General features: G+C 37.8%; 5 protein-coding genes and 2 long non-coding RNA genes across 16 annotated transcripts in view; 3 read left to right on the forward strand and 4 right to left on the reverse strand.

The window, feature by feature from the left end:
- Positions 1 to 654: 654 nt before the first annotated feature.
- On the forward strand, positions 655 to 24,469 carry LOC109082520 (high affinity cGMP-specific 3',5'-cyclic phosphodiesterase 9A-like). 5 transcript variants are annotated; one of them, XM_042763319.1, is made up of 19 exons: positions 655 to 908; positions 4,622 to 4,692; positions 4,797 to 4,874; positions 5,583 to 5,626; positions 8,445 to 8,500; positions 8,642 to 8,711; positions 17,239 to 17,323; positions 18,543 to 18,603; positions 19,473 to 19,547; positions 19,848 to 19,934; positions 20,607 to 20,711; positions 21,130 to 21,212; positions 22,140 to 22,296; positions 22,394 to 22,507; positions 22,603 to 22,707; positions 23,653 to 23,802; positions 23,893 to 23,988; positions 24,080 to 24,135; positions 24,225 to 24,469. In XM_042763319.1, exons 1-18 carry the CDS (start codon positions 846 to 848, stop codon positions 24,128 to 24,130), a joined length of 1,551 nt encoding a protein of 516 aa, XP_042619253.1. In that variant the 5' UTR covers positions 655 to 845; the 3' UTR covers positions 24,131 to 24,135; positions 24,225 to 24,469. The 5 variants fall into 5 exon arrangements, with proteins under 5 accessions (XP_042619253.1, XP_042619254.1, XP_042619252.1 ...); XM_042763320.1 differs by lacking the exon at positions 19,473 to 19,547 and adding an exon at positions 19,617 to 19,691 and having other exon boundaries at positions 24,240 to 24,469; XM_042763318.1 differs by lacking the exon at positions 19,473 to 19,547 and adding an exon at positions 19,617 to 19,691 and having other exon boundaries at positions 656 to 908.
- A 149-nt stretch (positions 24,470 to 24,618) lies between these two features.
- Positions 24,619 to 25,667, reverse strand: LOC122146081 (tRNA (guanine-N(7)-)-methyltransferase non-catalytic subunit wdr4-like). Its single transcript, XM_042763323.1, has 3 exons — positions 25,527 to 25,667; positions 25,372 to 25,444; positions 24,619 to 24,926 (listed from the first exon to the last, which is right to left on the reverse strand). The coding sequence occupies exons 1-3, from the start codon at positions 25,548 to 25,550 to the stop codon at positions 24,739 to 24,741; spliced, it is 285 nt and encodes a 94-aa protein (XP_042619257.1). The 5' UTR covers positions 25,551 to 25,667; the 3' UTR covers positions 24,619 to 24,738.
- A 4,708-nt stretch (positions 25,668 to 30,375) lies between these two features.
- LOC109095184 (serine-aspartate repeat-containing protein C-like) lies at positions 30,376 to 36,059 on the forward strand. Its single transcript, XM_019108863.2, has 4 exons — positions 30,376 to 30,535; positions 30,893 to 30,995; positions 33,153 to 34,149; positions 35,765 to 36,059. Exons 1-4 carry the CDS (start codon positions 30,491 to 30,493, stop codon positions 35,787 to 35,789), a joined length of 1,170 nt encoding a protein of 389 aa, XP_018964408.2. The 5' UTR covers positions 30,376 to 30,490; the 3' UTR covers positions 35,790 to 36,059.
- A 1,055-nt stretch (positions 36,060 to 37,114) lies between these two features.
- pknox1.1 (pbx/knotted 1 homeobox 1.1) lies at positions 37,115 to 45,267 on the forward strand. Of its 4 annotated transcripts, none has more exons than XM_042763327.1 (10): positions 37,280 to 38,136; positions 40,485 to 40,615; positions 40,932 to 41,103; positions 41,216 to 41,386; positions 41,467 to 41,581; positions 41,918 to 42,015; positions 42,091 to 42,219; positions 42,316 to 42,392; positions 43,780 to 43,943; positions 44,077 to 45,267. In XM_042763327.1, exons 1-10 carry the CDS (start codon positions 38,086 to 38,088, stop codon positions 44,265 to 44,267), a joined length of 1,299 nt encoding a protein of 432 aa, XP_042619261.1. In that variant the 5' UTR covers positions 37,280 to 38,085; the 3' UTR covers positions 44,268 to 45,267. The 4 variants fall into 4 exon arrangements, with proteins under 4 accessions (XP_042619260.1, XP_042619258.1, XP_042619261.1 ...); XM_042763328.1 differs by lacking the exon at positions 37,280 to 38,136 and adding an exon at positions 39,299 to 39,367; XM_042763326.1 differs by lacking the exon at positions 37,280 to 38,136 and adding an exon at positions 37,115 to 37,246 and having other exon boundaries at positions 41,918 to 42,219.
- Positions 45,268 to 45,392: 125 nt separating this feature from the next.
- LOC122146082 lies at positions 45,393 to 46,358 on the reverse strand. The gene is made up of 3 exons (XR_006160769.1): positions 45,997 to 46,358; positions 45,813 to 45,916; positions 45,393 to 45,723 (listed from the first exon to the last, which is right to left on the reverse strand). It is a non-coding gene; the product is annotated as an uncharacterized LOC122146082 (long non-coding RNA).
- A 5-nt stretch (positions 46,359 to 46,363) lies between these two features.
- Positions 46,364 to 55,048, reverse strand: LOC109094813. Its single transcript, XR_006160768.1, has 4 exons — positions 53,091 to 55,048; positions 48,114 to 48,286; positions 47,688 to 47,766; positions 46,364 to 46,436 (listed from the first exon to the last, which is right to left on the reverse strand). It is a non-coding gene; the product is annotated as an uncharacterized LOC109094813 (long non-coding RNA).
- An 11,003-nt stretch (positions 55,049 to 66,051) lies between these two features.
- The window catches only part of fgf9 (fibroblast growth factor 9), a 4,756-nt gene continuing 86 nt past the window's right edge, over positions 66,052 to 70,721 (reverse strand). Inside the window, exons 1-4 of one of the 3 annotated variants that reach the window (XM_019108854.2) lie at positions 69,933 to 70,721; positions 67,739 to 67,861; positions 67,479 to 67,582; positions 66,052 to 66,521 (exon numbers count right to left, since the gene is read on the reverse strand). The exon at positions 69,933 to 70,721 is cut by the window's right edge and continues 86 nt beyond it. In XM_019108854.2, the coding sequence (XP_018964399.1) occupies positions 66,336 to 66,521; positions 67,479 to 67,582; positions 67,739 to 67,861; positions 69,933 to 70,101 (582 nt within the window). In that variant the 5' untranslated portion in view covers positions 70,102 to 70,721 and the 3' untranslated portion in view covers positions 66,052 to 66,335. Of the gene's footprint in view, positions 66,522 to 67,478; positions 67,583 to 67,738; positions 67,870 to 69,932 lie in introns of those variants that run through there. The other 2 variants (XM_042763329.1, XM_019108856.2) reach the window with 2 other exon arrangements.

Here is a 70,721-nt window from a genome sequence, read left to right on the forward strand (position 1 = left end):
TGCAAATACACTGGAACTGAACCTTCCTTCAATATCAGCCGGCTCGCGAATCCAAGTTTGATTGCATTTAAGTTGGTAAAGCAATCGTCTTCAAATGGCGTGAACAAAGCACAAGGCTCGGACTCTACTTCTGTGGTACAGTTTGTATATATGAATGTTAGCCACTTAGTCTTCAAATGCTCATCCTTGGGCAGATGACAAAAGTTTGCTTTTGGTCGCACTTCCGAACACAGCGTCTCGTCGCCCTGATGTTTTCTAGTTTTCCTTTTCTTGGAGCGCCAAAAAGTTGGCGGATCGTATTCAAATAACTTGCCAAGTTGACGTCATCTAGTCAGAGAAAAACGCTTCGGGTTCTAACGATTCATCAAAATGACTCAGAGTCGACTCTTCTAACTTTTGAAAAGCCAATAAACCTTTATATACGGTGCAAACTGTCATATTTTCAAACTTTGCCAGGCTGTTTTTTGTTCCACTTAGATCTATGTTCACACTACCTGAAGGTACAATTTCAAAATTCCATGTATGTGCACTCTTTATCTGATTCTGCATGACCCTTCTGGTTTCATGGAATACAGAATGTCTCCTCCTCATACTCCACGACCACCCTTCTTTTCACACACACTGCATCCTCGCGCGTCCTTGTGGAGCTCGGTTACTATGGAGAACATAAGGCGAGCGCGCACTGGTGGGAGTGAAGGGGGCGACGAGTTGAGAGATCAGTGGCGATGAGCAACGCAGTCTCCGCGTTATTAAATCCGTTCCAGTTCAAAGACACGCTCAGAAGTTTATATTAGGTCTGTGACGGCGGTAGTCCAGGGCAGCGGGCGGAGAGAGAGGGGCGCGAGATGGGCAGCGCGTCTTCGGCGCATCGGATGATATACCTGGACGTGGATGGACGCACTCAGAAGGTACAGCGCTCTCTCACTGCATGCATGACGCATATAAGAAAAAACTACTAACAAAGCTGCACACAAATTTACAACCACTTTAATAACATGACTATTATATTAACATTTTTTTAAAAATTGTTTTAAAAATAATAATAAAAAAATAATAAATAAATAATAAATATATAATATATACTCCATCTTAATAAAATTATGTATAAATCCATAAAAGTAACATTTAAATATTGAAGTAAGTCTCTTTTTAATCACTATATTTTTTTTGCCAGTACAGAACAATCTTGAATATTGAACCATGTTGCCATTTTATACAGTAAACAACTGATTATTTACTTTGAGAAATACAGTAAATTAAATTCACATTTAGAATTTTTTAATCTACATGTAGATTGAGATGGAGCAGTGCAATTTCTAAATGCTTAAACTTCTTCTTTACCTAAAAAATATTCAAAGAAATGTATTTAAAAACTCTCACCTTTTTTAAATGAAATACTCAGACTATATGGCTCTTCGGAGATTATTAATGTTATTGTAGGTTTTCTATTTTTGCATTTACTGTTCACCTAATTCTTAAGAATTCTAGTCACATGAATCATTTTACTCATTTTCGCTGATCTGCACATTTTCCCTCTTGCTGTCACTCACACCCTCTGTTTTAATGACTCCAGGTTGCCTTCATAAAACGTTTTATTATTTTTTACACACAGAGTAGCCTGTATGGGATGCTTCACCACGTTATAAAACTCAAGCTGGGTCATGTTTTCGGGAAAATCTCGACTCTGGCGTGAAGTTGCATGTGAACAGCTGGTCTGATAGCCTTTAATAATGTTTCTAATGAATAGGTCTGGTATGGCTGAGATATTATCAGGTATCCAAGTGACAATCAGTTTCTGACTGCTATGTGTTTGTTGGTCACACTTTATATTAAGTTTCTTAACTACTACTATATGTACTTGCACTTTAAAAATATCCTGTTAAATTTACAGTGAAATAAACAGAGGCCAGAAATTCACTGTAAAAAATTGGGTGGCAATGTTTAAGGTATTTCATCAAGTGACGTAATGATACACCAGTCTACTTAAACTACCTAAACTGGCTTTTTATCTCAGAATGTACTGATAACCACCATGATAATACATTATCATCGTAAGTGACCTGTTCATAAAACATGGCCAATATAGACAGCGCACAGGGTCATAAACACAAGACGCCATCAGGGAAACACACCTGACATGAAAATAATGCAACAAACATTAATTAAACTTCTGTAACTGTAAATTCTACGGTAATTCATAGTGTTTACTTTTACAAATTGACAGATTTTGCATTAAGATTACATATAAACCATTACATATAAACCATATGAGTATAGCAGCTTTTTAGCATTTTAAGTTTTTTTCTGTGAACATTTAACTTTTTTACAATGTGCATTAAAATGCATGATGTTTAGTAGAATGATATTCAGTTCTGCTTCTACAAAGTGTCACTTTAAAATAAAATTAAGCTTAAATAATACTATTATAATAGCACTTTTTACAATGGGGTGCAAATTATGATGCATGCTATTTCTGTTCATGTGTGATTGCATGCAGTGTAACAATACATGCATAAACTAAATTGGGACTAAATAATTGCACCAAATTAGTGTGTTTTGCATATATTATTAGAGTCAAACAATGCTTATGGTTTTATTCGGTTTGTTGCAAATGTCCATCTGCCTGCCATTGTTCAGCCTTGGCAATGGGACAAAAACAAACTAATCAGCATATAAAAGCTCCGAACACTATGAAAAACAAATGGACATTTTAATGAGCACATCTGTGTGTATGCATACACCCACACTTTCTGCACACACACAGACAACTGCATGTCTTCAGGCTTTTTAGTGAGTATTCAATTACAGCTCTACAGTCCTGAAAATACTAGAAACTTCTCAGAGAACTGTACTTAGATGCTCCACTGCTAAAATTAAACTATTATAACAGATTTTTGCTCCGTTGTTGGTGGTATATCATTTTATCGTCTGTATTCTCTAAGGCTGTTAGTTGTGGGTTTTATGTTTCATCTTTGACAAAGTGCTCAATTAGAAGCCCTTTTTTGGACACTAATAAGTATTTCTTATAGCTCTGAACTCAGAACCTGCAATTGTATTATGGAACAATTCCCCTGTTCTCCCTCTTTCTCCCACCCTTTTGCTTTCTCTCATTTGTCTTTGCAGCTCGAAGTCTTATTATTGTTCTCTCTCTCTTTTCCTCTTCCTTCACTCGGTTAGTCAGCTGCACCCCCCTCATTGTCTTTTTTTGTGTTGTCACCTGTTTTTGCTGTCTTGTTGTTGCCTGCTGATGATAGATATATGTGTTGTAAGTGGGTCAGAGTGCTCAGGGTCAGGACTGGCACTACATACAAATGATGGACTGCAGCACTTGGCCTTGGCTGTGTGCAGAGTCTCAAATAATCAATAAACTATCAACTGTGATGTCCAGCATCATACATAGTAATTAGGAAGATAATCATGGTCACATCGATTCTGCCTTGTAGGGTGATTTTTAATTTTTTTTTTTTAAAGCAATCATTATAGTTTTAAAGGAGAATTTAAAAAGCTTCAAACTGTAGTAATATTATGTCTGTAATTACTTTTTCCTTTTTTTATTGAGCTTGCCACCCACCCAGCATTTTTATTACGCATTGATTTTGCATTTAAGACTATAATTTGAGATTGCAATGTGCAATTTATTAATGCTTAAATAAAATGTTCATAAATGCTCATAAAATGTTTAAAATCTTAAAGAAATTTATTTTAAAACTCACCTTTTCAAATGGAATTCTTTAGACTGATTTCACATCATCATTGATTCTGCTCCAGGTAAAGACAAAATTGTTTTTATATAAATATATATATATATATATATATATATATATATACAAAATGCATTATTTTTATATATAAATATATATATATATATATATAGTATTAAACAACGGATTAAAAATCATCAAAATGCATTATTTTTATTATCACTAATTAACTTTTTACTAATTTTGACAGATTTCTGTTATTTTGATCTTGCCACCCACTCAGAATTTTTAAGTTCCCTTTTAAAAATTGTTAAAATCTGGGAAATTAGTGTAAAATTTATATTTAAATCATTTATGCATTTATGCCTACAGTGTAATAATTTCATAACAAAGAACTGATGTCCCTTATAATGGTGTCATTACCATCATGCCACACATTTTAGAAAAATATTGAGGTTTTGCAAGATTCTTTATACTTGAATGAAATTAAATTAAAAGGGAGCCTTTTTCTGCCAAGACATCATAAACCCATTTGAAAATCAGAAACATCATCATGGTCTGAGAGAAGCTTTATAGGTGTCATCACCAGCCTGTTCAGTATTTGATCATTTTTAGTTGTTAAAACAAATTTATTTTAAGTTCCATGTGAAGCGACACGAACTGACATGCAGCTTGTTGTTTGCAAGTCCAAGGCTCCAAAATGACATTACCATCACACACCATTACCGTTGCACACAATATTAAAAATCCTCACCACATACCAAAATCCACAGGCTGATCAAGGTCGTGATCAGATAATTTTTTCTTTAACATAGCATGAAGAAGTTTTATTTTTCAGGATTTTAAGTCAAAAGTGGTCCTAATTGAATAAGCTCAGTTTACTTTAGAGACACTGATCAGACTTTCCTTTTCTTTTTTAGGTGGTTTTCAGCCGTTTCTGCAGCCCATGTGATATAAAAGAATTATTCTGCACTGCCACAGGGCTCTCCAGGTACAGTACGATATGTGTGTGTGTGTGTGTGTGTGTGTGTGTAGTTGAAGTGTTTCCACTTTTGAAGTGCTCCCATATTTAGAGAATGTATCTGCTGCTGACAGGAACACAACCATCTCCCTTCTGGACTCAACAGGAGCAATGGTCTCCATTGACCCCACAATGCCAAACAACTCAGAGAGGTAACATAGCTCTCCATCCCATTTAGAAACATAAAACCATTGCTTTCTAGCTGTAAAAGTGCCTTATACACATAGCATACTTCTGAATCAGTTTCACACACCAATGTCAAAACATTTCATTTAGTCAGAATCTCTTAAAACTAAATGGTCCACCATATGTTTTTTTTTTATAGGTAAGAAAAAAGTTTTTCTTACTTTTTATATGGACCTTTTTTTCTACAGGTTAATAAAAATGGCCAAACTCTTTAGAGTATTTAATCTCCCTTAGCAATAACTTTTTTTGATAAATATTAAATGTTGGAGAGTTTATAATATTAAACCAATGATCCAATTAAACACCAATTAAAGAGACACACTCAGGGAAACACAAAGACGTTGTTTAAACATTTAGAGGTGAGAAGCCCAGTAAACTAGCCTACTGTCTGAGCCTTATCTGTTGGTTATATGGAGATTTGCTCTACATGTTATACAAACAATGGATGGCGGCCAGATATAGATAAAGGGGAAGTTACTCTTTGAGAACCATGTATCCATTTACTGTCACAATCACTATTGACTGCCAGCGGAGTAGACATCTTGGACGGTAATGCTACAGAAAGCTGCAGCTCTCATGAGGAGTTACTGGACTGTCCTGTAGGGAGAGGGGACGTGTTTTAGTGTGGCGCCAACTGCTTTGTAACTTCGTCTGTCTATGCTGGTGTTTTTGAAGTCACCGTACAAAGTGGTGCCAATAACTGGCGGACAACTTGCAGGTAAGTGTCAGATGTTCTGTATGGGATGTCACTTACTTTACTGATACTGTTTACATTCCGGTTGAAATGGGAAATGGGTTTTGTTTTATTATGAAGACTGAAACAGCTCTGGAGAGATCACTCATATGTTCTCAAATCTCCATAAATGGAGTGTGCAGAAAGCTGCGTGTGTTCACAAGAGCAACTCCATTTATCATTGTGCGAACACTCTTGCAGCGGGGGTGGACTGCAGTCTTTTCAATTTATATGTGTTGTCATGAGCAGAGACGTGATTATAATATATTATTGATTTCAAAGCAAACTTAGATATACAAGATCCTTTTTTGGACAGATTTTCTGATTCATCTGCATTCCAAGATTGTTTCTTAGTAGATTTATTGTCAACATAATATATTTTTCTGCTTGGCTTTTCAATGTCCTATCAATTACACACATATACTGTGGGTGTTTTTGGAACAACATACTAGCATGATACTGTTTCTGCATTATAGAGTTCAGGCTACTACGCATAGTATGCACATTTTCTGTATGCATTGACTACATTTGGCAAAATGTGCTGTATCAGACTTTAATTGCAAATTTAGTTGTTGGGGAATAAAAAAATGCCTTCATTCATTCATTGTTGTTGTTTGTAAAAAATAAATAAAAAGTAAAATAATAATTTTGCACAATGTGCCCATTTAGTTCCAACCAAAATCACACAAGCACATCAAATCATCATTACAACGTCCAAACATGTGACGTGAGTAGGAACTGCACTGGATGGCATGAAGGCAGCAATAGCCTGGTTATGTTGATGTGACCTCTTACCTCTGTAAAGTCATTTGGAGATGAAGATGAGAGAGAGTGTGCAGTGAACAATGTCCATTTAACAACTTAAAGGGGTCATATGACGTTGCTAAAAAAAACATTATTTTGTGTATTTGGTGTAATGAAATGTGTTTATGTAGTTTAAGGTTCAAAAAAACACTTTATTTTCCACATACTATACATTATTTTTTCTCCTCTATGCCCCGCCTTTCTAAAACACATCGATTTTCACAAGGCTCATCGCTCTGAAAAGCGAGGTGTGCTGTGATTGGCTAGCTATCCAGTGCGTTGTGATTGGCTGAATACCTCAAGCATGTGACGGAAATGTTATGCCTCTTAACATATTGTGATACCTTGTCCGGCCGGAGCGACGAGACATAAACATAAAACCCATTATAAACGTGATATAAACATGATTTCTAGTCGTGTCTTCTTTTGGAAGGCAAAAACAAAGTAGTTTCGCTTTCTCAACGAAACAACATCACACACCACAGGCTTGAGTGATTCTATGAAGGAGCGTACCTTGGTCTTGCAGCAATCACATGTGACGACTCCAGACTGGACTCCGCTTCGTCCACGCTGAAAGCCGATTCGGCGATCCACAGTGCAAAGTTGATGTATTTCCTCAGCGACCAACACGGATCAGCTCCAGACATGGTGAAGCGGATATCATCCTCTTTTGAAAGGCCAAACAAAGTAGCTTCCCTTTCACAGTGAAACACACAGTGTCTATACGACATGGGTGCGGCAACAATACTACAATGAGAATAAAAGGTTATGCCTTCTTTCTTTGCGTGAACATCTGGGCGGCGTTATGCAAATCTTCCCACACACTGACGTAGATATGTGAGGGCGTGTTAGAATGAGCCGTTTCAGGGGGGCGTGTAAGAGTCTCAACTTTTATAAAGAATATCTCTTTGGATTTGAGACTTTAATCTTTGCAACTTCACAGGTCTCCTTTATTCACCAAGAGCTTGTAACACTCCAAAGAGAGGAAAATTTGAAATCGCATCATATGACCCCTTTAAGAAATCTGTCTGTTAGCATTATACATTGGTGTGGAACCCCCAGATGACCCCCACCTTTAGCAGGCTTTGTTGAGCCAGTCACCTGAACCTAAATCCCATATAACTAATGACTCGAGTCACAAGAAAATGGCATCATGTCAACATTGATTGGCTGATGGCACGCGAGAACACACACAGGACACTTTAGTGGTTACTATCCTAAGCTGAGATGTGAAAGACAGCAGACTTGGGAAAACACTGGCAGAGCGTCTACTATTATGTAGTGGAATCTTACCAATATAAACACTACAGTCCAAAAGTTTAGGGTCAGTCTGATTCTTCAAAAATATTTTTGAAAGAAGTCTCTTTTGCTCACCAAGGCTGCATTTATTTAATCAAAAATATATTAAAAACAGTTATTTTATTATAATTTAAAATAACTGTTTTCTACGTAAATATATTTTAAAATGTAATTTTTTTCCTGTGATGCAAAGCTGAATTTTCAGCATCGTTACTTCAGTGTTGAATGTCACATGATCCTTCATGCTGATTTTTGTAACAATTATTAATGTCTTTTGATCCATTTAATGTCAGTTTACCATCAGTGCTACACTAATCCGCCAAACCTCAGCCAGCCAATAGGACGTTATTGTGTCTCAGGTCCTTTTATTAGGTTGAACTTTGGCCAAGACAGTGAGTGGAGCTACATTTGAAAGTGTGAATGTTTATCAGGTCTCACTCTATATAATTTGTAACTGTTAAGATTGTGTAAGAAGTCAGGTGAAATCATCAAGAAAACTTGGATTTGTTTCTTCATCTTTATATTCAATCTGGTCCGCCCTCCATTTATCTATTTATACTGTTTGTTGTAGAGTGCTTTATTCATTGCACATCTGTATTGCTTATGACAGCGGAAAACACAGATATGTGAAACTGTGAAATACTTCATACGTCAGGGTTTAGCCATGATTATGGATGTGGCTTGTTTTCTCATCTCTCAGATAAAGAGGAGCTTTTCCAGAATGTTTTGACGCAGGTAGCAGAGCAGTTCTCCAGGTATTATCACCGTCTCTGCTTCTATATCGTATGTTCAGTCTCTCAGCTAATTCATAATGACCTTCTTATGATTGAATTTTGAATCCTTTTGGTGTTTCAAGGATGAATGATCTTTGTATATTTCTCTCCATCTGCTCTCCAAGCATTTAAAATCAACGAACTGAAGACTGAAGTGACAAATCGCCTAGCCATGCTGGAGAAGAGAGTGGAGTGTGAGTATTAAACTGTTTTGTCCAGTGTTTTGCTAATGGACAGAGTTCATGTTCACATTTCACTTCATTTCGAATGGAAGGGCTAATCTTCACAAACAAGACATTCTGGATGCTGCTCTCCGTGAATTACTGATCATTTATTCTGTGGTGCATTCAACATCAGCAGTGCATTATAGGTGACAATATGGTGAACCCAGCATGTTGTATCTTTTGCATTAGGGATCATGATATGAGGAAGTAGATATGTTTTGTGTTTGATTTATATAGGTTGCTCATGTAAGAAGCCTTCCATACCACAGCTGATAGCTCAAATAGCCAATGACGGCTATTTATTGTGCAATATATCCTATAAGATTTAGCACTGCAGCAGATGATGCCTGTAGTTGACACAGGTCACATGTCATGCACTTGTCATTAACAGATGAGCTTGTTGTGCCCAGTGTTTTTTAGAGACATGGCTTCTGAGACATTTATTGTTGTTAATGAAGAACTTCAAGAAACACAATAGCATGCATAGAATCTTGAGCATACAATCTTCACTCCAAAATCAAAGGAAAAAATAACTTACATAATATAAATATAGGCTTCAATTCGTTATGCACAATATTATTATTTATTAATTGCATTATTATTTATTTTTATATATTTTTAATTTATTCATTCCCATTCATTCATTTGAAATGTGGCCTGGGCCTGTTCTTTACAGGGTTTCTTGAGATCCACTTGTTTGGCTTCCTGTTGAGGTGTTTTGTACCTCAAACATCTGAAAATTGTCATTACTCTGCACGTACTTTGTTTCATCATTTGGCAAACTCTTTTTATCCAAAGTGAGTGATCTGGGGTTAAGTGCTTGGTGTGTGGAGATTCTAAGAAATCCACATGGTGATAGAGATTCTGAGAAGAAGTCCACGTATTTAAATTAAACCCAAGTGTTGTTGAGAGATTCTGAGAAGTCACGTACTCAGAATGTGTTCTATTCATAATGATAAGTTTCATTTCAAAAGTTAAAGAATCAATATTTCATGGTAAGCATAATATTTCATGTCTCATATATATATATATATATATATATAAATATATTATAATTCAGAAATGTCATATATATATATATATATATATATATTAATAGGTTTCATTTTTATATTCAGAAATGTTTTTGGTAAACTTTATGGTATATTTCATATGTAATTTCAAAGTATTTCTAACTGCGTAGTCAGCTGAGTCTGTTTTGCATATGAAGTTGAACTGCACGTATTGTTCTTTTATATCAATATTTCTTAGAATTATCAGTATGATACTTGAATCTAAAAGAGGAAGAAGTCCAAAATCGAGACATTGATAGACTATTTTTAAAGGTCAGGTGTTATTAGTGATAGCCAGATGACGACTTATGCCTAGAACAACAGTATATAAGATAGACTCTGCAAAATAGAAGGGGGTTTGACTTTCTGAGACTCTGGTCTCTCTATCTTTTCAGCTCATTTCCTCTTCTTTGGCTTCACTCGACAACTCTTAGACTCAGACTTAGAACTCTTACAGGTTTTTATTCAAATTCAGATACCTTGAAATTCAGATACTTTGATATTTTGATACTTCAATATTTTAATGCTTAATACTTTGGTATTTTTGATTTAAAACAAATAACTGTTTATGTTTTACTTACAATTTTATTAATGTTTTGATTAATACTGGTTGGGTTCAATCCATCATAAATGGATTGTTATTAAAAATGTACTAACATTGGATTTACATTTTCTATATTTGAAGGTTGTTATTATTATCCAGAACTTTATTTCCAAGTTATGATTTGTGGTTTTCTGTTCTCTATATTCTTTTTAATAAATTTACATATCATTACACCTTGACCGTCTGAATTGGATTAAATTTTGCATCAGTTAATGGAGGCACCGCTGGGATACTGATCGATCCTTGAAGTATATTTGATGCATCGCAAGGAAAGATAAAGAGAGGTGAGTTGCTCATCTAATTCTCTTTATGGGCTTCTGTTGTGCAAACCTGCCGAGTCCAAGAGCTATATCTGCGGACCCCATTTCGTTCATTTTTTCTTGACTGCAGCAAGAGAACGAATTTGGGGCGGTACGGTGGTTTAACCGTGTGTGAGGAATGAGCGCGCGCTCTGTGTTTTTGAGAACGGCGATTTGCGGCATTAAATGTGTTGTTCACTGAAGGGGTTTACCGACAGTGTGGATAATTCTGCGTAGCAAGTACACTTTGCGGGGTTTACCGGAGGTGTATTGCGGGCGCTTTCAGGGTTTACTGAAGCGCAACAGTTTTTGAGACACGTGCTGTCAGGGATTACTGCAGCGTGCTGGTCAGATCTGTATGTCGATTCTCTGTTTTGATATAGGCTCTGGGATGGACTCGGCAGTCTTGACACTGGCAGAATTCCACCTTGCGACTAAATTCTAAATCCATATATTTTGACAATTGTTTGAATGTGGCAGAATACCACGTTGTGACTGGCTTTCAATTTTGTATAATTGTTATAACTGTCAGACGGCTGATCAAATTAAACAAATTAAGAGTAAAGAGAACACCAAATTTATCAATTTAATTAAGTGAATTTAATTAAGTGTATTTAATTGAGTGTATCTGAATTGAATAAAACTTTTTCTTTGTTGGGGGTGTCAACACACAAAGTAATGGCTCATGTGTATGTAAAAGGATCTCCTAACGAAGCTCTCACTGCTCAAGTACCGATGTTAGGCATCAGAAATAAAGAAAAGATTAAAGAGAAAATGGCTAAAGATGAATTTAAAGAAATATGGGGTGCATAGGCAGTGTGAATGGGGGTGATGAAGGAAGATAATAAGATAATGATCCTAAGAAACAAAAGAAATATGCACAAGTTTTGTGTTGTTTGAGGATTGTGCAAGCAAAAGGTCTTTTAACATATCGCAATGGAAGAATAGTTTATGTGGATAAACTGGCACAAGCCGCTAGAGATGCTACGCAATATATGTGGGATTTATTAGACATTGTAACTAAGGAGCCAAGAGCAGATGCAGGGAGAGTCCCTAAAATCGATGATATTTATAGCTGGCACGAATATGCTTCAAAACTGAAAGCAGCGATTGCCAAGGCAGGGAGACATGTGACGAATGTTTCTGAAAACGGTAGTATACAGGTTGCAGCTATTTCTCCTGGGCACCTGGAGGAAACTGAGGATGAGTGGGGCGAGTATGTGAAACTGCGTCCAAAAACCACCCCGCTATAGTGAAATTGATCAGGAATCGACAGCGGCTGGTCAAATGGGGGTTTATCGATCTATGGGTGTGCGAGATTTGACTAGTATTGTAAATATACTGCCACTCATGAAATCTAACAGTACCAATTCTGAATTTTGGGATCGTTTGTGGGTAATGGCAAGAGCCAACCGCCTAGCAGTAAAAGATAAAAGATCCGTTTTCAATTTGGGAGCAAGTCTGCCCGTCTACATACACGGGACAGATCATCTCACCCCTCCCTTTACAGCCACCAGCGAATGAAGATGATTACGCAACTCAGTACAGAGTGCTGCGTACTGAAGTACAGCGTGCAGTTGGAAATGGAATTTAAACTTTCACTAATGTGACAATGATTAGGCAGGGTCCTAATGAACCATTTGTTGATTACACTGAGCGATTCACAAAGGCACTGAAAGAATTTGTGGCCGCACGATGGGGGCCTGACTTAGATTCTCCAATCATGCTCCATACTGCGCAGTTAAATATCAATGCTAAATTTACACAGTTGTTTCATTCTTCTCTGTCAACAATTATTGACTGATCTTCTTTTGTTGCATGGGGGACACGGGCTCAAGACATCGTGGGAAAAAAAAAGAAGGGACTAGTTGCTGCAGTTGGTCAGACCTCTGCTCCAGCATTTCGCTGTTATCATTGCCAGCGTGATGGTCACCCGCAAACAGGTGCCCTGATCGAAATTTAGAGTGAAATTTCAGAAAGCCTAGTTCCTCTTTTCAACAACAGCAGACACCAAAACCACTTCCTTGAGATCGTGCTAAAAATAACCCTGGTGCAGAGAAGCAGGGTGCTGACCTGGAAGCAGGTTGAAAAATTGACAAGAGTCCTTGAGAATACAGACTGACAGATAGTGGCCTCCATTTTATATGAACACCCTCGTCCATTTTTACATGCTAACCTAAGAGGCCAGGATAGCTACATTCTTGTGGGCCCTCGGGTCTGCATCTCAGTAACTGTTATTAATTTGCCTTTAACAAACAAACAAATGCATCTTCAAGGTATATCTGGTCGCAGTCTTTTCACACAGTCTCTATTGATTCCTCCAATAATATATCCATTTGAACAGCCTTTTGTGTGCAATTCTGGGTTGGACAAAGCCAAGTTGGCATGGTAATGGGAATGTATATTGAGTAAATTGGAAGCAGATGTTTTGCTGACTAGGGGTCAATTAATTAGTCAGTATTTACCAATTCCCATACCAGTGTTTAACAAAACTGGAATTCCTAAATTAAGCCTTGGAGCTATCACAGTTAATGAAGTCACAGAGGTCTACTGATTCCTCAGTGATGCAATATTTTTCTGAAAAATTTCCAAATTTGTGGTCAACTTCTAAACTTGATGTTGATCTTTGCAGGATTGAGCCTTTGAATGTTTCAGGTCCTATACATCCTCCAGTATTTCAGTATCCTCTTCAGAGAGAAGCAGAGTGAGCTGCACAGGAAATTGTGAACCAGCTTCAGGAATCAGGGATTTTGGTAAGGTGTACTTCCTCAATGAACTTACCTATGCAGCTTGAAAAAAATAAAATAAAATAAAATTGCCAGATGGTAGCTATAGGTTAACTATAGACTACACCGCATTGAATGCTGTGACTCCTAGAATAACTGCTATTGTGCTAATCCGTCAACCATTCTTAATGACATTTCTCCAAACCATCGCTATTTTAGTGCAGTAGACATAACCAATGGTTTTTGGTTTTGTCCTATCAGAGAAGAAGATCAATACAGATTTGTTTTTCAATATTGTGACGACATTCTTCTCGCATCTCAAGATAAAGCACAACACTTGAGTGGACTCACTCAGTTGTTGAAAATACTCCAAGAGGCGGGTTTCCTCTTAAACAAACAAAAAGCCCAATTGTTTCAATCGGAAGTTACATTTTTAGGTCAAGGTATAGGTCGTGAGGGAAAGAGACCTCTTCCAGACCGGGTCATAGCCATCACTCAATTAAATAAGCCAACCACAGTTACTGGTTTAAGATCATTAATGGGGCTATTTAATTTTAATCGGATGTATATCCCAGATTTTTCTGATTTGGCTAAACCTCTAACAGAGGCTCTTAAAGGAGGCCTTCCGGGTGCTTCCCCTTTGGAGTGGAAAGCAGACATGGCTGAGTCCTTTACTCTCCTCAAATCCGCATTACTCTCCTCTCCCGCGTTATATCACCCCGACATGACAAAGACATTCCATGTATGGACACATGCTGGCCCAAGTGCTTATAACTGTGTGCTGGGACAATGTAAGGTGACAAAAGTTATGGCATTGTTGGGTACTATTCAACTTTGATTCCCTCTTCCATGAATGGACAGATGAATGGACAAATGCCGTGTTTGATGACCTTGGACTGTGCTGAGTGGGCGTTGAAGGTCACTGAGGCCATTGTCTGTTACAATCAGATGATCCTTCACTCTCCACATCGTTTTCTACGCATGCTCGCAGAGACAAAAATAAAGTCAATTTCAAATCAACGACATGCAAAATGGGAAACTGCTCTTATGAACCCTCAGCTCACTGTTGTTGCAGACAACTGGACAAATCCTGCCTCCCTAATGGAGAATGAGGGGAGTGCACATGACTGCGCCGAGGTAATTATCTGTGACAAGGGACATTTTGTCAGAGATGAACCGTTTTCAGATTCTCTGGACATGTTCGTGGATGGCAGCAGTTTCTACGAGGGTGACACGCGCTATATGGGCTGGGCGGTAGTAGAGGGGAAGACGGGCGAGGTCTTGGCTGAGGGGTCGCTTCGGGAGGAAGTGCTCAGATAGCTGAATTGCATGCTTTGAAAGCTGTCTTAAATCTGGCTCTTAAACTAACTGCAGGTGAAAATAGCTCCACTAATGTAAATATTTTTACTGATAGTGCATACAGCCACAATGTAGTGCAGAGTTATGGCCCTGTTTGGAAACGTCGTGGTTATTTGACCACAGCGGGTATGCCAATAAGTCATCAAACCATAATTAAAGAAATTCTTGACACGTGTGAGGAAATTCCACCAAACAGTGTTGCAGTATGTAAAGTCACGGGTCACAGCACTTTCAATGATTGGTTGGCGAAAGGAAACTCTCTAGCTGATAAGGCTGCGAGAGAAGCTGCAAAGGGTGTGGTACTTGAGGAAGTGGCTGTCATCTTCCCTGTTCATCCTGACTGCACGGGTTCCGAAACTTTATCTAAACTGTACACAGCTGAGGATCGTGAAATGTGTCAAAAATTAGGAGCTACCTTAACTGAAGAAGGGGTTTATGCCCTGAATGACAAAGTCATTCCGCCTAGCGGATATCAAACTGAACTAATTGATTCATTCAAATTTACATATCATTACACCTTGACCGTCTGAATTGGATTAAATTTTGCATCAGTGCTTTTGATGAAGGCTAATAATCATAATAGTGCTTTATGGATATTATGAGTTCTCTCCAGTTCATAGGTTACCTATTACTTAACTTTCCTGTTCACTCATTCGCTATCTTCTATTTAGCCACTTTGATAAAATTCTATAAGAACAATGTAAGTTATTATATACATTATTTGGTGTAGATTTAGATCTGCTTACTTGGTCACTTGCATGTCATTCACATTAAAGGCACTTCTGATCTTTTCAACTGTATGCTTTATAAGGAAAGTTATTCATTAGCCTTTCACACTGTATATTTTAGAAGGCTCTGTACCCTGCTGAAGTGTCATGTGCATGGTGCTGTGTACCATCAGAGATCAGACAGAACATGTAAAATACAAAATTAGGTCACAGTTTCATATTCAGTTTGTTTGCTCTTATAAGCACGACTGTCATGAGTTCATTTGTTTAAACATTTGAATATATCCTTGCTTATTTGTGTAAAGTATGTGGAGCTATGTTTTCCCATGATTCCGTTTTCTGCTATCAGATTAAAATGGGCTGTGCTGGATTCGACATCTATAGCACCATAAAAATAGATGTATTGACTCAAAAAAAAAAAAATAAATAATAATAATAAAGAAAGAAAACACAACATTTCACAAAAACACTTTAAAATTTGATAAAATATTCCCCCATAATTTTTTTTTTACACTAAGAGGGCATTTTGAAGATTATACTTATATGTTAAAGGTGAAGCAGTTGCTAGCATCAATAAACTAAATTGCAACAATACTGACTGTTTTCAGATACTCCTCCTTTCTGTCATTGGTTGGTCAAATAGCCACAGACTCAGCTATTGTTTAAGCCAGTGTTGCTGTGTTGGTCTGGATGGAATGATCAACCAAACAGTGCTGTGTTTCAATAATGCAAGTGTTTACATTTCTATGACTTACTTGTACAAATGAGCTGTCTCTGCACATTATCCAGGATATGAGAAAGTCATTTCAGCATTGAAAAAAAATGTATAATTTATGGTTTGTGCATTTGGCAGATGCTTTTGTCAAAAGCTGCTTATATTGCATTCAAGGTACACATTATATTGTCTCTACTGTTTGAGCGACAGGAAGGTTTTTTTTTTTTTTTTTTTTTTTTTTAATATGTGACTGTGTGTGTATTATATTAGGTTCAGTTTAGTGTACTTGACAGTCCTTGCACACTAGTTGTTTTGGTAATGATGCTCAACGTAACATCATCAGAGACCAGGATTCATTCCATTGCAGCCCGTCTTTGTGTCCATAGAAATCTAAAAACAGACATGATGTAATCAGTCACCAAGGCGATGGACCCTGACCCCTTCATGAGTGTGAACAGTTCACTGGCCTCATGTAATTTGAGGTGATTTATTACTGTGCATGGCCTATAAACAGAATAGTAGCAGGAAGTCCAGAGATTATATGATGTATAGGATTACACTAATTAAATTATACAATGTGAGTCCAGAGGCCGTGTGTCTAATCAAACTGGACAGTACTTTGGCTCGAAATTCATCTATTATTTGGTGGAAGCAGCTAAATTAGACAGATGCCAACATGGACAGGTTGAGTGACATATCTTCATCCTCACAACCGAGGTTTGAGATGTAAATAAAAACAGCTGTCAAATAGATGACAAAGCTGTTTGCACTTCAGACCAGCAGGATGATTTTGGACAATGGAGGGAAACATGCCAGACAGTGACAGGTGTCAAATGTACTTTTAATGGCTCAGCAGTCTGTGAAGGAAAACCCCTGCGGCTGCAACCCATGTTCACCAGCTCATTTCCATATTTTCTCTGTGTTTGGCTCACTTGAAATATGTAAACCATCTTTTATGTGTCATATTTGTATGCATTATTTGTGTTTCCGGCATTTTCCTCTCTGTCTCTTCAGTGGAGGGGATGAAGGTGGTGGAGATCGAGAAATGTCGCAGTGACATCAAGAAGCTGCGAGAGGAGATGGCCTCCAGGAACAACAGGTCAGTGACCTCACTGCTGTTTTTTATTGGAGATGTTGGAACGGCATTTTTGAGCTGAATAAAGGCTCAGTTTAAATATCAGGAAATATCAGTAGCGCCTTGCGACTGATTTTACATCTGTAATCTGATTCCAAGTAAAACAGGATATTTAGTGAGAAAAAAATGTAGGTCAAGACTGGATTTTATCCTTCAGGAAATGATTTTATTGTGAAAAGTTACATGAACTCAGGTGGTTGGAAGGGTAGGGGTGAAAATTTGAGTTTCTAGGTGGTGTATATGTTTAATATAATATACTGTATTTGTTAATAATATAATATAATTAATTAAAATGAAAAAAGTCCATTTCAGTGTACTTTAAAAAGTACAAATTCATGACTTTAACACACTTAAGTAATTTAATTTGTAAATGGTAATTATGAAATTACATACAAGATGTGGGTAAAAAACACTCTAGTCCAGCTAACTGCATTTAATATAAATTATATACTAAAAACATAAATACTTTTAAATGCTATTACTATATAATTAACTAATTTACTCTTTCCACTATAACCCCCCGCTTTTTTTTTTAAAAAAAAATTACCAGCCAGTGCCAGCATTTTTTATAATTTTTACAAATTTCGTGGCCCTCAGAATATTTTGTTGTATGACTATCTTAACAATAAAGAATGAGCAGAGCCTTTGCTTATAAATTCATGTAATTATTCTAGCTTCATGTAATCTTTTTTATCAGCATTTTAATCTGGGTGAGACTATTTACTATTTAAGAAGATGTGTAACAACGCCCCCTAACATATAACAGTGAAGTGGCAGGGAAGCATTTTATCATAATGGCAGGGAAAGAGTCAAAATACAATCAAGTGCCCTAAAAAGTACTCATTTTAAAAACATGCTGAAGTGTACTTTATTTTCACAAAGGAGTACCTATAGCAGGTTATTGATAGCACTGTTCGTGCTGCTAGCTTAAATGAGAGAAAAATAAAGAAGCAGCCCAGATGTTGTCTTAGTCACCTCTTGTTAAAAATACTAACAGATGAGGTCGAGTCTATTCCCTTTTGAGTCATAATGAGCTGACATGGCTCTCACGTGCTCTCTTATTAGTGAAGGATCAGATTCTAGATGAATCAAAGATAACTCTCTTTCAGAGATGTTGACATGGTGCTTAAAAAAATGAACTGTACCAAAGCAGCTGAGCTCTCAATGCTTTTTACCTTTGCAGTAGTTTCCTAGATGACAACAAGAAGTTAACTCCTCGCAGAGATGTGCCTTCATACCCAAAGGTAAAATGGCAGATGTGTTTGTAATGGGTTCCTTTATTAATGTGTGGACTTATTCTGCTTTAATAATACATTACACATTAAGGAAGGTTTAAAGGGATAGTTCACCCAAAAAATGCTATTTGGTGCTCAAGAAACATTTTCTAGTATTATCAATATTGTAAACAGTTGGGCTGCTTCATATTTTTGTCTGAACATTTTTTTCTGGATTCTTTGAATAGAAAACTTCTAAAGAGCAGCATTTATTTTAAATAAAAATCTTTGACAGTATGAGTGTATTTACTTAATTTTGATACATTTATTGTGTACTTGTTTAATAAAAGTATATTTTTTTTCCAAAAAGACTACTATATATACTGACTCATATTTTGAATAATAAAAGAAATATATTTTATTTTATTTTTTGTGTTAAAATCTTCACATAGCTCTTTTCTGTCTGTCAGGCTTGAAAAAGAACAACAGCATTAAAAAAAGCCTATAAAAGAAATGTAAAAGTAGTCATGACTGAAATCTCAACAAATCCTATCTGTGTTAACATTAATTGAAAAATATCAATTTTATGTCATTATCTCAGTATGTGACTCGGAATATAGTAGATTATGGGCTACATATGTTATTATTTTTGGAAGCTTTATTGTTGTGTTCATTATAAACTGTAAAAGAGCTGTGTGTGAATTTCACAAAACAAAGAGCATACAGATTTATAATGACATGGAAATGAGAGTGTAAATAATAATTCATTTACATTTAAAGAAAGGATTCTTATTTAGGTTTAAACCGGTGTGTTGAACATAGATGTGAACGTAATGTACTCACTGGCCACAGCCAGGCGTTGGTCATCGGGGGTTAACTGAGAGCTCTGTCACCTGCAGTACATGCTCTCCCAGCAAACCATAGATGCCCTTAGAAAACCCACCTTCGACGTCTGGCTGTGGGAGTCCAACGAGGTAAGAGTCTAACACGCCACTGTTCTGTCTCTTCTGCGTCTGTGGCTTGTGTTTGCGGGGCTTGTGTAGTACCACCTCTCACAGGAGACACTAGATGCTTTGAGGCAGCCAATCTTCGATGTGTGGCAGTGGGAACCTAACGAGGTGAGGATCGGCCAAATAAAAGACGCACAGTTCTACTGAAGTTGAACTGTACCAATGCACCAGATGTGTGATAGACACTTGGTGAAAATGACTGACATGCAAACCCACAGTTTTTGTATACTGCAGAAGATACTATCATCTGTGTTTTGTACTTTAATGCTGAGTTGTTTGGAGCATATGTACCATGACCTCGGGCTGGTAAAGGACTTTAATATTAACCCCATCACGCTGAAAAGATGGCTGGTAAGACTATACTAATAAATTATAATCCTTACCTGAAGAAGGTTTTCTTTTTCCTGAAAATACTCTTGTCATATTGTACTAAAACCTGACTTTGCTCACACTGGGTATAACAACTTTTTGGTTGGATTTGTTTTCTCCACGTTGCTACACTTGTGGTGTTTGATCTTTTTGTCAAATTGTTTTCAGGTTTTGTATTTCTTTTTGAAACTTGGTAGACATAGGCCTCATTGATCTGAACCTATGCACATCCGTTAATGAGTGAATATTGTCAGCATTATCAACAAATGTTTTTTTTTTTTTTTTGTTCACTCAAAAACTGAAGTGCGTAAGCTCAGATCCGTTCAGTTTCAAAAAGAAATACAAAACCTGTGCTAAATGAAAGAAAACCAACTGACAAAAAGATTGAGTTCAGGATTTGGTGATAATATAGCATAAATTAAATAAAGGATTTTTAAAACACTGATTTTTTTTTAAGAATATATATATATATTGAAGGTCCCTCCTTCAATATACATTTATGTGATTATTTTTTTTTTTTTTTTATTTTTTTTTTTTTGTGATTTCATCAGCCTCCATGCAAAAATTATAAGTGTGATACAGTTAATTATAATTGTATATTTTTGTCAAATTTACATAAAATTAAATAATGATTGCCTCTCTCTCCTCTTTCAGCTTTGCATCCATGACAATTACCGGAGTAATCCTTTCCATAATTTCCGTCACTGCTTCTGCGTCACTCAGATGATGTACAGTATGATCTACCTCTGCAACCTACAGGTATAGACACTTTCTGTTTCTTCGTGTTTTAAAGACACATTTTTGCTCTACAGCCACCTGTTTCTTTAGCTCAGGAAATCTGGAGCATCACAGGTAGATTTAAGAGAAGTGGGAGGTGAATGGAAGAGACTGAGAGATAGCGAAGTGATAAATGAGTGATGTATGTGGGTGTAAACGCAATTCTGCGTCTGTGAAGATGCTTTCAGCCTCTCTGTGCTGCTGTTGCCATGGACGTGTATTAAGAGGTCATTGGATTAATTATCTGAGCTGTTACAGGCCGAGCTATTAGAAGACAAATGAGTTGCTCTAATTTAGCAGTGTAGAGAGCTGGGATACGTGTGCAGACCCGGCCTCATGATGACTGTCAACACGCTCACATAGAAAGAGTCTTACTCTGCTGTGCTTCTGTGTTTTTCAGGAAAAGTTCACACAAGTAGATATTCTTATTTTGATGACAGCAGCTGTGTGTCATGATCTGGATCATCCTGGGTACAACAACACGTAAGAGCCATCATTCATTATACATATAAAAATAAATAATAATATCCAAAAATATCCATTTATCACCAGCCATATATATTTCTTTATATTAGCCATAAATATTTATTTTGCATTATTTCCATTTAATATTCACTTAAAGGAATTTATACTTTTATTCAGCAAGGATGCATTAAATTGCAAGAATGCAATTTAAGACATTTATAATGTTACAAAAGATTTCTGTTTCAAAGAAATGCTGTTCTTTTTAGCTGTCTATTCATGGTTTCCATAAAAATATTCCACAATAAAATGTCCACGTTTCCACACAGTGCAACTGTTTTTAACATTTCTAATAATAGTAAATGTTTTTTTGAGTAGCAATTTAGCATATTAAAATGATTTCTGATCTATCACTTGACTGTGAAGACTGGAGTAATGATGCTGAAAATTCAGCTTTGATAACAGGAATAAATTACATTTTAATATATATTCAAACAGAAATAGTTATTTTAAATTGATTGAAATAGTATTTCACAATATTGTTATTATATTTTTTGTCCCCAAAGCACTGGAATTATTTCAAATGAATAATAATAATAATAATAATATATTTTAAAATATATTAAAATGAAAAACAGTTATTTTCAATTGTAATAATATTTCACAGTATTGCTGTATTTTTACTGTATTTTAATCAAATAAATGCAGCTTTGGTGAGAATAAGAGATTTCTTTTAAAAACTTTAAAACAAAATCACACTACCTCTGTTTTTTGAACATTGAGGGTGTTTTTTTATGTGTGATTTTTCCTTACACAAGTCATTGTGTTCGACATATTCTACATATGTGCTGCCTTATGGACAACAGATGCAAGTAAAATGAGTATTTGCATTTGTTACCTGTCGAGTGTGTTGGACCCTGTACACACACCATCCTCCCTCTTGTGCAGGTATCAGATTAATGCACGCACAGAGCTGGCGGTGAGGTACAATGACATCTCTCCTCTGGAGAACCATCACTGTGCCGTGGCCTTCCAGATATTCTCTCAGCCTGACTGCAACATCTTTGCCAACTTTGATCCTGAAGCCTTCAAACAGATTCGTCAGGTGTGCCTTTAACCTGAGTTTAGTGCACACAAAATAAATAAAACATTCTTCTAACAACAAATAATAATTATTTGTTTTGATATTTTGTCTCTGACAGGGAACCATCACCCTGATATTGGCCACAGACATGGCCCGACATGGAGAGATTCTGGACTCTTTCAGACAGAAAGTGGATAACTTTGACTTCACTAATGAGGAGCATGTTACTTGTGTAAGCTTTCTGAACCCATTATACAGTATCTGTATTCACCTACAAAAACGTGCTGTGATGAGCTTATTAAACCTGTATGTTTATATCTGTGACAGCTAAAGATGGTGTTGATCAAGTGCTGTGACATCTCTAATGAGGTTCGGCCGATGGAGGTCTCTGAGCCCTGGGTGGACTGTTTGCTGGAGGAGTACTTCATGCAGGTAGATAACATAGCATTAAAGGAATTAAAGAAATAGTTCATCTAAAAATTCTGATAATTCACTCATCCTCAGGTCATCCAAGATGTAGATGAGTTTGTTTCTTCATCAGAACAGATTTGGAGAAATGTAGCATTACATCACTTGCTCACCAGTGGATCCTTTGCAGTGAATGGGTGCCGTCGGAATGAGAGTCCAAACAGCTGATAAAAACATCACAATATTCCACAAGTAATCCACACAACTCCAGTCCATCAGTTACTGTCTTGTGAAGTGAAAACTGTGTGTTTGTAAGAAACAAATCCATCAAGACATTTTTAACCGTTGTTTTGGGCTAAAATACAAGTCCTCTATCAATAGTATTGCTTTCTCCAGTAAAAATCTAATCGTGTCTGAATCAGGAGAGAAATATGCACATATCAAACACAGTTTACAAGTGAAAACAGTCCAAAACCACACTTAATAAATATGTCTGTGGATTCACTGGAGGAAGCGATTATGGATTATGGATCCATATTTAGGTCAAAAGCAACGGTTTAACATTGAAACATTAACTGATGGACTGGAGTGGTGTGGATTATTGTGATGTTTTTATCAGCTGTTTGGAGTCTCATTCTGACGGCACCCATTCACTACAGAGCATCCATTGAGGAGCAACTGATGTAATGCTATATTTCTCCAAATCTGCTCAGATGAAGAAACAAACTCATCTACATATTGGACAGCATGAGGGTGAGTAAATTTTCATTTTTGGGTTGAAATACATACCAAACCCAATTTATTAACTCTTAAATCTGACCATTCAGCGAAACCTGTCCCTAAATTTACCACAGGAATAAATTACATTTTAATATATTAAAATAGAAAAGATAATTTAAAAGTTAATAAGAATGTTTCATACCAATCCCAACATTTTGCATCTTTATGGTGCGCTTCCTTCTTCATCAGAATTGTGTTCTCTCTCAAAAGAGTGATCGAGAAAAGGCAGAAGGTTTACCTGTCGCTCCTTTCATGGACAGAGAGAAAGTGACCAAGCCCACTGCTCAGATCGGATTCATCAAGTTTGTCCTGATCCCCATGTTTGAGACAGTGATGAAGGTGAACGGGTTAGGCTTGGACCTGAAAGTACAATATGAAACCTGCTGTGGATACCAAGTTGTGATATTGCTTGTTCTCTGTGTGTTACAGTTGTTTCCTCAGATTGAGGAGGTAATGGTACAGCCCTTACGAGAATCCCGGGACAGATACGAGGAGCTTAAACAGATAGATGATGCCATGAATGAGGTTTGCAAGCTTTTTTTTGGTTGTTATTGTTAGTTTGTTTTTAACTGACATTAGCTTTTTTTTTTCTTATTATCCTGGTTTCTTTTCATAGGTGCAGAAAAAGAAGAGTGAAAATTTAACAATGGGAGGAAAAAAGAAATGAGGAAGGTCAATGTCAAAACATTGTACTGCATGCATTTTAGTTATTATTTGTGTTAGATGTACAGTGAAACCTAGTTTGTGCTTATTTGTTTCAGCTGGAATCTCATCAGAGGCAGTAAAAAGTGGGAAATGAGTGAAATCTTGGCCATCTGCTCGGAAAATCCAAAGCATCTTTCAGGGAACTGAACCATGTACAGCTCAGCTATGAACCATTTGTGTTGTTTTTATTTGGTTTTGTAAACGTATAAACAGTATACAGGATGTACAGATTTTTAGTCACTTTTACTCAAAAAAAAAAAAAATAATAAAAGTCTAACTTTAAGAACAACTGAAGCCACTCATCTCATTTTTAGAGCACTCTTATAATACAATATTATGCTCGTTCCTGATGTCTAATGAAATTGTGTCCAGATGTTTGTGAGGGTCTTGACAGTATAGCGGCCTCTGGTGGCCAAAGCAGACCTTTCCCTTCAGAAAATAGAGACCAAGTTTAAACTGAAAGGCTTTACTGAATGAATAAAAAGTCATATAATCATTGTCAATTAACAAAAAGAACTGTATAATTATACAAACATGACAAAACAGCAGATTTGAAACAAGAACGCTCTCTCAGCTGGTGCTTTGAGGCACAGTGCCGCTCTCCGTTTTGTTTCTTTTATTGGGTTTAGAGGCATTTGCTGCTGCTCTTTTCTTACTCTCCTGTTCTAGTCTTTCCTGTTTCTTCTGCAAATATGATGCCATGTTGTCGAAGTTCACCTTATACAGGTGCTTAAACTGACTCTCCAGTCCCACAGAACCTGTGAACAGAGGACGAGAGGAAAGCAAGAAGCAGAAAGTGTTCAGAATAAAGGTTGGAGGGGGGAAAAAAGAACATCAGAGCTTGAGAGATACATTAACCCTATAAAGCCTACAGTATCATATTTGATACATGAATTGACTTTTATTTAATATATCAGGCCTTACATGTTTAAGGGGTCATTTTATACATTTTCCCCCCTGGGACACACTTTGAGGAACTTAAGTCCTTCTGGTGTTTTTTTTTTTTCTCTAATCTTCCTTCATATTACTTTGACAGGACAGTTTGTGTTTAAAACTGGTGTCTATGAGTAAATTTTATGAGTGTTTTTTGCAGCTTTCAAGATCTCAAAACATCAAGGGTAAATTTGCTTCATTATGATATGACTCCATTTATTGATGTATTTAATTTTTCAGTTTCATTATAATATTTGTCAGATTTCGTACCTTCAAAGACATCCCACTGAGTTTTGAATGCTTCAGTGACCCTCCTCAGTTCAGGAGTCTCTGAGTCACACAGCTATAAACAAGCAAGATGAGTTAGTAGGAGCAGAGTTGACTTCAAAACATGGCAAGAAAGCCACATGACAGCATGCACGTACCTTCCAGTGCTGCTCTGAGCACATTCACATCTTCACTCTCCAGTAAGACCCACAGCTGGCTCTGTGAATCAAATGTCACGTCCCAGGGAGCATGAGGAAGAGCGAGAGTCTCAGCAGGCCTCAGATGTCCCTCTGTCCCGGAATCCACCATGAAGAGCAGAACTGAGGGGAATCTACACAGATGGATGTGATTTTAACCATTTAAATGTATGATTTGTGTGTAAAAGACATCTTTCTTAAGACTTGTGTGTTTCCATTTTAACAAAAGAACACTGTTGTTGTCACCGAGGGGCTTCCAGAATCCAGAAATCTGAAGAAATGAAGCACACCACTCACACTGGACAGCTACATGTCGTCCATCCGGTGAGCTGATGATCCTGCTGACGGCAAACCTCTGAAGACTGAAAGAAACATAGGCCCACTGTCATTTGCTCTCTTTAAATTACAAAACATACACACCTAGATCTGAATGGAAATAAACCCTATAGCAGCTGTTCTAAACATGCTGAACCCTATAACTGAAGGCACCTCCATATAAGCTTAAAGAGAATTCTGTTGTTTTCTCTGGTTGCATTTTTAAACAAGTAAAACTGGTCACATGGAGTTCTTGAAGATAGTGTAATGATCTGTGATCCATAACTGTATGTCCCTCTGAGGTTAGAAGTGTCAGAGGGCTTGGGAAAGGGCTTGACATGTGTTGTTGTACCGGCAGATATGCTCAATGCTGTATGTGGATGTCCTAACTACTTATATCTCTCCCTGACATTTGGAGTTAAAGAATGCACTGCATGAATGCGTTCCCTCTTTTCATTCAATAGAATCTAGTGAAGCCAATAATCCAACAAGTGACTTCTCGTTGAAAATAAAAGCTGAACAAAACATGTTTTGTGCTGAACATTATAAATAAATATCATAATCATAATATGTATTATCAGTATTAATAATAATCATGATGATTATGTACTGGTACCACAGTTTGATCATGTTTGACTGCAAATTCAAATATATAGTGTGCACAGTTGTGTCCTCTGATTCAGGACAGTTACATGGCGCTACTTTAAAATAATGGTAATATGAGAATATATAGCTTTTAGCTTCAATAATTCTAGAATTATGGAATATGTATAATGAAATTATCTTTTTCATAGGTATTTCTAATGAATTTATTATTGTAAGGATATTTACAGAACTCTCTCTCTCTATATATATATATAGAATATTTATCAAAATGTGGTTTACTGAATGTGAAATGTTTAGGTTACCTTTCCTATCAGATGGCTTTTTTAATTAGCCATAGTTCAGGTTTGATGTACATAAATCAGGCTATATCATCTGCACCTAATTGTTGAAGAAACTGGGTAAGTTATTGTGCTGTATGAATTTAGTGGTCTCCATTCAGCCTGATAATGTCATATGATGAAGCAAATCATTACATCTCTATCTGTGCCCTCCTTCCCCCTCCATCCTAGAAAAAGCAGCACCAAACACTTACTTCGATATGGAAAAAGTTTTCCAGCACAGATCATATGTGGACTTCTCCAAGAAGGAGGTTGCAGCTTCAGTTGCTGCTGCCTCTACAGAAGCTGTGAAGATGTACTTACTAAAGACCCTCTGTCCAAGAAGCAGTTGCTAAAGTTGTAGAGGCTATCACTGAAGTAGTTGCAGAATCTGCCTCTATTGAGGTGTTTGCAGAGGCAGCCCCTGCTGAAGAGCTGATAGACCCTGCCCCTGTGATCACAGATGCCTCTGAAGTTGCAGAAGAAGTTGTGGAGACACCTGAGCGTACACATATCCCCTATAGACCTCTTTCATATATTGGGATAAAGCAAAAATTTTAACAGCAGTTTTTTCAGTGACTGGTTTATATACAAATTTGTAATGCTAATGGTAAAGATATTATTTCATTGCATTTACCCTTTTATTTATACAGTTACAGTTATATTACAATGTGTCATTAGCTTTTGTCATTGCATATGTGTTAGTTATAGCAAACGTGAAAAGAGCATTTAGGAGTGAAACGGTTCATAAAAACAACAACAGTTTAGTATGCTTTTTGCACAATTTTATATACATTACCTAACGGAGCCCTTAAAATAAAAATTTGTATAAAACTTTAATCCTATGCATTATTGATGGAGTTTATCCTGCAGCAATGAGGCATCTTCTTTTAGATCATTAATTTTTAGTGATTTCCGTTATTTAAAATCCTGCAGGGTAAGCATTGATTTGATGAGTTAGAGCTGATATTGGATAATTAAACCTTCATCAAAACAGAAACAAAACTTTTAAAAAAATAAAACAAAACTTAGAAAACATGAAAACTATAATTACAAACCCAGACATCCCTAATTGCTTCTCCACAGCATCACAGGAGAAAAGTAGACCCAAGTTACTCTTTCAAGGCTATATTCATTGTCTAAGCTGGGGCAGAGATAGCACACCATTTTTCTTTATTATGGTGTACTGTATTTTAAGTCTGTGCCCTGGTCTTCAGTCCATGAACATAGCCAGTCTCCCCATCCATCATCCGTCTTTTGTATGTGTATTATTTATGTATAATTTTTTTTTTTTTTTTTTATTTTATTGATATGTAAATTAAACAATATATTGTCTTGAAAGCCACTTTTTTGTAAATTGTTTACCCCATACTTAGTCTGTCACAATAATATCATTGAATTATATTCATTATTCAGAATATCAATTTTATTAACATGTTAATTGATGATTTTGATAGCCCTATTATATAGAAATTATCTTCATCATTAAAAATAAATCAAAAAATTCTATTATTTGAAAAATTTATCTTTTAAAAAACAAATGTTGGGTTTTCTTTCGTGTTAAAGTCACAGTTAGGTTAAATTTTAGGCTTAAGATGTCACCTCAGATGATGCATTTCTTTGGTTTGACTAGTTTATTTTTTAAACAGTATGAGTATGGTAACAATGTACTTTGACCTCACCTTTCTGACCCATTACTCTTTCCTCACCCAAATGCACTTTATTTGTCAGTGTCTCACTTTTCTTCCCAGGGGCTCGCATGATATCAGTGATCAGTTAATTATCCTCTTTATCTTTTCCTGTGTACTGTGGTTTATATGTCAAAGATGAATATGAAATGCTCCTTACCCACTTTCCCAGTATGGTGCATGGTGCATTGAGTGAGATTGAGATTGCACTGTTTGCTGTAAGTGGAATGGAAGCAGCAGTTTATTACAGGATGCAAAATTAAGAATGTATGACAACTACTTGAATCAATAATCATGAGTTGTTTGATGGGCATTTGTTTATGGTTATCATCACTCTTATGAGATGAAATGCTTCTGTTTCATTTCAGTGTAGATGCAACCTCTGTCCTAGTTACTCACAGTCTTACCTGCACCTTGACTCAGTTCTCTTTAGTTCACTAGATCTAGACTCCACACCAGGCACTCTTCACATGCATGAGGGTTAAAGACGACTGATTTCTTATATATTTTACAAAAAAACACAAAAACCACCAACCAAGGGCTCAAGCCTGGAGGGCGAAGAGCCCTATTGTTTTCCTTTATTGTTGTGTTTCCTGTGATTGTCAGCTGGACTGGATCCCATTCAGAAACTTTTGATTTTTTTGTGATTGATCTTATGTTTTAATTAAAAAACCGGGTACATAGAGTTTTACTTTCTGTCATACTCTCTTGTTTGTCTCTTAAGAGTTTTGCTACTCTTTTTTTGTGATTGATCTTATGTTTTAATTAAGCCAATGATTTAAACTTTTCATGATTTCTCAGTGCCGCTGGTGGTCTAGTTGATGTCGGTCCAGAGTATCAGAAGGCTCTTGCTGAGGAAATAACTAAACTGCAGTGGTTGTACAGTGGTGGTGATCTGTCTTCCTTCCCAGAGTTCAAATTCCCTGGTGTGTAAATCTCTTTGCTTAGTTTAAATACTTCTTTAGAATACAAGATACAAGAGTTGTTGCATTGATTTTAGCTCTTAGTTTTAGGTCTGACATTTCAGTTTTGTTTGACTCCTAAAGGTTTTTTTAAATCTTTTTTATATATTTTTTTTTTATTTTACAGTGCGTTTGACTAACATTATCCCTTTTTGTATTTACAGAGCCTAAATTTGATGAAGTGTCCTCCAAGTAAACTTCTGTTGTCCTCTCCTGTCCCTCACTGCAATTTTGTGAAAGACGTCTACTTCTGTAAAAGTCTTTTTTTTTTTTTTGTGAGATTTTTTTTTTTTTTGTGAATTTTGTAAAATACTAAAAAAATTGCTGCTTTTTACCTGTCTGTCTGGTCTGGATAAATTATTTTAATAATCTGTGAAATAATTGCGTGTTGCTTTTCATAATGTTTGTGAGTGTAAAATATCTGTGCAAAGAGCTGAATAAACTGAGCCACACATGCTCTGTCTGGTCTGGATGTTTTATTTTTAGAAATGATTTGAATAAAATGCACATGAAATCATGTGCAGTGGTATATGGTATATTTTTTGTATTATTAATATAAGTTATCACATTACATTTAGTGTCAAATAGGAAGTGAAGAAAATGCCATACACATGGATTCTTGATATTGAAACTGACAGCTGTATGAGGGCTATATTTAGATGAATGTTGTCTAAGCCCCAAAGTGGTGTAGTTTATGGAGGTATGCAATGACTGTACAATAAAACGTGACGTACTCTTAATATCTTAATCCATTCTGTACATTTTAAATTTGTAAGGAGCGTAATAGTTTTGTTGTGTACCCTGGTAAATGCTGCATGAAAACATCCAGTAAACGTTTTTACAATTAACTTTTCTGCATTTATCGAATTTAATGTTGAAGGACACTAAAAAATATTTTGTAAAAGTATGGGAGACTTTTATTATGTTCTTTCTTGCTTTAAAATATAACCTAAACGCATAATTTTGAGGGAAATATTGATGACAACCAATTCGTCAGTTTTATTTCCCACACGGACAATAATAAGAGGAGAACAAGCATGGCGACGTCTCTGCTCCGGTTAGGACGGCTCGGATCTGTCAAGGTAAAAATAAACTGATTTGGCTGGATCTCTACGAAGATGGTCTAGAGATACTTTGTAAATATGTATTAAGTGCCTGTCGCATAAGACTTTGGTGAAGACACGTTAAATCAGGACTTGAATCTCTGTCCGTAAATAACACAAGTAGTGAAGTGAAGCTGTTAGTCATGTCAGTAAAATATTGCGTTACGTTAAATAACATATATAATGATTTTTATCTATCTATCTATATAGAAGGATAGATATCTATCTATCTCGTACATCAAAAAATTACAGAAATATAAATATATCTTTATATATCATTTTTAATAAATTTAGAATGTTTCAGGATTAATAATGTGTCTTTCTGTGTTCATACAGCGTCTCCTGCGTGAAGGCTGGAGCACACCTCGGACCCCGTTGGTTGCAGCTCTCTGCACTGAAGGGGATGTCCCACCCAAAACAGCAAAGGCTTCAGTGAAGAGTAAGGGCATGCTTTTTCTTTTCATACATCCTTAATGTCCTGTTTGTGTGATGTTCACATGCTATACTAGCACGAATAGTATATACAGCATGATTATGTATCTAATTTTTTAATAATATTTGTACTTTGAGTAATAATATCTGTAGGTGATTTTAGCCATTTTGCACCTTCTGCCATTCTTAGGGCCTGTCTCAATAGCCACACTTGTTGTCTTTGTACGTCCGTGAGTCTACTTACATGACGTATTTCCTGTATTAAGCCAAAGTGTTCAAGTGGGCGTGACAACCGCAAGGGTGTGTAAAACCTGTTATTAGCTGATGAGACAGACTTACGGTATAGTGTTGTAAAAATGCATGTCACATTTTTTTTTTCAGAGCTATATTTGCACATTTTGATCTATATTTTGCAAAATAATCTAATGAATGTCCTTTTATATCCTCCTTGTATAAGACAGACGACACAATTTTTGACTGCGATGCTTCTAATTAAAGGGATAGATCACCCCAAAATGAAACTTAAGTCATTATTTACTCATCCTCGTGTCATTTCACCCAAAAGAAAAATATATTGGTAACCAAGCAGTTTTGATTCCCATTGACTTCTGTTGTATGGACAGAAAATACCAAAACGGGTACCAGTTAGGTTATGGACATTCTTCAGAATATCTTCTTTTATGTTCTACTGAAGAAAGGCAGTCATAAGTGCAAACGTTTCGTAAAACACACATACTCATCTCCGCACCAATACAATGTGCAACAGCAGCAGCACTTTATGTTTTGCTACCAAATTATATGTAGTACCCAATTAATTTTACTGACACTGTCAGTTTTCTCTTGATTTTGGGGCATTTGAGTTTCTTGATCATGACGAATGATGGGATACACTTGGCTTCAGATACTGCTCTGAACTGGTTTTAGGGATTGTGTGGGTTTGGTGTGCACTAAGGGCACTGAGCTTTTGGCATTTTTCAGACTTGGGACAGTCTTGCACACTTCCTGTCACATGCACATGCTCTCAAGTGGCCAGGACCATAAGTGTGGGTATTTGGACAGGCCCTTCGCCTCTGGATTTGATCACTAGATCCCATCCTTTCACCCTCATGCTTTCCAAAGACATGTGCTTTCAAAATCATCATTAACTTTTGGCTAAACTTGTTGAGGACATACAATGTGAGCCCATGCAGTTATATTAATTGCTTTTAAATGTACACAAATTTCATCAAAAAGATGACTATCTTTGGTGAAGGGATTCATCTGTGCCTTTACTATTGAATGTGACATTTTTATAGACAAGTTTGTAGTACTTTTAATGTGTAAAGTAATGGTTTTAATGAATTTGTTTGGTGTGGGACATGCAAGATGATATAGGTATGTTTCATGGAATTATTTGTAAATTTGAAAACTGTATATTTGGTAAAAGATCATTTTTTTCATCTTTAAGTATTACACTAGAATATGCACTGCTGCAAAAGTTTGGGGCAGGTAAGATTTTTTTTAAATGTCTTTGAAAGAAGTTTCTTATGCTCACTATTTTAAGCTCATTTATTTGATCAAATATTTCAGTGATAGTAAAGCTGAATTTCTCCAGTCTGTAGTTATTCTGCTTAATATTTTCAGGATTCTTTGATGAGTGGAATGACGAAAAAAAGAAATTTTGTAACAGTATACACATCTTTACCATCACTTTTGATCATTCTTGCAGAATAAAAGTATTAATTTCTTAAAATTATTTCTTATAGGAAAAAAAAAACATACCCCAAACGTCTTAACGATCGTGTAGGTGGCCTCTAGAATTACAGACAACGATTTAAAGGCACTTTAAAGGTCTTTAAATTGGATTGTTGCTCTACAATGTGTTTGTTCATTAGCTGGACTAACCTAAAAAATGCAGTTTTAGCCTGTTTTCTACATTGTTTCTACAGTCTACATATTTGCAAGACTTTATTGGTGATATATGAACTATTTTATTGAAGCATAGCAAACTGATTTTGGTCTTTCCACATTCAGGCAAGCCTTAAAAGGGACTTTGACAGGGTGTGCAAGGTTTTCTTATGGAGTTTGCTGCAGGGTTTAATGGTAACATTGAACAGGAGGGTGTCTCAAATGTAATAAACTAAAAACAATCTCATGTAATTTATCCCATTTGCCGTTTCTTCAGCCATAGAGGCCGATGAGAGGGCTTCTCTTCTAGCCTACAAGCCCGCAGTTACCTTCCCTTCTAAGCTGTCTGCCACAGGATTTCTTCCCAAAGACATAGCTTTAGGTGAGTCTGAAACCATTGAGGCTGTGTCCACCGCCGCTGCAAATGAGACGACAGCCGGCAGTCTAGACGCTGATGCGGCAGCAGCTGAAGAGATCACTGAAGTCCCACCTACTAATGAAGTCACTACAGGAAGTGAAGCAAGTAAGGCCTCAGATGTTGAGGCAGAAGGACAGAAAGATGAAGACGATAGCTCTTCTTCATCCTCATCCTCCAGTGATTCCGATTCAGACTCTGATTCTGATGATGAGAAGCCAGAGACTGAAACACCGGTAGAGTCTGGAGAGAAAGCAGCACAGAAGAAATCTCCAGGACTGACGATTGAAGTAGATGTTGCAGATGAGGAAGCAAAGCCTGGCTCTGCCTCATTTGGAGAAGCTCAAGAAAATGCTGAAACTGTGACTGAAGCAAAACCAGAAGAGGTTCCTGCACCAAGTGCTAAACCAGACGGATCAGATGAGACCCTTATTGATCCTGCCCCGATATTATCTTCCTCCACACCTGAAGCAATTCCAGAAGTGTCCAGTGAATCAATTACAGCCGACACTCCTGACAAGACATCGGACACCGCAACAGAAGTTAAAATGGCTTCTGCGGAGGAGATTGTTGTTGAAAAGGAACCAGAAATCAAAGCTGAAGATGCTGTCGAAGTTGCTGCAGAAGTTGTCCCAGAAGTCCCTACAGAAGCCAGTCCTGAAGAAGTAGTAAAAACTGCAGTTGAAGCTAGTCCTGGAGTAGCTCCCGAGGCGCCTGGAGATGCAGCAGCTAAACCTGAACCCAAAGCTGAGGCGGGAACGCCGGTAGCTCCTTCAGAAGAGCTGGTCGACCCTGCACCCGTGGCCGCTGATGCTGTAGAGGCTCGGGATGAGACCAGCGTTGTGGAGACACCTGAGGGGTACACCACACATCCTTACTCAGTTTCTTTCTCTGGATCCGTCACATCACAGAAACACTTTTCTCTTAGCATTTATTTAACGCTAATACCTTTTCATGGCAGCAGTGGGATTACTTTTGCACAAAGGCTTTGCAACTTTGAATCTCCATTATGCATTTGCATTACACTTGCTTTTCTTATTTAGTTCTTTTTATTACCTATTGTATTTTTATAAATTTGCATGACTTCATTTATTCTACCTGGACTGATTGTTCCTTGGTTGAGGTTTAAAATGGCTTCTATTAATAATTCATTACTCACTTCTCCTTTGTCTGCTTTGTAGTATAACTCATTTCAAAATAGTTCTGTGCATTTCTGCTTTCATCAACAGTACTAACTGCGTTCACACATAAAGCAATATACAGCCAGAAAGTGACTTATTAATTACAGTAATTCATGCATTGTTAATTTCTGATAACATGAGCAACAGGGACGATTAGTTTCGAGTGATCCGAGTTTGAGTCCCTTCTCTCCTATTCGGTTGTTTCCTGACACTTTCAAATGTTTTAACCGAATAAAAGAGTTTATCTTCTTCACGCTAATGCAAGCATTGACTACAGTGCTGCCCCACAATGTCAAAACACAGTAACTAGATTTGTTTGTTAACTAGTCTCATCAGAAAGAGACTATAGGCAAATAAATAGTTGTGTGGAACTGTTGAAAATAAAGCTTCATTTATGCATTTGTAATCGTCCATCATCATCATGATGCATGCAAAATCTATGGTTTGTGTGATCATGTTGCACTAAAGGTAATATTAATGATATTTTCCCATGTGAAGACTGAATTAAACCATTCTGATCCCTGTTCGAGCATCCCACGTCGATGTGTTTAAGCTGGAAGTAATTGAGATCCTATAATGAGGTTACTTTTTGACATCATCAGCCATAACCCTCCCTTTTTATTCTTGAATACTTTAAATGTTTTGTTCTGTTATAATAACATAAGTGTGTTGTGGTGAGATTCATGAATGTGGGATGTTTGATTTATCAGTTTGTGTAGTTATGCTGTAGCTCTTGTGTCTTATTACAACTATTGGGTGATATAATGTTGTTGGTAAAAACTGAGTAATGTGGAAAGATCCTGTCTTTAGAAGCATCTGGTTTACTTTAAAGTTTGATTGACTTGAGCTGTAGTGGGTGAGATGGGAAATATCAGAGTAATTAGTCAGACGTCTGTAGTCTAGGTAAACAGCTAGAGGCCCCTCACACCTTTTAGTGTAAAGGACCACCTGCGGATTGAAAGTGATTACTGTAACACCATGAAAGTGTGAAGATTCAAATCAGAAGAGTAGGGAATTAACAGGAAGACTCTTCCTCGGCTCTTCCTTCTATGGTCGCTTTGTAAAAAACTTAACCAGCATGTAGTTTCATTTTTACTTTGATTTCTCCTCCGCAAATATTTTCATTCAAGTTTATGTTCATTTACTTGTTCTTTAGGTGTGGTACTCTTTGTTTGTTCTTTTTTCCTGAAACAACTTCTTGTCTTTTGTTTGATGTCAGATGCACTTTGTGTGGTATTTTTTACCAGTTCCACATGTCTTAGACTTAATCTCGTACATTATTGATTTCCTCAGAACAAGCCCCGGAGCCAGAGCCTGAACCCTTTGACGACACCACGTACAAGAACCTGCAGCACCACCACTACAACATGTACACCTTTGCTGATGTGGATGTAGCGCTGTCTAAATACCGTCTGCCCCAGCCTTCCTCAGGCCGAGTCTCACCCGGACCCTGAGCCTGTGGTATTGCTACCTTTGTGCACAACCCTGTTTCTACCCAATGTTTATTATTCCTCAGATGATTTACTGGCAAATCGCAAGCTTTATGCTAGAATTCTATAATTATGGAATTAAACTGATTTAACTTCAACAGAATGTATCTAGAGTTATTTGTTGCTGTTGTCTTTTACAATTTACACTTTATTCTATTGAGACTACGCTTGCTTTGATCTAATTAATAAAGGAGGGTAGTGTACTTCTAACATTAAATTGGCAAATGGTTGAATCGCTGTATTTACTAAATTAATTAAAATGTGAGACTAACATGATCCGGTTCCAACCATTTAGAAATGACCTCATTTCTATTTTTTTATAACAAACTTCTGCCTTATGTTAATTATTAGTTTCCACCATGGAATTAAATTTAAATAAGGTTATTTTGACTTTTCATCTCACAATCAGGCTTTTATTTCTCGCAATTCTAAAAAGAACTCTGAAGGTGCATCCCAGTTCACATTCTTATGCACTATTCTAAATAGAAAATTCCAAATAGAAAAAGTGCACTTAAATAATTAAGTGCGAAATGTTGGACACTTCATGAACTCAACTGAGGTAGCAGAGGGGGAGGGGCTATCAGAATCCGATTATGAATGACAAAATAACCTTACATAATTCATACACTACACAGCAAGATGCATAAGAACAGTGTATAAGTGCATACTTATAAACTTTTTTTAACGTCTTTACACAGTTTACATCTTAATATCTCTCTTTTGCTTCCACCACGTAATTAAAAATAATGGTAAATGTGACTTTTTATGTCAATTCTTATCTTTATGTCGTTTATGTCTCACAATTCTGCCTTTTCTTCTCAGACTTGCAATTTCTGACTTTTTTTTTCTTTACAACTTGCAAGGAAAAAGTCTGAATTGTGAGATAAAAGTAGCATTTATTATTATTATTATTATTATTTAATCCATCGATCCCGTGGTGGAAACAAGCTTCAATAGCAACTAAATGGATCATTCGAAATCAACGAATGAATTCAAAAGATTATTTAAAATGTAGACAAACCTAAAGAAAATGGTGACATTTTCGAGAAAAGACAATTTGGCCGCAGAACATCAAACAACTAAATTGCACTTAAATGACACAGATTTTAAAACTAATTGTCCCAGTGAGTGTTTAAAATATTCGCTGAGGGCGTCACTTCTCCTCCCCCTTCTTAAATATTCATGAGCTGAAGGCCCTGCGTCCCCGTGCGTGATGACGTAGCGCGACAAATGCGCATCCCGATTGCTGCAGCCGCTTGTCAGTGTGACGAAGATTGGCACCCAGGTAAGCTGTCACTCAAACTCGTCTTTTTCCGCTCCCTATCAATCAAAACAATCCGAGCAACACACAAAAATGCCCGGGGCTGAGTGAAAGAGAGGATACTCTTGTTAGGGGCTCACGGGACTTGCGTGGGACAGTCGAGCCAATCTTCTCCTAAAAATCTCTAGAAGGAGGGGGAAAAAAATATGTCGGGGTTTTAAAGGACAGGATGTTTGATTCTGGCGAGGTCGAGCGCTGAGCGAAGGCCCGGTTGAGCCACTCTCAGTCAGCCCAGAGGGACGCTAGACGACAGGCTCCGGCCTAAATTAATAGCTTTAGAGTTAGTTTTAAACGAACAAGTAATTAAACGTGCGCGTTTACGTCGAGGACCGCGCTCATGTGCAGCAAACGTGAAGGATTGTTTAGCGCTCGCTGCTATGGCGACTCGTTCCCTGCTAGCGGGCTAATGCAGCAGCTAGCGGCGCTGCTCGTTGTTAGAGGGGAACATGGCCTTTACTACTTCACCACCCGCTGCTACATTACTTCTCAGTCCACATAACCTGAACATTTAGGAAGGACCGACGAGTGTTTCCTTGGTATTCAAGTTTAGTCGGAGTCGATGGCTGAACGAGCTGATAAAATGCGCCGACTGACTAACGCGTCACAGTTTAGTGCTTCACATGTGTTTTTTTTTTTTTTTTTTTTTTTTACATCAGCACGCTTTAGCTAGACTTATTTTTGTTTGTAAACGAAATGATCAAATTGCTTCTGATTGAGATTGGCTTAAAAGGTCTTGCCGTTATGTGAAGTTAGCGTAGTTTTGTTGGATAGTATGTAGCATGTATGTAAATTGATCAACACGAATGTTGCAAGACACGAGAGAAACATTGAAGCACTCGCACTCATCACAGCAGGTGTGCTACTGGGTGTGTGTGGTAAAGCATGCAAATGGCGCTCTCCAGTAACTTACAGCACATTGGATTTACATATCAATACATCCAGGCTTCCCTTTGCGAGTGTACTCCATGCAGTCCCCCTTTGATTAGTTGCATGTGTTAAATACGAAAGAAACCCGTCTCTTCATGTGATCAACAATATGGCATTCGAATTCCGGATCAAGGCTCTATTTTTACAGCTGAGGCTCGAGCATTACTTCTTGTTCTAGAAAAGGGTCAAGAACGGGACTTTTTAATTGCCTTTGACTCAAGATCATGTCTTCAAGCACTTGAATCTCTAAAAAACTGATCATCCCATAATTGTTGAAATCTTAACCAAATTCGAACTTTTAAAGAAAGATAACTTTAATATTATTTTTTGCTGGGTTCCAAGTCACATTGGACTTACTGGAAATGAGAGAGCGGACACTGCTGCCAGGGATGCACTTGACCTGGAAATATCTGACTGTCAAATACCACCTTCTGATTTTAAACCAGTAATTAATTTATATATAACTGATAAGTGGCAGAAAGAATGGGATGGAAATAAAAATAATAAGCTGTATGAAAAAACCCTGTATAAAAAGAAGTAGCTTCTATAATTTTAAATCAAGACATGATCAAGTTGTCTTTACTAGGTGTAGACTGGGGCATTCAAGACTTACCCATGGGTTTTTATTAATAGGCAAAGAACCCACTATAAGAAAACCATTTAAATCACAAACAACCATTAATCAAATATTTTAAAATTTAAAACCTAAATATGCTTCTAGAAAACGCTTTTATTCAGAAACATGCTTTCATGGAATATTTGAAAATGTACCACCTAAATGTATTTTAGATTTTCTATCTTATGTTAAGTTGAAATGTTTTATATAATGTAAATCTTATAGATGATACTGAACTTTTTTTGCCATGTAAATAGCCATGATGCTAACATGGCGTAAAAAAACTTAATAAACAAACAAACAAACCGTCTCTTCATGTTGGTTAACATCAAAAGTGGTTTACACGTTTAACTTCTATAATGTCGTTTCTGTCAAAAGCCTTTAAAAAAAAAACGCACAAAAAAAAAAGATTGCATGTGGTTACCTTCAGGTCGTTTCCAGCTGCCTGTCCATATAATGTCCCAGTGTTGGCAGTAGTGTCTTTGAGTATGATGGCTGCCCATTCTGTGTCCATAGACAAATATCAAGAGGGAGGTCAGCAGGTAGGAGTGAGATATTAAAAAATAAATAAATTAATATTTATTTGCCACTTTCCATGAGAACTGCACACTTTGGTGTCCCAATACGGTTTTTCATTTTTACATTTACATTTTAGTCATTTAGCAGATGCTTTTATCCAAAGCGACTTACAAATGAGGACAATGGAAGCAATCAAAATCAACAAAAGAGCAATGATATATAAGTGCTATAACAAGTCTCAGCTAGCTTAACGCAGTACACATTTTTCCCCTTAGAAAGTTTGAAACACTGTTATCTATCATACAGTTACCTTGGCTTGAAACAGAACTAGTTTTAAATGCATCACAGTTTTCCGTTTCTCCTAATTTTCTCTTAATCTTTACATTGGACACATTTAGACCTCTTTGCAGAGGGAATAAATCTCAGCATTTTATTGTTTTACACTAATTATAATGTTGACAGGATTTATCATGTTCAACCATCCAACCCCACCTTTTTTAAGTATTATGTATTTTTTTTATATATATATAATTTTAAAAGTAATTAAACGTAGGATAACAAAATAGTCAAATAAGGGGTTTAAACCATACAAATACATTTATAGAAATTTATAGAACTATTATAACAATTAATTCAATAAAATTTACCAATAAGAATACAATTTAATTGCCCATTAAAAAATTTATTTTTTCTCCCTTTTTTTTTTTTTGCCCGATAACAAATCAGTAAAATCAGGCGTTTAAACTACAAAAATTGCACAGATAAAGAACCATTATAAAATTTAGTTTGGCTCCCTTTGGTTTTTATTTTTATTCTTTTTTTTTTTGTTAGATAACGATCACTTAAATCAGGGTTTTAAACTGTACAAAAAATACAAATCTCATATAAAATTAAGTGAAATTTAAAGAACTGTTATACATTTATGTTTGAGTTCCTGACGTTGACGATCAATTTTTTTTTTATATATATATATATTTCATTGCTGTTTATGAGTCTTTGTGAGTACAAGTATAACTATTAAAGTACATCTGGAAGTGATAAAGTCATTGAGCTACAAATGCTGAAATACCACTGTCAAGCATATTGTTAGAACTAGTATATGAGATGTAATCCCTTTTTGTCTGTTTTCTCCTGGATTAGATGCAGGTCATGGAGCAGTCAGAGAGTGACCTTGAAAAGGGCTTTGCCAATGGAAACACGGGAAGCTCCAGCAGCCCTGTGTCCACTGAACCACAAACACAAATGGATGTCTACAAAGCCTGTATATATAGGTGACATAAGTGTCTGAATTTACATTTTATAAATATGCATTACACTTAAAAATATATTTTTAAAAATAAATTATTTTATTCAGCAAGGATGCATTCAACTGATCAAAAGTGCCAGTGAATACACTTGTAATGTTACAGAAGATTTCTATTTCAAATAAATGCTGTTCTTTTGAATTTTATATTCATGTGGAAGTATCGCAACTCTTTTCTACATTGATAATAAGAATTATTTCTTGAGGAGCAAATTATTAGCATATTAGTTCAAGGAGTGACTTGAACAGTGTCTTCTCTTACACATGGTTCGTCTCCTTCACAGACATCCCCTCTTTCCTCTCTTGGCCCTGCTGTTTGAGAAGTGTGAGCAGTCCACTCAAGGCTCTGACTGCGTAACCTCTGCCAGTTTTGATGTTGACATTGAAAACTTTGTACGCGTTCAGGAGAAAGATGGCAAAGCCTTCTTTAGTGAAGACCCAGACCTTGACAACTTGGTAAGAGATGTGACAGATGGTGTCGAAATATCTAATATTACTGTATATACCTCATAGCTTTGATCTTAACTTCAAACACTGACGAGTGTCACAACTGTTTCCTTTCTATCAGATGGTCAAGGCCATCCAGGTGCTGCGGATTCATCTGTTAGAGCTTGAGAAAGTTAGTGACCTGTGCAAGGACTTCTGCAGCCGTTACATTTCCTGCCTCAAGACCAAGATGAACAGTGAGACACTACTGAGTGGAGAGCCAGGCAGCCCGTACTCTCCAGGCCATGACCAAGTAAAGGCTGTTTTCCTTGAATTTTAGACACTCACAGCGAGTATACTGATGTTTTGTTTAATTTATTTATTCTTTTGCAGTTGTCCAACTCTTTCTCCGGTGTCCTCAGTCCCCAGGGCATTGTGGTGCCCTCACAAGGTCTTCAACAAGGCAGTGTTACAGTGACCGCGGTCAATCCATCTCAAGTGGTCACAGGTACATGTTCATCTGTCATTAGTTACATTGGGAGCTGCGAGGAGTTACAATCATATGCATATATGGTATACTTGAAATTTTGCAGATAGTTTGCATGCAACCACCTGACTGGATGGGATATAGTCTAATAGAAACCATGAGCACAAGATGAAAATAAACTATTTCAGTGTTATTCTGTAAACACTATTTCTCTGTAGAACTCTTTGTTTTCTAATGGCATTTATCATGTGTTATTGTGTTCATAACATTTTGAATCTAATTGGCAACATTGGCTATTTGGTTTAAATGATGGCTTCTCTGGGGGAAAAGAAAATACAAAATCTTGTTTTTGTGCAGGTAATGCAGTATACCAGCCAGTGACGGTAGTCACACCACAGGGGCATGTGGTGACACAAGCCATCTCACCTGGAACAATACACATCCAGAACTCACAGGTTTGCATGACACTCCAGCAGAGCACACACAAACATTTTTACACACAGATCAGTGACTCCTTCTACTTCCTGCAGCTCCAGCTTCAGCTCAATCAGGACTTGAGTTTCTTTGGGGGAGATGACAGCTCTCCTAAAAGCAAGCGTGGTGTTCTTCCCAAACAGGCTACCAATGTCATGCGCTCCTGGCTCTTCCAGCACATTGCGGTTAGTTGGCAAACTAATGTTTAAAGTCAGTCGTTGCAGTTTTGTTTTACCTGATATAAATGAATGAACACTTCACGGTTCACTGTCTTTATGTAGCACCCCTATCCCACTGAGGAAGAGAAAAAGCAACTTGCCATTCAAACAAACCTGACTTTACTCCAAGTCAACAATTGGTAAGTCAATCCAGCAAGAACACGCAGTAAACAGTGACTCTGTTCCAGCCTCTCCAGAATTAATTACTCTGAGATTATTAAATTAACCACATAATCAATAAAATATGTTGTGTACTGTAATAGAATTGTTCAATAATATCATAAAATCATAAGCTTTATTTTTCATACTTAATCCTGTCATCATTGCCACATTATTATATTTGTATAAACACATTTGTCTTTCATTTTATCTTTTTACTTAATTAACAAAATAGCAGCCCACTTTGACAGCCCAATTTTAAAGTTCCTAATCTTATGTTTTAATAAAGTTCTCAAATGCGGTGCATTTATGTATTTCCTTGAAATATTCAGACATTCTGCCTTAAATGGGGAAGTCGTGGCCTAACGGTTAAAGAGTTTGACCCCTTAACCCTAAGGTTGTGGGTTCGAGTCTCGGGCCGGCAGTACCACGACTGAGGTGCCCTTGAGCAAGGCACCGAACCCCCAACTGCTCCCCGGACGCCGCAGCATAAATGGCTGCCCACTGCTCCGGGTGTGTGTTCAGAGTGTGTGTGTTCACTGCTGTGTGTGTGCACTTTGCATGGGTTAAATGCAGAGCACGAATTCTGAGTATGGGTCACCATACTTGGCTGTATGTCACGTCACTTTCACTTTCTTTCACTAAAGTGCACCTGGGAAACTTATTTCCGAGTTGGGCATTTATTACGACGTCACTCATTAAAGTCCTAAACACAAAAGTAACATAAACAAAGCCAAATAATTATAGTGTGAACAGTAAACCCAAATAACTACATCTGAATTTAGAATGTGAAGAATAATAATTTCTATCACTTATTTATACATGACATCAAAACTGTTTGTGGTACATAAAACAAACCATGAAAGTCAAGTTGATGTCTATCAGCTGTTGTGTGCATCACACATTTAAAATCATTGAAATACTGCATGTGAAATTAAAATAACTTGCAAAGCCATTTATTAAGTGAAAGTGACGTGACATACAGGCAAGTATGGTGACTCATACTCAGAATTCTTGCTCTGCATTTAAACCATCCAAAGTGCACACACACAGCAGTGAACACACACACAAACACACCGTGAACACACACCCGGAGCAGTGGGCAGCCATTAATGCTGCGGTGCCCGGGGAGCAGTTGGGGGTTCGGTACCTTGCTCAAGGACACCTCAGTCGTGGTATTGCCGGCCTGAGACTCGAACCCACAACCTTAGGGCTAGGAGTCAAACTCTCTTACCACTAGGCCACGACTTATAATTCACTACGCATTGATCTATATATAGATTATATTATTCTGTATATAACAATGTCTTTTATTCTTCCATGCATAGCGAGTGATGCAAAATATTGTTTTTTGGGTCTGTCCTGCAGGTTTATTAATGCTCGAAGACGGATCTTGCAGCCAATGCTGGATGCCAACTCCACAGAGATGTCTAAAGCCAAGAAGAAGACTGCTCCGAGCCGCCCGCTACACCGCTTCTGGTCTGACTCCGTCGCCTCATCTGGAACCCAGCAGCAGCTCACAATGCCAGACGGTACTGCCTCAAAATAATGTGTTCTTACAGCACTCATGCTCCAATATTAAAACAGTGTCTATTTTCTTGGTTTTATACAACAGATTTTCCTTTACTGAATTTCGACAGTGCAATGTGTTGTGATTGTGTGCAGGTAGTATGGTTACAGTGGGGATGAACGTCGATGGCTTCCAGGCTCTTTCATCAGATGGAGCAGCTCTCGCCATGCAGCAAGTCATGATGGGAAATCACAGCGAGGATGAATCAGAGGAAAGCAGCAATGAAGACGATGCAGATTTGTCGTCTGCTGACATGACCGGGCTGGGTTTAGATGTTAGCGACTAAGACAGCAGGTCACACACTGCATGCTTACATTTACATGTCACTTGTGGCAAGAGATCCAGTCCCCTTGTAGACTTTCAGCAAAGCTGATACTTGTGCACTACAAAAAAAAAAAAATTAAGAGTACTGTATGTTGGCTTATGTTACACACACACACAGTTTTACAGAGAGCACAACTTTACTGAAAGATGCAGTGCGAGGAGTTGCATTTCAGCACCTGGTTTTAATGCATAGACGTGCAGGTGCGTGCACTTTTATATAGAGCCGCTTCAAGAAGGTTGCAACAGTAGAACACAGAGGAATGTTTTTAAGCTTCTGTAGTGAATGTTTGTAATGAATTTTTTCTATATTAACTCATTTGAATGCCAAGATTTTAAGAGTTTGTCGTTGTGCTGGTTTTATTCACACTGCATGTTCGTGTTTTCTTCAGTATGCTCACGCTTGTAGAGAGGCTCCAAGACGGAGTTTGAGAAAAGAGATTATTTTTATATATGAACGTTGTAAAAAGTGTTGTTTTTTTCTTTTCTTGTTTTTTTTAGTTTGTTTTATAGGGAATATTTATGTACAGAAACTATACTATCTGCCCTGTTTTCAGGGGATGACTTAAAGTTTTTTAGAAAAAAACAAAAGGATGTTGGATTATAAACCATTTTTAAATATCTAAATTGGTTTTAACACTCACATACAAAATGCCTTACATAATCTTTTGTAAAACTATACTGCTGATAAGCACAGAAAACCTGATACGTTGATTAAATTTAGTAAGATGAGTTGAATTAGTCTCTTCCAGTAATCTTCATCCGTATGCTGAAGATGTTCCTTCGTTTCAGAGGGACCTCATTGTTTTTGCTCTATAGGCTTATGTAGTTTTTCTAACATGTACAAAGCTTCCCTTAACAATCAGAATTATGATAGATGCTTTGGGAATTATGGCATAAAATGTCCATATTAAAGTCAAATAAAGGTCAAGTTTGAGTATTTCGCCACACCATTTTACAGTAAATGTTGTAAATTGAAATTAATTATTATACACTACTAATATAATAACATATAAACACCACAAAACATTGAAAATACTAAATCCATTAATAGTGAAATTACGTACTTATTTCTCAAAACAAAATATTTATTGCATATTAGACATAAGCACATTGTCGCTTGTGTGTCTCTGGCAATATTTGTGTATTTAATCTTTCAGGACACATCAGAGGATTGTTTGGCAGGTATTTCTTAAAACAATAGCAAGTACTGTATAAGACTACTTACACCAAATAAAACCTTTTCAGATTTGAGTGCACGTAATATAATGATTTCTTATGCTGTGCCTGTATATGACATACAGTGACCAGTGCAAGGTTTGTTTTTTGTGGAGTTTCTGCCTGGATTCAGTTCCTTGATGTTGTCTTTCCCATAATTAAACTGTAGAGCTGGTTGTAGAGGGGTGCAGCATTTCTTCTCTCTGTATGAAAAGTAGAAAAAACAATTATTGTAGTTTTTTCTTCTTGTAGTTTTTTTAAATTCTTAAACCACAAGAGGGCGCAGACTCACCGGAATAACTGGTGAAATCACGTGATAAACTGTATGACCTTTCTCAACAAAAATAGCTATTCCAACTGCTGTTGTTCTGGTATTTTTCCAATCATTTCTAAGAACTGAATCACAACATTGTAAACTATAATTTGAAGCAGTGTACAAAATTCATAAAAAGGAGCCTGTCTCACTATATATCTACCTTTTGACAAACTACAAACTTCTGTCTCATACTCAGTTCACAGATACACATGATCACTATCCTGGCCTCCATCTGCAGATGTATCCAGGTGAGGGACTGTGTGATGCGTGTGTAAACCCCAGGTTTGTTCTTTTCTGCACAGCCTTGTCCCCAGCTTGTGGCTCCCACCAATTTCCAGGTCAAAGAAGCCAGTGGACCGCCACTGTCCCCCATTACCAACACAGATGAAAAGTGTTACAATGAAGTCTGTCATTGGTGGAGTGGAGTTTAATTGTTCAGCATCAAACAGAATTGCAGTCTGTTCATCTGAAAGGCTTGACTGGGCTAAACATAACAAGACTGGTTCAAATAATGCTGTGAGTTTTGAGTTTGCCCCAGAGGTGTCCTGTTTGGCTGGTTCCAGATAGCCCCTGTTTTGGAGATGCTGCAGTTACAGCATTCTGGAGACAAAAAATATTTTTCTCCATTGAAATACATACAAAAGTGTCTGTGTATTCTCACAAAATACTTTTTGACCAACTGAGAATGTTGAATTGTTGAATCAATGGGCACTTGGTTAGAAAAATCACTCTGATTGGCCGTTCAGCTTATGTTGGGTATACACTAGACGATTTTAGGCCCAATTTTCACTCAGTTTTCTTGAGATTGCAGACAAAAGCCTGAAATTTGAGGCAAACTGGTACTTGTTCATGTGAGTGATGATCACAAAGTGTGACTTGAAATGTGAGAAAAATGTTTAGCAGTCTACATATCTAGGCCTGTCTGCAGACCACATTATTTCCTGTACCTCCCACTTTGGTTTTCTAAATGAGATGCAGTCAACAACTTTGAAAATTGTGTTGTGTACCTTACGAAAAAGAACTTTATCCAAATCTTCCAATATTACAATTACACTAAACTAAAAGGATTTCTATATTGCCTAACATATCCAGGTTTTGGCTTTGGTTTCCTGTTTTCATACTTAATGAAGGTAATGATCGTTTGACCAATAACATGCAGACATTGTACGTAATCGACCAATCGTGTACGTGAGAAGGTGGGATCTATAGAGAACAGTCAAAGCGATGCAAATATGTGTACATATTAGTGTTGAGACTTGAATCAGCACTGAGCATATTGATCGGTGTATGACATCAAAGTACCGTGGGAGTGATTCAGAAGCACAAGAAGCCGTCTGCTCTCTAGAGCTCTCATGGTACTTTTGATTGATCTGCGCAGCGCAAACAAAGCCAAAACCTGGATATTTTAGGCAATATAGAAATCCTGGCCAGGACGTGTCCAGGGAAAATGACACGTTTGGTCACCCTAGCTTTAGTGAAACCTCAAATCAAGATGGCACACAAAGAAGCTCTTCAAATTTGACATTTTGTGAAGACCAAAGTGAAGATCAACTGATCAGCATGATTCATATTCAAAATGGTAAGCAAGTACTGCTTTGTGTATTTGAAGTCTAATTTTCGCTTTCCCTTTTTGAAGGGATGAGGACTGCCACTTACTGATAAAGACAGTTATCTCCTCTCACACAGTCGCAGAACATTTGTGCTAACTGGCCATTGGCTGTATTCTTTGGTGTGTTCAAGCACAACTTTTTGGCTAAAAATACAAATAACACGAGGCGACAACAGCTTTCGTTGCCACTTCTTCTTCTCTGTCTGTTTGGTGTGTTATGGCCCTTAAGTTCCCTGACTCACCCCCATCCTGAGATCCAGCACATTTTACCATCTTCAAACTTCTCCCCAAAGTTCGGCAAACAAATAGGCTCCACAAAACCTGAAAAAAAAAAAATTAATAAATGGTGATGAGCCATTTGTCGCAATGCATGCATGGAAGATGCAGGTTATTAAGATTAGATTAAAAGTCAATTTGCATAACTATCAGTCTTTGCACTAGCAATGGTTCTTCAGAATAACCACTTTCCATTATAAACGAACTCCTTCTGCAGAAGGTACCATCGAAGCTGAGGGGCTGCACCAGTTTCATCAGAGCTATATCACGGTCCAAGCCCTTGGGTCTGTAGCGACTGTTTAGGGTATGCAAACCAGCATGGAAAACAGCAGACTATCATCATTTCCATGTGGGTGTCTGAATATTGTTCCATGAGGTCATTATAAACTCACCCGTATACACTATGTGCAGTATCCAGTATCCAGTATCCAGCGAGAGGATGTAATGGAGCCTCCACACAGGTGCTCGTTCTGAAAGTGCAGGCTCACCTGTCAGGGGAACTGACCCGCAACCAACAGGTTACCGCAAACTTTACAAGCATTCAACTTAGGTCTGGAACCACAAGCTATGCAGAAATAGATAAAATGATTGCTTATTAAACTCTGATTTGACAAGTTTTATTACATTTGCAATTTATAGTTATAAAGAGAAACGTTTAAAACGAATACAATTCTGAATCACTTAAATGTAATGGAAGCTTATTTCCACCACAGAAAAAAAAAAAAAAAAAATAATAATAATTATATATTTTTTCTTGCTATTCAGTCATTATTTCTCAAAACTCAGAACACAGAAAACACATATTTGAGATATAAAAACTCAAAACTGCAAATTTATAACTCACAATAGCAGTTCTGAGAAGAAGAAAAGTCTGAATTGTGAGATTTGAACTTTTGAAAGAAATTGCAAGTCAGAAATGTAAGATAAAAAAAAAATCATAATTACTATTTCTTATATTTTTCTACTTTGAAGTCCACACTGACACCTGTTGGCCTGGATGCATGAGGTCTTTTTAATTAACAGTTGCCACTTCATATAAGCTCTTTGTCTATCTTTTATCTAGTTCTCTGGATATATATAAGATATAAGATATATATATATATATATATATATATATTTCATTCTCAGTTTAGAAAGGTGAAGCACACACATGCTGAGGCATGTGAATGAAACTAGAAACCATTATTTTTAGTGCTATTACTATGAGTCATCACACCTGGTGATGTGATGTCAACATGGTGTCGCCAACATAGGGCACCCTGCTTTTTCTAGAAGACTAAACAAGTCTGAAGTCTTTATGTCATGTAGATGAACCTCATTGTAATGTTATTTCTCAAATTTGCTGTTTATTAGGCAAGAATCATTTTAAATTAGCAAAGACAAAAAAAATAAAAAATACTGAGTGTACCTTTAACATCACTAACAATAAGTTTTAAAAAAGCAACCAATAAATCTGAAACAATCTGGAATGTTGATATAAACTTTAGGATTGTGAACAATCTGGAATGTTGATATTTAAGCTATAACTGAGAAATGTTCCAAGATGCTGCCACATTTACTGCTGCTCAGCAAACTTCATCACACTGACCACCTAAAAGCTGTTTGGTTTGTAAATGACTTTTGTGTGAGCTGTGCTTCATGCACTTAAGTGTGGTTATCATCCCCAGACTGCACTGGGTTTTACTAGGGAGAGAGAAGACAACAAACCCATTCAAATGGTTAAGAAATGGTATGCCATTAATAGGGGTTAATTCATCCAAAACCATTTCTGTCTCGAGCAAATCAGCAGTGCAGGGCAAGACTATGACGTAAGGAAATATCATATGACTAAATATGACCTCCTTTTGTGTCCCATGGTAGAAAGAAAATCAATAGGGTTAGTATTACTTGAGGTGAGAAAATGATGACAGAAATTGAGCTGTTCATGCATGCTGAGTAAATCTACAAAATATGAATTACATTTGACTTTAAGATTTTTATCTCCTATGCTTGACGATGAAAATGAAAAGCAAATCAGCTTTAAAAGAGTTATATTCTTAATGGGTGAAAAGCACTTGAAGCTGTTGGCTACAGAACAAAGTAAATGCAAAAAATCTTCTAAAGTATGCACGAGTGTTCTGGGAAACTGCTGTGAGCAGATAGGACTCCAAGTCTAAAATAGTAGGCTACAAAATCCATATGGGTCACAGAGATAAAGGAAAGAGGCTGTGCTCTGTGTAAAAATGCCCTAAATGGCTTGTATACATGATCAAACTTCCTGGTCAACATACCAAATTCAATCACATATTTACAACAGAGTCTACAATTCTAAGCAGATTAAACAGATATATATTTAACCCTTGTGCGCTCCTCATTTGAAAAAACACTCATGGTCTTCACAGTCAAAAGTGACCGGACACCTGAAATGTAACTTTTATTTTCTTCAGTAAAATCAATCTAATATATTTTTGTTATATATATATATATATATATATTATATAATATATATCATATATATATATATTATATATATATATTATATTATATATATATATATATATTGTATTTTGAGAAAATTTCATGGTACTAATTAATATTAATGCAATAATTATGATCAAATTTTCCAAAAGAAAATAGTAAAAAAAAAAAAAAAAAAAAAATAAATTATAATATTCTAAAATTATTTTGCAATTAATGCAGTATTTCAGATTAAAATAGAGACTAGGCCTTTAAAATCCAATTTTTTGAAGGCAGAATAGCACCTCCTGGTGAGAGCAAAAAAAGAAAAACCTGTAATTTCATGGTGTAACCACTAGATTGTTTACTTTTATTAGGTTGTGGATTTAAAGAAAAAGACTACTTTTTGTCAATGTTTATATTTTTTGTTGTTTCAAATGTTGATTTGAAGTGTATTTTTTTTTTCAGTATTATTATTACTACATTTAAACCTGAACACAGAAAGCACTTTGTTACACAAAACATTAAAATTCTATAAAAAATTGACAAAAATTAACAGGAATGCTTTATTAGAGCTTAATCCTTCTGGGTCTGATCTGATATTAACCTTTTTTTCAGTCTTCTGACTCATTTTGGGAATATGGTTATAGCCATACCAATTCATTTGAGTTTGTGTAATTCTGTATGTGTGTCTGTATGTGTGTGTAAGTAAATGTGTGTGAGTGGATGTACTGTATCCGTTTTACACTCTTGATGTTTTAGAGTGTAACCCCTTCCTTGCTGTCCACTTTTTTACCACATTGTAGTCGAATTATTGATTTTATTTTACATAGTTGCAGTGTTACAGTCACACCAGTTCATAGGTGTGTATGTGTGTGTTTAAGTGTGTGTCCACGCGTGTGTGAGTTGGTGTGTTGATTTTGCACGCTAGATGTTTTAGAGTTTCACCCCTTCATTGCTGTGCAAATTTGTTCTGCATTGAGGGGGATTTGTAGATTGTACACATAAAAATGTTCTGTGTTTTTTCTCATTTCCCATTCATTTCCTATGGGCGCTCATTTTTGACCGAAGACCATGAGTGTGACAATTTTTTTTACGACCACTTAGCTTTTTCGAAACATGCTGTCAATTTTTGTGTGTGTGTTCACATGCCAAGTGCCATAAAAGTCACAAAGTTTCATACCATTCTGGTGAAGCTACGATTTTTAAAAATTCTAAATGTAAAATTATCCGGTCAGAAATGACTGAAGACCGCACAAGGGTTAAATGTTTGACTTTTGCCTTAGGAGCATCAGGTTTAGTTTTCATTCCTGAGGGTGAGGCACTCGGGAATAAAGAGGTTTTAGTTCTGTGTAAATGAAATCTGATCAGAGCTGCTTTGTAGTTGTGGCAATACTCAGGACACATCTTGCTTTCAGTTAACATATAAGAATCAACTAAAGTTCAGTGTAAGAGTGGCTAGAAATTAATAAATGGACTGATTACAAGTCAGTTTGATGTCAATGCTGTCAGTTACATTTAAAATATTGGAAATTCTTTATGCCGCTAAAGGCCCAAAAAAAGATAACTATACAGATAACTATAACACCAAAGCATGATGATGTTCTGTTTAGGCTATTATAAGACTGCAGGGGTGAATTTCCCAAATAGCAACTATGATAACAAGTTCTGTTATTTCTAATAGAGTTCAGTGGAACTTATGACCATAGTTAGCTTACGATGCTTTTGGGAAATGCACCCATAATTGGCTGTCTGTGGTTTTACAGTTCATCGGCTGAAAAAAAAAAAAAAAAAAACCCTCTGAAAATGATTGCAAAAATATTGTGACTCTGTGTCATTATTGTTCTGTTTGTGGTGTCTAATATAATATTCCTATAGAATTTGCATTATTATTAACTTTATAATTATTTGCTTTAGTTATCGTCATTACCATTGTTCAGCAAATTTCCGCAGGTGAAATCCATTTCAATAGGAATTCAAGCAATCGGGGATATTGCATAATCACAAAAGATTTTCCCAAGCAGATTTCACATCTGGTTCAATTTGGTCACATGAATTCAGTGTGTTGATGATGAACAGAAAGCTGCTTTGTTTGAATGTGACTTCTGTGTGGGCTGTGCTATACTTCACTACACTATTCACCTTATTTTTAAATTAAGAATTCAGTTATTTCTACTGTACAAAAAAAAAAACTTGTGCTGCTTGGTTGGTATTTGTTATCAAATAATTTTAATTTAATATAGTCTTAGTAGCACAGATAGCTTCGCCATTCAGGACATTTTTCAGAATATTGCTGCCTTGCAAACACTGTAAGTAAAGAGGAGACTGTTATGCCTGAAAGTGGTTATGTTGTGCATCTCAATGGCCTGCTGGACATTTGTGTGGTTCATACTAATTGACACCAGGTTACTTTGGAAGTCCTGCTCAATAGAGGACAGAGGAAGAGCTTTCGACTCCACATATCTAACAGAGAGAGGGGGAAGAAAAGTAGCTTAAAAAAACCCTAATGATATGGTATCAGCAGTAGCATACGGGTAATGTGCAGTTTAGCATCAAATATCAATGCATCTCAAGTTTGACTTGTTTGTGTCAAGTCTGGTGCTAAAAGCTAGAAAGAGCTACAGTCAGAATGGGTTTAGGGATTCCTATAGTAGGTGGTGCTACCCATAAAAGTGCTATAGCTAACAAGTCAGCACAAGCTTTTTGTCATGATTTATCTAAACATTCCTAAAAGAGGTGAAGTCTTGAGTCCACACCTAAAGATTAAACTATAATTATGCTGTTTTCACATGTCTTCCATCATATAGAGAGAGGTGTCTAAACCTGCTCCTGGTGGACCAATGTCCTGCCCCAACATACCGGGATTGGACACAAATGTGGAGGAATGGCGTGTAAAGGAGGTGTTTCAATCAAAACCTGATGGCAGTCAGTACCTTAGATAGCCGAGCTGTTTGCAAGCAGATAGGGAAAGCTCAGAGTCCCAGTTCTCAGCAGAAACAGTCCTCCAAACTCCATTAATGAGCACCTGAAGTACAGAGCTCTTCCCACTCAGACACACTGCACAGGCAGATAAACAACAACAACATTCAGCAACTGAACATTAATGGCTAATGTTAAGTGCTGACAGCTGAGCTCATCTTCTCCGTGTTCACAATCACACTGTGCTGACATGCTAACACACCCAGAGGAGCCGCATCGAAACTACCCCACACAGCTCAAGATGACTAAGGTGGAAATATGATAATTAAATATGTGGGATAAGTGGTAATTATAAGCATCCGTGTCATTATATGCATTTATCTTTAAGTGTGACATAACAGCGACACAATTAACTAAAAAAGTAAATGAGTTGGAGACATCTTATGAAGGTTTGTAAATCCTTGTGCAATCTAATCCAGTCTAATCTGTTACCCATTCAATGCAGTTGTGTAAATTCGTCTTTACTAAGGGTGTGTCTGAGTTGTATATAGTATCCAATCCTCATACTTAAGAAAAAGTAAAGATACCTTTATGGACATTGACTCAGGTAAAATTAAAGTACCTAAACTATAAAAATACATAACAATTAAAAAAAAAAAAATTAAGTATAAAAATCCCCAACTGAAAACAGAGTAACTGATATTAAATTATGAAATATAAAAATAATGGCATAGATGAATGTTGGGTTGCTGGAGTCTGTGTCAGGTAGAATAAAAGTTAAAGGGATATTTTACACAAAAATGTTAAATTATCATCATGTACTGATCCTCATGTTATAAATTTCTTCTTCGGTAGATCATAAATGAATCTTTTGGTTAATCAGTGTTAAGAGTACTTTTGCTCATCGTCAGATCATGTTTGTTTTTAATGATGCTACATCACTGATACCAAATGATTCATTTTTATATTTAAAAATTAATTTACCAAATGAATTCATTAATATCTGACAATGATGTTTAATGATAGAGTCATAAACTCCTTTAAGAATTTTTTTTTATTATTCATAAATGGTAGTAACATCTAGCTAAACCTTTCGGATCATAAACTGTTATAACAAAAATCAGTTCATGACCATATCAATGATATTTTTCTTTACGATACTGTATCTAGAGGTAACACGGACGTTCTTTGGCATCACACATACAGACATTAATTAATTAATTAATTAATGTATGTAAGCTGCAACTATATATTGAAGCAAGGTTTAAAATACCCCTCACAAATACATGATACCGGAATTCATGTAACATGATATTTATTTACATGGTACTCTGGTTAAACATCATGGTAATACTATGGTACTTTTTGGCGCTTTGTTGTACATGACGAGTGTAAATGGTGTAGGTGAGTCTATTTTTGGGAACATAGTAATAAAAAATGTTGGTTACATTCTAAGGTTCCTTCAACAATATCACCTACCCACCTTGCAGGCGTCCCATAATTGCATCTAATCTAAACTAAAGTATATGGTCTCCATTACTCCATGGTGTTCACGTAAACCCAGGTACTCATGTAACCAGGTCTCATAGAGATGCTCATATATTCAAATTTAATAGCAATTTCCAATACCTAATGGAGTACTTGTACTCCATTACTGTACATCTCTGGGTGTATTAAGTACTCCCTAAAGACATTTACTCACCGCTCAATCCAACTACAAGCACAATACTGAGAGTGAGCATGACGCAAGCCCCAATAAGTATCTCCATCCTGCGTGCAAACAGGCTTCCCTGAAGTGTTTTCTCCTCTGCTAGAATGTTATCAGTTTCATGAGATGATGAGATGCATGAGGTAAGAAAGAATCATATTTATACATGTAGCAGACACTCGATACATTTTATCAGTATGTACTTTCGCTTGGGGTGGAGCCCACAATCTTGATGTTGATATCATGTGTCACTATTGAGCAACAGAAAAAAAAATCAATCTCCTTAGGGTCTTAGGGATGAATTACATAACAAAAAAAATGTTTTGGGTGAGTTAACTAACCTAATCTTCTTTCATCCATAAACTACTCAAAATTCATTAGAATACTAAATAACGACAAAATAGAAAAGACTAGGAGAAAACTAGTGTACGATGTGGAATTGAGTACACATTGTGATGGTGTGGATGATGTATAGCATAACCTGTAACAAAGGGCTGGACTTTGGTAACTGGCCTTGAAAGTCTGGGCTGGGCTGAGGGGGTTTCTGTTAGAGGGTTTTTGGTTGGTTTGGACTGGCCTTGAGCAGGGTTGGGGTATCCACAGCAGGGATGTCCTCCTCAGTTACAGACACCACCTCTATTTTCTCAGGAGATATCTGATCAGTTGTTCCCTGTGTGGATGTCACGGCGTGATAAAGGACAGGAGGCAACTTCAAGTAATAATGATGTTTATTAAGAATATGTGATGATGAATGGCTCTTGGAGAATGACGCAGGGACTTCGGTGGCACCACAGACAAGTGAGTAGATTCCCTTGAGTGCGATGATGGAAGTGGTGAAGACCTGACAATTCCCTTGAGTGCGTTGGTGGGAGATAGTGACCGAATTAACACCCCCCTTGAGTGCGTTGGTGGAGTTGGTGAAGGCGAGGTATCCGTAATGATGGCATTAATCCAGAGACGACCAAACAGGAAAAGAGCATGAAACAGGAACGATGAATCACGAACAGACAAACACCACGCGGACCTCACACAACGATCTGACAAACAAGAGACGAAAGACCGGGCATTAAATAGGCTGCTGTAACGAGCTGCACCTGCCCGCTGATCAGCCGATCAGCGGTAACACCCACATGAAACAATTAACATGACGTCACAACAAACCAGCAGGAGACCGTGACAGTACCCCTCCTCCTAAGAACGCCTCCTGGCGTCCCCAGCACCCCTTACCTGTCGATTGTAATCATCGATAAGAGAGTGATCCAGGATGTCCCTAGCAGGTACCCAACTTCTCTCCTCCGGACCGTAACCCTCCCAGTCCACCAAGTACTGGAATCCGCGTCCCCTCCGTCTAGAGTCCAGAATGCGATTGACCGAATAAGTGGTCTCCCCATCTACGAGTCGCGGCGGGGGGGGGGGCCCGGGTAGGCGGGGATTAATAGGGGAATGAAAAACGGGCTTAATTTTAGACACATGAAAGGCGGGATTGAATTCTCCTGTACGCAGGAGGGAGTTTGAGGCGGACTTGCCACCGGACTAATGATCTTGGTGACAGTAAACGGGCCAATAAATTTGGGAGCCAACTTATTAGATACGGAGCGGAGAGGAATATTCTTAGTAGAAAGCCACACTTTTTGACCCACAACGTATACGGGAGGCCTAGACCGGTGGCGATCGGCTTTAGCCTTGGTGCGCGCCCCCACTTGGAGTAAAGTCTCGCAGGCTCTAGTCCAAGTGCGGTGACACCTCTGGACGAAGGCGTGAACAGAGGGGACTCCGGATACCATACTGGGAAAAACAGGTGGCTGGTAACCTACACTACATTCAAATGGTGATAGGCCCGTAGCTGATATGGGTAAGGTATTGTGGGCGTACTCCACCATCGACAATTGTTGGCTCCAGGAGGAAGGATTCTTGGAAACCAAACATCGCAACACCCGTAATCTACAGAACTCTCGCCAAAATTTGGACACAAATTGGGGTCCCCTGTCAGACACCACGTCTATCGGGAGGCCATGTAACTGAAAGACGTGATCTACAACAGCCACCGCTGTCTCCTTGGCTGAGGGTAATTTGGGCAAGGGAATAAAATGGGCCACCTTCGAGAACCGGTCCACCACGGTCAAAAAACTACCGTGTTTGCCCTGGGAGGGGCGGGAGGGCGGTGAGTAAAATCTAGAGCGATGTGGGACCAGGGTCTCGAAGGCACCGGTTGAAGTAACCCATCAGGGGGTCGATTGGAAGTCTTACCAGTGGCACAAACCGAGCAAGCCAACACAAAACTGTGAATGTCGCGAGCCATCAGTGGCCACCAGAATCGTTGCTTGACCAAAAACTTAGTACGATTAACTCCTGGATGGCAAGCCACATTAGAACAATGTCCCCACTGGATAACGTTAGACCGTAATCCCTCCGGCACAAATAAGCGATTCGGTGGGCACCCGGGCGGAGGCATTACCCCTTCTAAGGCTGTCTTAACCTTCGATTCGATCTCCCATGTGAGTGCGGAGACCACTAATGTCTCAGGAAAAAAACACTCGGGAGTGGACGGGCGTTCGGAACGGTCAAAAAAATACGTGATAAAGAATCGGGTTTTAATATTTTTTGGAACCCGGGCGGTACGAGATAGTAAAATCAAAACCGTCCGAAAAAAAACCAGTGCCCACCGAGCCTGCCTGGAGTTCACCTTTTAGCCGTACTAATATATTCTAAGTTCTTGTGGTCAGTCCATACAATAAAAGGAACCCCCGATCCACTCTAACCAGTGGCGACACTCCTCCAATACCATCTTGACTGCCAACAACTCTCGGTTACCAATATCGTAATTTCGTTCGGCTGGAGATAAACGATAAGAAAAATATGCGCATGGGTGGACCTTGTCATCTGAGGAAGAACGCTGAGATAAACACCGCTCCTACCCCCACCTCCGATGCATCGACCTCCACCACAAACTGACGTGATGGGTCAGGGGTTATCAAGATTGGGGCTGAAACAAAGCAGCTCTTCAGTTTGGCAAAACACAGCCTCGACTGTGTCTGACCACCTGAACGTAGTTTTGGTGGAGGTCAAGGCGGTCAGAGGTGGCGGCTAGTTGGCTGAAGTTGCGAATAAACCGCCGATAGAAGTTGGCGAACCCCAGAAACCTCTGTAGGGCCTTACGGGGAATCTGGACTTGGCCACTCTACCCACAGCCTTAACTTTCTCGGGATCCATGCGTATTCCCTCAGTCGACACGATATACCCCAAAAATGGAAACCGACTGTGCATGGTGCATGAAACTCGCATTTCTCCGCCTTTGACAAAAAAAGCCCATTCTTCTAGCAACCTCTGAAGCACTCGTCGAACGTGCTGCACATGTTCCTGGAGAGAAGAAGAAAAAAATCAATATGTCGTCCAGGTAGACATATATGGACTGATCAATCATATCTCGCAGCACGTCGTTGACGAGTGCCTGGAAGACCGCTGGGGACAGTTGGAAAGCCCCGAAGGGCAAGTCTTAATATTCGAAGTGCCCCCTGGGGGTATTAAAAGCAGTCTTCCATTCATCCCCCTCCCTGATACGGACCAAATGATAAGCATTACGTAAGTCCAGTTTTGTGAAAATCGACGCTCCCTGCAACCTCTCGAAGGCTGAAGACATCAACGGCAAAGGATAAGTATTCTGACCGTGATGTCGTTCAGTCCCCGGTAATCAATACAAGGTCGCAGTGAGCCGTCCTTCTTTTCCCACAAAAAAGAACCCCGCCCCCGCTGGAGAAGAGAGCAAGGAAGGCGGGATGAACCTGGAAGCTAGAGAATCAGAAATTATATTTTTCTCCATAGCCTCCCTCTCTGGAACCGAAAGTGAATATAATTTGCCCTTAGGCGGCGAGACTTACCCGACAGTAATTCTATGGCACAGTCGTCCGTCAGGGGACGATGCAGAGAGGAAGAGAAGCAGCACGAGACGTACTGAACACTTCCTTCAGGTGGAGGTACTCGCGCGGGCACGTTAGACAAATCCACCGCCTCCTCCTGCAACACAGACATAGAAACAGACGGACAGGCAGACACTAAACAAGACTTGTGACATCCTTGACACCAAGTTAATATGGTATTTGAAGACCAGTCTACTTTCGGGGTTGTGGAGGAGGAGCCAGGGGGTGACCAAGGACTATGGGTGCCATGGGGGGAGTCAGGATGTGTCAGGGGGGAGTCAAGGATGTGCCAGAGGTGATGAGGGTGATGTCTTCAGTGACGTGAAATATGACCGGAAGCTTCTGTCCATTGAGGGCTTGCGGATGAACCGTGATGTGGTGCGGAAGGGGGTCGGAGAGGAATGTGAAGACGGTGTGCTAGTGTGCTGTCCATGAAATTACCTTCTGCCCCTGAGTCCCCTCCTCACGTAGTGCTTGACAGTGGTGGGTCTGTGCTGCCCACCTTTAGCCTTACCGGAAGGACCCGTGGATGATGATGAGGTCTTCTCGGCAGAGATCCCACCCCACTAAGATATGTAGCCTCATACGTACTACCCGGGCCATGGCCTTTTTACCGGGCAGGTGTAAGCATGGTGCCCGGTTTCCCCAGCAGTAGAGACAAAGGCCCAGGGACCTCCCGCCTCTCCTTCTCCTCCCGGGAAAGCCGAGCTCGCCCTACCTGCATGGGCTCTATGTGATGGAGTTCGTAGGATCCAGGGACTGGCTTGCGTCCCCGCCGCCTGGACTGGATCCGGAACGTTCGGCTGGGACCACGATGTGGAACAGGGTAAGTTCCGCGACTCTCCATCCGCGTTGTCAGCCGTGCGGTTTATTTTTTTTTATTTTTGCGGTCCCCGCAAAAGCCAGTTCGATGAGGCCATTCAGTGAAGTAGGGAGTCAATGGGGGCGTAGATCTCCTTCTGGACGCGGGTCAGCCCAGCCCAGCCCATGCTAGGGAACATGTCCCACTGTGCCTCCTCGTTCCAATGACACTCTACCGCCAGGGTTCGGAACTCGCTGGAATAGTCTGAGACGGATCTTTCGTGCTGCCGTAGTTCCGCGAGCTTCCTGGCCGCCTCCCTCCCGGCGACGGCCCGATTAAAGACCCGTCTCATCTCGGCGGAGAGTGAACTGGAACGAGGCAGCAGCATGGATCCTGGTTCTCCCAAACCGCCGTTCCCCATAACGCCGCCCTCCCATGTGAGCAAGTGTGAGCATTTTGAATTCCAGTTTTCACGAACGCCACCTTGGCCCTCTCGTTGGCGAGAAGGTTCTGGGTTTGGAGGGAAAAAATGCATGTCACAGCGGGTTTTACGTTTAAGAAAGCTCTACAATAGTTAGGCTCACTCAATCGAATAAGACTCCGGAATGGGGAGCCCGTGGTTCCGGCTGGGAGGGGGGGACTTCCGAAGGGGCTGGCGGAACGGCCGGGTGTGGGCGGCTGCAGTGGAAGCTCGTAGTAAACTGAAAGCTGTTGGGTGAGCTCGGACACCTGCGTCACCAAAAGCCTGAAATTTACAATATTATTTGCGCAGACCCAGTGTCGTTAAGATTCCTCTTCCTGGGAGGTCCATCCCTCCGAAACATTGGTGCTGAGGAAATCCTCCAGAGCAGACGGTTTGATTACTCGCTGCCTCCATTGTTGGTCAGATCGTTCTGTCACGGCGTGATAAAGGACAGGAGGCAACTGCAAGTAATAATGATGTTTATTAAGAAATATGCGATGATGAATGGCTCTTGGAGAATGACGCAGGGACTTCGGTGTTGGCACCACAGACAAGTGAGTAGATTCCCTTGAGTGCGATGATGGAAGTGGTGAAGACCTGACAATTCCCTTGAGTGCGTTGGGTGGAGGAATAGTGACGAAATAACACCCCACCTTGAGTGCGTTGGTGGAGTTGGTGAAGGCGAGGGGTATCCGTAAATGATGGCATTAATCCAGAGACGACCACTTTCAAAAACAGGAAACAGAGCATGAAAACAGGAACGCCTGAATCACGAACAGACAACATAACACCACGCGGACCTCACACAACGATCTGACACAAACAAGAGACGAAAGACCGGGCATTAAAAAGAGGCTGCTGTAACGAGAGGGGGTGCACCTGCCGCTGATCAGCCGATCAGCGGGAACCCACCCACATCTAAACAAATTAACATGACGTCACAACAAACCAGCAGGAGACGGTGCATTCATGAACCTTGACAGTGGAAGCATGAAGACCCAAAAGGGATCCAGCATTCTTCTGATCTCAGTATCATTTATACAGATTTTTCTTAGATGCTATTTCATTTATTCTATATAGCAAACCACTGTTGTTTTATTATTTAAATACTAGTACTTTATTAACATGATGAATCATCTTTTATTTTGCATGTTTTAAAATATTTCTTAATTATTATTTCAGCTTTAGTTATAGTAATTTTAGTACTTCAACTATTCAAATTTATTAAAAGTTTTATTTTTTTCAGTTTATATTAGATTTTTTTTTTATTGCAGAATTATTTTAAAGTATATAACTACTCAGTTAATGAACTAAAAAGTTGCTCAATTAATAGGTTTGATCTGTTCTGATGACACATTAAAGGAAAAAACAACGCTAAATGCTAACACTAAAATGGTAACTTTTAAAAGGGAGAAGAAAATTCAGTTGCACTCTATTTTATAATACGTGCACTTACCTCTACTTAGAGTTTGCTTACCTAAGAAAGTACTGGGTATTATAACTACATGGGCTAAGCTTGGTTTAGGGTAGGTTCGGGTTTAGTACTAAGTTATTACCCAGTTATTGTAATTACAATTACAGGTACATAGTATGTAAATGCATAACAGGACTGTAAAATAAAGTGCTAACAGAAATTCTTTACATATGTTTTGTTGTTGATGTCAGCATTAACAGTATTAATCATAGAACATGATCAAGACTTAGATATCAGAAGAATCAACAATCACTTCACAGACAGCAGAGACACACGGAGCCTGTGACAAGCCATTCAGACCATCACTGACTACAAGCCCCCGCCAGGCCTGTGATGACGACACATCCCTCCGGGTTTGCAACTCAAACCACTTTTATCCACGGTTTGAAATGCAGAATGACACACACCTACACAAAAAACTGCCCATACCCTCCCAAGGGACCAGGTGCTCTGTCTGTCTCTCAGCCGATTGTAAAGAAGACTCTCCCCACATGTCTCAAAACAACAAAGGCTGCGGGTCCTGACGACACACATGGCTGAGTACTGAAAGACTGTGCTGCACAGATGTCCTAACAGATATCTTCAACACCTCGCTGAGCCAGGCAGTCATCCCCACATGTCTCAAATCCACAACCATCATACTGTACCAGTATCAAAAAAAACACCTGTGTCCTGTCTAAACCACTACCGTCCCATAGCGCTGACTCCAATCATGATGAAGTGCTTTGAGAGGTTAGTCATGCACAACATCAAAACCAGCCTCCCCAACACACTTGATCCACTCCAGTTTGCATACCCTCCAAACCCCCTCTACAGACGATACAATCTCCTCCACCCTCCACCTGGCTCTTACCTACCTAGAAAATAAAGACTCCTATGTCAGAATGCTGTTCATCGACTTCAGCTCAGCAATTCAACAACAATAATACCACAACAGCTCATAAACAATACTAAACCGGCTGGGCCGTCTTTCAACAAATTCCCTCTGTAATTGGATCCTGGACTTTCTAACTGGAAGACCTCAGTCAGTCCGTATCGGCCACAACACCTGACATCTCATCTGGACCACCAACACCATGTCACTCTCCAAGAAGGCACAACAGCGCCTACACTTTCTCCGCCGGCTGAAAAGAGCAAGTCTCCCTTCACCCATTCTCACCACATTCTACAGAGGAACCATTGAGAGTGTGCTGACCAGCTGCATCACTGTCTGGTACGGGAACTGCAGTGCAGCAGACCGCAAGACCCTCCAGCGGACAGTGAACACAGCTGCAAAGATCATCGGTGCCCCTCTCCCTTCCATCCTGGACATTTTCCTTACACGATACTCCAGCAAAGCCAACAGTATCGGAAGGACCCCACCCATCGGATCCCCACAGTCTCTTCCAGCTCACTACCATCAGGAAGATGGATACGGAGGAGCATCAGAAGCCCGCTCCGCCAGACCACACCCTGCCAGCAGCTCACAGCCTTTTTCCCCAAGCTGTGAGAGCTCTGAACTCAAATCACCCCGCCCTCCTCTGAAACCCCACACAAACACCTTACCTCCTGAAATATGGACTATCTCACCCCCACCCCCAAAACATACTACATCACAGAAAACACAGAAAAAAATCTTCTGAAACATCTTTTTTTTTTTTGTGAAATTCTCCTCTATGCGCACTAGACACTTTTCACACACACTGCTGTGTGTACATAATCACACAAAGACTCAAATATGTTTACATGCTCATGCACTATTAATCATGCACTGTTCCCCAGCCAGCTGCTTGACTTACAATGTTTCTCTTTGCACATGTACAGTATTAATATGAAGCATTCGTACAGTCTATATATATATATACATTTTTTTTCCGTTTCAGTCTATGTATAGGTAAACATTTATATATAGTATATTCATATTAAAAATCTGTCAGTAGGTCAGTAGGTACAGTGTTTATGTGTAGCATTTGTATAGTTTGTATGTAGTTTCTTTTAGTTTATTTATAGGTAAACATTTATATATAGTATTTAAAGTCAAAATCTGTCAGTAGGTTAGTGTGTATAGGTTTTACTGTTTAACTTCAATTGTTGTCCCCTGTATTTATGTAGAAACGTGGTCCTGTGAGGCACGACATTTCGTTCCACTGTATGTCCACGCATGTAGCAGAATGACAATAAAGCTCAACTTGAACTTGAATGCTACAATGCAAAAAAAGATTTTTCAAAGATGACATTTTAAAAGAAAATACTATTTCAGTCTTTGTGTTAATTGCTGTTTCTTTGTAATTATTTGTGAAATTTACAAGCTGTGTGAATCTTTTTATTTTATATATATATATATATATATATAATTTTTTTTTTCAGTCCATATGGCTGATAGGATGATTACAGCTGGTACATACAAACATAAATGAGTTGCTCTGTGGTCTTACCTGACCATCTGTTTGTGTTGTGTCTCTACAGGGAATAGATTCTCCATTTACATTAGCCCCATAATCTACACCTGCTTTGATAGTTTGAAGAGAGAAGGGATGAAGGCCTTTGTGACGTGTAGCATGGCAGAACCATAAGACATGAGAGAGAGGCTTGTGGCTATGCCAGTCAAGCAACAACTAACCAAACCACACCAAAACACACCAACACTCCCAGCCAACACCATCCTCACTCAACTCCAACAGGGCCAACCACCACCATCACCACTCCCCCACAACAGCCAACAACACAGGCTAAAAAACACAAAAACACTTTTACACAAATAACAAGTTCAAGAAACAATCACCCCAAAAAAAAACATTACAATTAAAAAAATACTTAAACTTGTTTAATAATAACTTAATGTTTATGTATGTTGCAATTATTAATATCCAGTATAAGATAAATATAAACTTCTAAAAATCAAACACAACTGTGGAAGAGAATGTTCACACCAAGGACAATAACCATAAAGATAATGATAAACATACAGTTCTAAAAATCACTCTCAATATTAAAGAATAGCAGAGTCCACAGCATTAACGAGTATACAAGGGCCCGCGAGAAGAAATCTAGGAGGACAGGAAACGAATCACTATAAGAAATTTTTCCAGCTGATGGAAGATAAAAACATCAGAATACAACACACATACTATAACAAGCCTCTAGTATAGTATACAATAAAATCAACCATATCTTAGAACAGACATATGATAACATCCGCTGGTGTGGATTCTAATATAATTATCATTATAGTTATCGTTCTTGGTGTGAACGGGCCTTTATTCAGTAAAGAATAAATTCAACCATTCAACCTCTGAGTTTTTTTTTTCTTCCTTTTTTTTGTTTGTTTGTTTGCATATTCCAACATTTACTGTTATTCAGCATATTCATCTTTATTTGGAGTTCAGAACTGTCAGATGGATCGGGTTCATTTCATACAATGAGATGAAATATGACATGCACTACATAAAATCATACATATCAAACTTATGCAAGGCAAAATGGTTCACAGAAAATCCCAAAGTCTGTATTAGTGTTGTTATTGTTAACTAAAACTATATTACCCTTAATATTATATATATATATATATATATATATAAATATACTATATATATATATATATATAAATATAGATATGTATTATATATAGAATATCATATATATAATAGGTATATATCTATAATATATATATTGTTATCTATATATATTAATATAGATAATATATATTTATAATATATATATATATAATATTATAAACATTTAGTCATTGAAAAAGTGTTGACTATTTTAAAATATCAATAGCAGATGAAAACATAAATATAAAAAATTATGAAAATTAGAAAAGTTGACAGTTTGACTATTAAAGTTGAAGTACTAAAATAACTAAATAAAAATATAGAAAAATATATAAAATAATAGCTAATTAAAATATTAATAAATATAATAATAGTATATAAATAATACTAAAATAACACTGGTATAAATTTACATCTCATTTACAATTAAATTATACACACATTAGAGACAAATAAATAAATATGTGCATATTTACACATTCATTATAAACACAAATTATGAAAATTTCATACACAGATAAAGTCATTTATCAATTTAAACATTTAAAATAAATACATATACAGTGAGTAGTTATGGTTAATCTTAAGGACAAAATGTGCAGTATGTCAAAACTAAGTGACAGCTGTGTATAATTCTTTCACCCTTTTTTTTTTCACCCAAGCTTTTTCAGCTTGGAGCAACATTTTTACAAACATAATTTCTATCAACCACATACACTGCGGATTACAAAAAAGGAGGAATGGTCACAGGGGAATTTCTCAGCACATACACTGCGGATTACAAAAAGAAGAAAATGGTCACAGGGGAATTTCTCAGAAATATTTGACATATATACATATACATATGGGCACATCTGGCCTATTCCTAATGGTTAGAATAGAACTTGTACTTACAAGCCAGGACGCAGCAGTCTAGTCTCGATGCTGGCAGGACTCTCTTCCACCCTTGAAACCCATGGCTGAAGTGCCCTTGAGCAAGGCACTGAACCCCCAGTTGCCTCCCGGGCACTGGAATCTGAATTATAGAAAAGCTGCCCCACTGCTTCTGGGTGTGTGTTCACAGGTTGTGGTTCACTTCTCACTGCTGTGTGTGTGCACTTGGATGGGTTAAATGCAGAGCACCAATTCCGAATATGGGTTACCATACTTGGCAAATATCATGACTTTCACTTTTTTACTTTCACTTTTGCATACATCTCTTTCCATGTCTCAGTGGAAAGAGCTTACAGCACCCACTGAACGTTTCATGTCTAAATGTTGATACTGCATGTAGTAGCTGGAAACAGGGCCATCCTTTGCTGACGCGGGGCCCGGTGCGACCGCACCAGCTGCACCCCCCTAAAGACGGCTCTGTTAGGAGCGAGTTTAATGAGATAAGGGTTTGCGAGGCAAGAAGTGAGTGCATGCCTGGTGCCGGCCCACTTTTTTCCCTTTCCTCAGCTGTCCTTGCTGCGACAAAGCCAAGAAAAATCCTGTGCTTAGGGAGGCGTATGTGTTGTAATGATTCTCCTCCATGTTCTCTTTAAACAGACATTCATTTGAGAACTTCTTCTACAACAAAAAAGAGATATAATGTTAATGTATACATTTGCAAATGTGTCATTATTTCAGGATGCACTTGATAAGAATAGTATTCCTTTCAAATAGCTGAAATGACTATTATTTCACATTAGACAAACAAACAAACAATTAAAAAGCCAAATAAGATTATAGACATGATCAAAATTTGCAGACAAATAAACTATTTAACACAATATAAAAATTTTCCTAAAAACCCTTTAGCAAACAAAATACTACTTTCCTTGATACTTTTTAGCAAGTAAAAGGCCTTTTGCTAGAATTGTAAACATGTCCACCTTCAGGTCATGGTTCACGTATCTCTTTGCTGTCTCTTTACTGTTTTTTATGAATAAAAAACAGTATAAAAACTTATAAATATTTAAAAATAAACAAACACTGGAACAAACAAAGGACTGAATAAACTTGATTATACATACATTGCTTTTTTTTTTTTTTTTTTTTAGAAAATTCTTAATATGTGAGTATCTGTTATGATCAAGCTTTTGATTAATGTTTTTTTTTTTTTTTTCATCTCTCAATCATAATTGTATTGCATTGCATTATATGTTTTGCCCTGCAGAGTTTTGATCATTAAACTAAAGATATCAATGATTTACATTACACAAGCTACCAGAATTTCATCTTACTTTTTGGCCATATGAATAACAACATCTGCACCAAACTGCATATTTATTTTTTTAGCTCAGGTTGGACCTCTGTATCAGTCTACATGAGCCATAATGCCTGATGTATCAAATATGACACAAAACCATATTCATACATATTTCAGAAAATGTTATTTTATATTTTGTGCATAGGTTTAATAAACTGTTACATCACAAAGCATTAGTTTTTTGACTGGTTTTACAGGGATAAAAGTGATTCTGAGAAATGTAATGTTTCGCCATTAAGTTTCAAGTGTCTTGTGTAATGGATGACCTTTCTCACCATTCCATGTGCAATTCCCTCCGGATTCATGCACAAATATCGCTCACTCTTCACACCACAGATACCCACTATGCCCGGCCTGACAGCAAACACTCTCAGCAAGCCTTAAAGACAAAAAGAGAATGAAGAAAAACTCATTAAACAGAAATAAAAGAAATGGGAACAATATAAAGAAGATACATTTATTCTGACAATTATATATGTGCAAATGAGGGATTTTTTTTCTCTGTATTAATGAAGGTTTGGTAAATAAATCATACTGTACTCAGAAGGCTCGTGTACGCCCCAAACACTGCCATTCATCACAATCTGTAGGTGGAAACCAATCCCAACACGGCAATACAGGAGCTGATGTCGAGCTGGATTAGACTCCCCTATGGCTGCTGGGATATTCAAAGAGCAAAAATAATAACATCTAAGAAATGTTGAACTATAGTTAGATGGTAAGATGGGGGGCATCTGAAATCACACACTTCCCTATTATATAGAAAAACAGTTTGTGAACAAAGAAGTATGTGTTTAAAAGAAGATATGTGCCAATAGTGAAAGTGAAAGTGACGTGACATACAGCCAAGTATGGTGACCCATACTCAGAATTCGTGCTCTGCATTTAATCCATCCGAAGTGCACACACAGCAGTGAACACACACACACCGTGAACACACAACCAGAGCAGTGGGTATCATTTATGCTGCGGCGCCTGGGGAGCAGTTGGGGGTTCAGTGCCTTGCTCAAGGGCACCTCAGTCGTGGTATTGCCGCCCCAAGACTCGAACCCACAACCTTAGGGTTAGGAGTCAAACTCTCTGACCACTAGGCCACGACTTCCCCCATATGACAGTGAAGCAACACAACTGTTGCTAAGTCACATGACAGCATGGCGGATGTAGTGCGTCCAGATTTCAATCAAACTACACACATTCGTATTCTAAAGAACTAATTTTTTTTAACAGATGCTAGGGAATTGTTTACTCAAAAATGTACCTACGCAGACAGAGTATGATTTCGGACACAGCCAGGGTGATAAAGCTGCTGAAGGTGGTTATATTGTAAAATAAAAATGTTATTTTATGTTCTCATTGATTAAAATATTGTTTTGAAATAAATATATTTATAATCAGTGGTTACTAACAAACTGGTATGATTGCGTGCATGTTCTCTTGTGCAAAAAACTGCCCTGCTAATACACTCGCATCATGGTTCGGCTATCAGCGAAAAGTTATCAGCATGCGTCACAGATTTGTCCTTGTGTCTTTGATTACTTTAAACTAGACAGAAGTTGTTATATATAGACAGTCTAGTGGATAGACATCTGTCATATGTTCAGCTCTCAAAACACATTTGTCTTCTGTGCAGCTCTATGTAAAAATGTATTATCACAAAAAAGGATGGCCTACTATTAGGCTGCTAATAGTAATAAAAAATTCATCATGTACTGGGGGTTTTGCCAAATGCACGTACACCGTACACACATTATTTATGACACAAAATACAGTGTCATGTGATAAACAGAAATATCCACTGCAGTCATTCTCAGCCTTTTTGACTGCAAAGCCCCATGACTTTACTCAAAGCCTCATGACTTTACTGAAAGCCCCATGACTTTACTGAAAGCCCCATGACTTTACTGAAAGCCCCATGACTTTACTGAAAGCCCCATGACTTTACTCAGACTCCATGACTTTTCCAGTTGTTTGTGATTTGATGGATAAGGACTAATGATAGGGATTTTAAAACATATTTTGTAGTCTAAAAAACTATTTAAGAGTGTGACATAACTATAAAAATGCATATTAAATTTTAAAAAGTAATTTATGTATCCATTCCAGGTGTAGAAATCACACTTTGACATTAGGCTACCTCATATATCTTGGTTTTTCAAGACAGTTGTTGAGATGGTGAATTTAATGAAGAACTGTCATGATTTTTTTTTAGCTGTTTTAGCTTATTTTAATGCTTTGTCTTAATTTAAGTCACTTTTAAACATCTTAAGGCCCAATTAGAAGTTTTTGTTTTGCAGAAGAACCACTGATGTACCATATATTCAGGCAATGATGTATGAGATGCTGTGCTATATTCTGAATACAGTCACAGTAAAAGGACACTAAGATGCAACAACTTTTACCTTGTTAAATTCACAAAACAGCATGGTTTTGAGTTCTGTATCACTTTTTTAAAATGCCTTTTAAACAATTTTAGTCCAAAATTACCATATTTACAATCATTACATAAATTAATTACAGAAAATTTGCAATACGTAATATTTGTCTTAATGTGCTGTGATTAATCAACTATTTCTTCTATACACACACACACACACACACACACACACACACACACACACACACACACACACACACACACACACACACACACACATATATTTGGATTAACATTCCCATGAATAGTGAAAAAGGTGTTTTGAATAAACAAGCTGGTACAGATTTGATCTTACCTTTCTCTCTCATTTTTGCATCCCTCATTGAGAGCTGCCACATGTGTCTCACGCGGCTGGCCTGGTCACCTGAGGACTCGGTTTCTCCATCTGTGCAGTTACATCTTACACAAATTGACAATATAACTGATATAATGCATAAAAGCGTCCATATCCATGAGAGAGGCATCAGGTACACAAATATGGCCTGCAGGTGAAGCACTTTGACATGCTGTCAGCTTGTGACCGCACTGACACCTGTGAAAGGCCCAGAGTGTCCTTCCTCAGTCACCAGTGCTGTGACTGACTGATATATTGAAACTAAATGAACATAATGTCCTGCACTCAGTGTAAACAAACTTCACTACACAGGGTCAGTGTGCCTCCACTCATCCTATCTCCATCCTTTATACATGCATCATCTGCACAGATACATACTAAATGAACATTCAGAACAGATGCACACAGAAGAAAGAACCCACGCAGATACACTTTTGCGTCTGTGTATATGACAATAAAATCTTCTTATCATTTGAGTGATACAGTATCTCCTCGCTCATGCACATTCATAGGTAATGACACAAGTGAATGTTTATGAAGTGTATGAGGCCTTAACCCGCTTCCATTTAAGTTATTTATTCATTTGCCTTTATTAACTTGACCTCAAAGCAGTGTCTCTGTTCATTTATAAAACTAATAATGCACTAATACTAATAGTACAACTACTGTTGTTGATAACATAAAAATACCTGCTAATATTGTATACATTTTACTGTTCAGCAAAGGTTAACATGGAGATAATTATTGCAT

Source organism: Cyprinus carpio, chromosome A9, assembly GCF_018340385.1.
Source record: "Cyprinus carpio isolate SPL01 chromosome A9, ASM1834038v1, whole genome shotgun sequence".
In the NCBI taxonomy this organism is placed as follows: domain Eukaryota; kingdom Metazoa; phylum Chordata; class Actinopteri; order Cypriniformes; family Cyprinidae; genus Cyprinus; species Cyprinus carpio.

What these genes read in the sequence shown, in the direction of transcription:
- LOC122146081 (XM_042763323.1), bottom strand. Translation starts at nt 25,550, where the DNA reads ATGTGCTCAGAGCAGCACTGGAAG. An exon ending in GCTCAGAGCAGCACTGGAAG is followed by an intron (nt 25,445 to 25,526) that starts GTACGTGCATGC and finishes GCTTGTTTATAG; the next exon opens with CTGTGTGACTCAGAGACTCC. An exon ending in TCAGTGGGATGTCTTTGAAG is followed by an intron (nt 24,927 to 25,371) that starts GTACGAAATCTG and finishes CTCTGTTCACAG; the next exon opens with GTTCTGTGGGACTGGAGAGT.
- LOC109095184 (XM_019108863.2), top strand. Translation starts at nt 30,491, where the DNA reads ATGGCGACGTCTCTGCTCCGGTTAGGACGGCTCGGATCTGTCAAG. An exon ending in GACGGCTCGGATCTGTCAAG is followed by an intron (nt 30,536 to 30,892) that starts GTAAAAATAAAC and finishes GTGTTCATACAG; the next exon opens with CGTCTCCTGCGTGAAGGCTG. An exon ending in GTTGTGGAGACACCTGAGGG is followed by an intron (nt 34,150 to 35,764) that starts GTACACCACACA and finishes TGATTTCCTCAG; the next exon opens with AACAAGCCCCGGAGCCAGAG.
- pknox1.1 (XM_042763324.1), top strand. Translation starts at nt 38,086, where the DNA reads ATGTTGCAAGACACGAGAGAAACATTGAAGCACTCGCACTCATCACAG. An exon ending in TCCATCTCAAGTGGTCACAG is followed by an intron (nt 41,582 to 41,917) that starts GTACATGTTCAT and finishes GTTTTTGTGCAG; the next exon opens with GTAATGCAGTATACCAGCCA. An exon ending in GCAGCTCACAATGCCAGACG is followed by an intron (nt 43,944 to 44,076) that starts GTACTGCCTCAA and finishes GATTGTGTGCAG; the next exon opens with GTAGTATGGTTACAGTGGGG.
- LOC109082520 (XM_042763319.1), top strand. Translation starts at nt 846, where the DNA reads ATGGGCAGCGCGTCTTCGGCGCATCGGATGATATACCTGGACGTGGAT. An exon ending in ATGGCCTCCAGGAACAACAG is followed by an intron (nt 17,324 to 18,542) that starts GTCAGTGACCTC and finishes TTACCTTTGCAG; the next exon opens with TAGTTTCCTAGATGACAACA. An exon ending in TCTACCTCTGCAACCTACAG is followed by an intron (nt 20,712 to 21,129) that starts GTATAGACACTT and finishes TGTGTTTTTCAG; the next exon opens with GAAAAGTTCACACAAGTAGA.